General features: G+C 39.0%; 2 protein-coding genes across 4 annotated transcripts; both read left to right on the top strand.

Annotated features, from left to right (window-relative positions):
• Window positions 1-11,034: 11,034 nt before the first annotated feature.
• LOC133545057 (cysteine/serine-rich nuclear protein 1-like) lies at window positions 11,035-38,247 on the top strand. Of its 3 annotated transcripts, none has more exons than XM_061890362.1 (5): window positions 11,035-11,187; window positions 22,949-23,124; window positions 25,401-25,648; window positions 31,855-32,097; window positions 35,692-38,247. In XM_061890362.1, the coding sequence occupies exons 2-5, from the start codon at window positions 22,959-22,961 to the stop codon at window positions 36,562-36,564; spliced, it is 1,530 nt and encodes a 509-aa protein (XP_061746346.1). In that variant the 5' UTR covers window positions 11,035-11,187; window positions 22,949-22,958; the 3' UTR covers window positions 36,565-38,247. The 3 variants fall into 3 exon arrangements, with proteins under 3 accessions (XP_061746346.1, XP_061746347.1, XP_061746349.1); XM_061890363.1 differs by lacking the exon at window positions 11,035-11,187 and adding an exon at window positions 20,133-20,286; XM_061890365.1 differs by lacking the exon at window positions 11,035-11,187 and adding an exon at window positions 20,308-20,998.
• A 3,231-nt stretch (window positions 38,248-41,478) lies between these two features.
• On the top strand, window positions 41,479-61,897 carry gorasp1a (golgi reassembly stacking protein 1a). Its single transcript, XM_061891267.1, has 9 exons — window positions 41,479-41,788; window positions 44,163-44,243; window positions 46,107-46,310; window positions 46,383-46,469; window positions 49,164-49,294; window positions 53,059-53,215; window positions 53,312-53,420; window positions 57,451-57,594; window positions 59,514-61,897. The coding sequence occupies exons 1-9, from the start codon at window positions 41,726-41,728 to the stop codon at window positions 59,888-59,890; spliced, it is 1,353 nt and encodes a 450-aa protein (XP_061747251.1). The 5' UTR covers window positions 41,479-41,725; the 3' UTR covers window positions 59,891-61,897.
• The last annotated feature ends 9,393 nt before the right edge of the window (window positions 61,898-71,290 follow it).

The following is a 71,290-nucleotide window of genomic DNA, read 5'->3' as shown; positions in this document are numbered from 1 at the left end:
TAAAATTTTTATGTATAATCGTCAATAAAAATTGCTTTAAACAGGAACTGTTTCTACCAACCCCAAAACCAGTGAAGTTGGCACGTTAATGACAAATAAAAACAAAATACAACAAATTTGCTAATCCTTTTTAGCCTATATTCGGTTGAATTTGAACTTTTGCGCCTAGAACAATCTGGATGGTTCTTTTCCTCTCTGGTCCGGAGGACACGACGTCCGCAGTTTCCAGAAACAACTGGAAATGTGGTCTCGTCAGACCACAGATAACTTTTCCACTTCTGGGTGTTGTTGATACATGGCTTTGACTTTACATAGTAAGATACAATGTTTCAAAGGATTACGAATTTAAAAATAAATTCCAGAAATATAGCACTCCGCGTAGTGGAGATATACAAAACCCAAAACCGGTGAAGTTGGCACGTTGTATAAATGGGAAATAAAAACAATACAATGATTTGCTAATCGTTTTCAACCTATATTCGGTTAAATTTGAACTTTTGCGCCTAGAAAAATCCTGATGGTTCTTTTTCTCTTTGCCTCGGAGGACATGACGTCCGCAATTTCCAGAAAACAACTGGAAATGTGGTCTCGTCGGACCACAGAACACTTTTCCACTTCTGGGTGTTGTTGATAAATGGCTTTGACTTTGCATAGGACAATACAATGGTTAAAAGGTTTAAGAATTCAAGAATAAATCCCAGAAATATAGCACTCCGTGTAGCGGAGATATACAAAACCCAAAACCGGTGAAGTTGGCACGTTGTGTAAATGGTAAATAAAAACAAAATACAACGATTTGCTAATCCTTTTCCACCTATATTCGGTTAAATTTGAACTTTTCCGCCCAGAACAATCCGGATGTTTTTTTTCAGAACAATCCGGATGTTTTTTTTCCTCTTTGGCCCGGGGGACACGACGTCCGGAGTTTCCAGAAACAACTGGAAATGTGGTCTCGTCAGACCACAGAACACTTTTCCACTTCTGGGTGTTGTTGATAAATGGCTTTGACTTTGCATTGTAAGATACAATGGTTCAAAGGATTAAGGATTTAAGAATAATTTCCAGAAATATAGCACTCCGTGTAGCGGAGATATACAAAACCCAAAACCGGTGAAGTTGGTAGGTGTTGTAAATGATAAATAAAGACAAAATACAATAATTTGCTAATCCTTTTCAACCTATATTCATTTGAATAGACTGCAAAGACAAGATACTTAATGTTGGAACTGGAAAACTTTGTTATTTTGCAAATATTAGCTCATTTGAAATTGGATGCCTGCGACATGTTTCAAAAAAGCTGGCACAAGTCGCAAAAAAGACTGAGAAAGTTGAGGATTGTTCATCAAACACTTATTTGGAACATCCCACAGGTGAACAGGCTAATTGGGAAAACAGGTGGGTGCCGTGATTGGGTGTAAAAGAAGCGTCCGTTAAATGTTCAGTCATTCACAAACAAGGACGGGGCGAGGGGCACCACTTTGTGAACAAATACATGAGTAAATTGCCCGAACATTTATGGACCTTGGATCCCTCAGGCGGTACTGCATCAGTGTGTAAAAGATATCACCACATGGGCTCAGGAACACTTCAGAACACCACTCTCAGTAACTACAGTTTGTCGCTACATCCGTAAAGGCAAGTTAACACTCTACTGTGCAGACCCAACGATATTTATCAACAACACCCAGTTATTATTATTTTTAATTATTATTATTTATTTATTTATTTATTTTTTGGACATGAAAAAGGGAGCTTTTTGGGTTGGGGCACTAATTGTAAGTGTATCTTGTGTTTTTTATGTTGATTTAATCAAATTTAAATAAAAAATACAAAATTAATAAAAAATTCTTCTGGGGCCCAGTACCAATCGAGCCGGGTGGTTGGGGACCACTGGTTTGAGTGTAAAATCTTCCACTCCTTTGTCTCATTTTGTCCACCAAAAGTTTTACACTGTGCGTGAACGCACTAAGGGTGCGATATGTTGAAGTTGTTGACTTGTGTGGACTGCAAATTAGGCATATTTTGTCAAGCTAATCAATGCTAACATGCTATTTAGGCCAGCTGCATGTACATATTGCATCATTGTCTCATTTGAGATCATTTAATATCCTTTACTTGTATCCTCTTTCTGTGATGAGGTGGCGACTTGTCCAGGGTGTACTTCGCCTTCCGCCCGACTGTAGCTGAGATCGGCACCAGCGCCCCCCAGCCACCTCAAAGGGAATAAGCGGTAGAAAATGGATGTATCCTCTTTGTAAATAATTTATATTTGCATGTCTCATGACACATTATCTATCTGTGTTGGCCCTGCGATGAGGTGGCGACTCTTCCAGGGTGTACGCCGCCTTCCGCCCAATTGTAGCCTGAGATAGGTACCAGCGCCCCCCGCGACCCCAAAAGGAATAAGCGATAGGAAATGGATGGATGGATGACACATTATCTGTACGTAATATAGGCTGGATTTCTGATAGTTGTGAGTGCGCCATGTTGTCCCAGACCACAGCATTCAATTAAATGTAAGTTGAAAAGGATTTGCAAATAATTGTATTCTGTTTTTTTATTTAGAATTTACACAACTTGACTGGTTTTGTAGTGTTGACGACAATACTTTGTGGCGAAGGCTGCGCTAATAATTGTGCTCCTATTTAAAGTGAAGGTTAATCATTAAACAACAGGCAGTCACACCAGCAGTCATATGACTCTGTTAATGTGTACAGCTCGCTCCAAAAATTACACTTAAATGTGAAAGTGTGTAGTCGTGGTATAAAAGAGAAGTTGCTAAGTAGTAAGTAGAAATATATTTGCAGAGTGAATATTTGCATTTTAAGCAGTATTAGTCAAATCGGGGACGTTGCCAGACAGCCAAAGTGCAGAGGAGCCAAAGACAAACAAGGCAGGGATTTTGCAAACAAGACGATACACGATATTGATGATGATCAACCACTTACCTGAGGAGCAGACCCGGTCACATGTGCATCGGTGTCCTAGAGGCGGACGTGTGCCGGGGGGAGCATCTTTTTCACAAGACACTTTTCTCCTGTCCAAAGTCCTCCAAAAAAAAACCTTGTGATTGTAATTGTCCGGATATCACCTGATAGGTCTTCATAGTCCCATAAAAAAAAAAAAAAGGCTACAAAGAATGTGCTCTAATGCAGGGGTTTTTAACCTTTTTTCCACCACGGGGCCCAACTTTTCCACGTAATCATCACACAAACATTATGTTGTGCTCAAATCAATAAACTCCTTGAAAAATGACAGTTTCTTTCCTCCAGAAGGTCTTATCTCTGTCCATGTGATGTCAGGTGAAACCAAAAATGGAGCTGTTTGGCCACAATACCCAGCAATATGTTTGGAGGAGTAAAGGTGAGGAACACCATGCCTACTGTCAAGCATGGTGGTGGCAGTATTATCCTCTGGGACTGTTTTGCTGCCAATGGAAATGGTGCTTTACTGAGATTAAAAATTAAAATTGGTAAAGGAATGGCTAGAATGAAAGTTTTAGAATGTCCTGACCTAAATGTGTGGACAATGCTGAAGAAACAAGTCTGTGTCAGAAAACCAACACATTTAGCTGAACTGCATCAATTTTTGTCAAGAGGAGTGGTCAAAAATTCCAGCAGAAGCTTGTGGATGGCTAACAAAAGTGTCTTATTGCAGTGAAACTTGCCAAGGGATACGTAAACAAATATAAACATTGCTGTCCGTATACTTTTGACACATTTTCAGTAGAGGCATAATAAAATTGCTTTAAAACAGGAACTATTTCTACCAACCCCAAAACCAGTGAAGTTGGCACGTTAATGACAAAAACAAAATACAACAAATTTGCTAATCCTTTTCAACCAATATTCGGTTGAATTTGAACTTTTGCGCCTAGAAAAATCTGGATGGTTATTTTCCTCTTTGGCCCGGAGAACACGATGTCAGCAGTTTCCAAAGACAACTGGAAATGCGGACTCATCAGAACACTTTTCCACTTTGCATCTGGGTGTTGTTGATAAATGGCTTTGACTTTGCATAGTAAGATACAATGGTGAATGCGCCTAGAACAATCCGTATGGTTCTTTTTCTCTTTGGCCCGGAGGACACGACGTCCGCAGTTTCCGGAAACAACTGGAAATGTGGTCTCGTCAGACCGAAGAACACTTTTCCACTTCTGGGTGTTGTTGATAAATGGCTTTGACTTTGCATAGTAAGATACAATGTTTCGAAGGATTAAGAATTTAAGAATAAATTCCAGAATTATAGCACATCGTGTAGCGGAAATATACAAAACTAAATATCTTAAAATATGTCAAAAATCATTTAAGTTCCTCCATGCTTATTGCGGACGCCATGTTTGTAGTTTTTAGGACAGCCGTCATATTCATACTTATCAAAAAAATCCTTTTAGTTTAAAATGTTTATATATAATCATCAATAAAAATTGCTTTAAACAGGAACTATTTTGTACCAACCCCAAAACCAGTGAAGTTGGCACGTTAATGACAAATAAAAACAAAATACAACAAATTTGCTAATCCTTTTCAACCAATATTCGGTTGAATTTGAACTTTTGCGCCTAGAACAATCTGGATGGTTCTTTTCCTCTTTGGCCCGGAGAACACGATGTCAGCAGTTTCCAAAGACAACTGGAAATGCGGACTCATCAGACCACTTTTCCACTTTGCATCTGGGTGTTGTTGATAAATGGCTTTGACTTTGCATAGTAAGATACAATGGTGAATGCGCCTAGAACAATCCAGATGGTTCTTTTCCTCTCTGGTCCGGAGGACACGACGTCCGCAGTTTCCAGAAACAACTGGAAATGTGGTCTCGTCAGACCACAGAACACTTTTCCACTTCTGGGTGTTGTTGATAAATGGCTTTGATTTTGCATAGGAAGATACAATGTTTTGAAGGATTAAGAATTTAAGAATAAATTCCAGAATTATAGCACACCGTGTATCGGAGATATACAAAACCTAAAACCGGTGAAGTTGGCATGTTGTGTAAATGGTAAATAAAAACAAAATACAATGATTTGCTAGTCCTTTTCAACTTATATTGGGTTGAATTTTAACTTTTGCGCCCGGAACAATCCGGATGGTTCTTTTTCTCTACGATAACTACGATTTAAAATACATTATTATCTTAGGCTAGTTTTGCCTTTTCAAGATTTTAATCAACACTATATATATATTTGATGTTATTATAACAAAGTTTATACAGTACAAATATTAATATTTATTTTATAGTGTTTTTTCCCAGCCTGACCGCTTCTTTTGTGCGATTCCGAAAAGGAACATCACCCCACCCGGGATTATGTCGACCTCTAGTGGAGAAAAGGCTGAAGTGACGACAGGAACCTGTCAGTCCTGTTGAAATAACAACACATTGTGTAAATGTTAGCGTCTTTTAGCCAGCAGAGGGCGCCAGAGGACGGTGTCTCCTTTCACTTCTTATAAAAGCCCATCCATCCATCCATCCAGCCATCCATCCATTTCCTACCGCTTATTCCCAAAAGCCATTTCGTCAATATTTAAACTGGTAGAATTTTTTTATGTGTTCTTTTTTTAAAAGCTCCAACATGAATCGTTTTAGTATCTTGAAAACCATTTATACTAATTATAATATTTGAACAATTATTGTTATTATCATTAGTGTTTACATTGATAATTATATCACTTATTATTATTATCAAGTTATTTTAATATCATTATTGGTTCAAGCTGTTTTCAAAAGCACAACTTCAAATAATATCATTATTTAACTGACTATTATTATCATTAATATTATTATTAATTACACAATTAAAATAAATAATAAAAAAAATTCAAGAGCACAATTTTAATTAATAATATTAAAATAAATAAAAATAATTATCATTAAAAATGATCATGAAATATAATAAATATTGTAATTATTATTCTGAATAATAACAATATAACAATAGTATATTATTATTAATTTAACAATTAATATTAATAATTGTTGAATATTAAAATTAATTACAATTGTTTTCAAGAGCAAAATTTGAAATAATAATATTTAAAAAATAATTATCATTCAAAATGATCATGAATTATAATAAATATCGTAATTATTATTATGAATAATAACAATATAACAATAGTAGTAGCAATGATAATAATAATAATAAAATTTATAATAGTAATAATAATAATAATATAGATAATTATTCATGTGGTAATATTAGTACAAACTGTTTTAAAGAGACATTTTACATTTAACTAATAATTTTTTATTGTTATTAATAATAAAAATAATAATAATAAAAAAAATAAAGAGACGGAAACAATATTATGGCAGATGTTTTACAAAATAAAAAAAATGACTAGTTTACTTAATTGTAAATAATATTATATTAAATAAGATATTTACTTTTCTTATTTTTTTATATGAAAAATGTATTATTATTATTATCAGTCATGGTGAAGTGGGTTCTAAGTTGATTTACAACAGTGTGATGAGTATATAAAAGTGTGTAATTTGCACACATTTATTAAAATACTAATAATAAATGCAAGCACACACGTTTATTTTTGTATTTAATTAAATAAATTCAGTGTATATTCGTTAGTATAAAAGATGGGATTTTGATCATTATAATAATTTTTATGACTTTTTGCAGTTTAATGCTATTTATATAAGCCAAAGCCATTTATCAACAACACCCAGAAACGCCGGCCGGCTTCGCTGGGCCCAAGCTCATCTAAGATGGACTGATGCAAAGTGGAAAAGTGTTCTGTGGTCTGATGAGTCCACATTTCAAATTGTTTTTGGAAACTGTCGTCCGGACCAAAGAGGAAAAGAACTATCCGGATTGTTCTAGGCGCAGAGTTGAAAAGCTAGCATGTGTGATGGTATGGGGGTGTATTAGTGCCCAAGGCATGGGTAATTTACACATCTCTGAAGGCACCATTAATGCTGAAATGTACATACAGGTTTTGGAGCGACATATGTTTCCTTCCAAACACGGACGCCCCTGCTTATTTCAGCAAGACAATGCCAAACCACGAGTTACAACAGCGTGGTTTCATAGTAAAAGAGTGGGTACTAGAGTATACAAGTAATTTGGTGTTTTCTTTGGTCTGCCGCAGGTCTTTGAAGTGCCAACCTTCCTGAGCCGAAGACAAATCCTTCCCGGCTGAGCTGCCCGGTCGGACCCTAATCCCGTAACCTTGGCAAAATGTAGCGAGTAAAAAAAGGGAGACGCTCGCACCCACGTGGCTCCGCATGTGAACATGTGCATCCATTCTTAATATTTATTGTTATTTTTTTTATAACAAACAAGGATACAATAGTTCAAATTCCATGGGTGGATCTACACCTGACATCCACTGTAATGATACCAAGTACAAGAGCGTATCCACTATGATTACATCAATATTTTTTAGCATCACATCTTTTTTTCTTTAAAAAAAAAAAATCATATTATGTTTATAAACTCAGCAAATGCGTCCCTGGACACACGAGGACTCGAAATATGACTACTTGATATCGGATCGATACCTAAATGTGTGGTATCGGCCAAAACTAATGTAAAGTATCCAAACAACAGAAGAGTAAGGGATTATGACATTTTGACAGAAGTGTCAAATGGAAAATAAGCAGATGTTAACAGTAAACGAACAAGTCGATTAATAATCAATTTTTACAGTTTGTCCCTCATCATGTTGACAAAATAACAGGTGGATAAATGACACAATATGTTACTGCATACGTCAGCAGACTAACTAGGAGCCTTTGTTTGTTTACTTACTACTAAGTTTGTTTACTTACTAGTGTGTTCGCTGTTTTACTTAAGGACTAAATTGCAATATTACTGCAATTGATTTGGTGATTTATGGCTTAGATTCGGCTGCTCGGCCATGGAAACCTCATTCCATGGAGCTCTCTGCGTACTGCACGTGGGCTCATTGGAAGGTCACATGACATTTGGAGCTCTGTAGCAACGGACTGCAGAATCCGCTGACCCCTCTCTGTCAGTTTTGTTGGCCTACCACTTGGTGGCTGAGTTGCTGTCGTCCCCAAACTCTTCTATTTTCCTATAATAAAGTTGACTTTGGATTATTTAGGAGCGAGGAAATTTCCCGACTGGATTTGTTTGTTTACTTACTAATAAAAGACATGTTTTCTAGTGTGTTCGCTGTTTTACTTAAGGACTAAATTGCAATATTATTGCAATTGATTTGGTGATTTATGGCTTAGATTCGGCCGCTCGGTCATGGAAACCCATTCCATGGAGCTCTCTGCGTACTGCACGTGGGCTCATTGGAAGGTCACATGACGTTTGGAGCTCTGTAGCAACGGACTGCAGAATCCGCTGACCCCTCTCTGTCAGTTTTCTTGGCCTACCACTTGGTGGCTGAGTTGTTGTCGTCCCCAAACTCTTCTATTTTCCTATAATAAAGTTGACTTAGGATTATTTAGGAGCGAGGAAATTTCACCACTGGATTTGTCGCACAAGTGGCATCCTGTGACAGATTGACGCTGGAAATCACTGAGAGCGGCCCGTTCTTTCACAAAAGTTTGTAGACACAGCCTCTATGCCTAAGTGCTTGATTTGATACACCGGGCCAAATGATTAGGACACCTGATTCTCTTCATTTGGATGCGTGGCAATAAATCTTTTAGCAATAAAGTCTATTTTGCTTGAAAAACTGTTGCTGGAGTGCCAAATAGGTGTCATGTTTTGCAGAAAACAAAGAAAATGTCTCTCAGCCCGGAGAGTCCTCCCCTCCCCACCAAAGTGGGTCAAGCGCTCATAACGCGAGCCCTTCCCTCGGCCAGCGCACTTGACCCAGCAGGTATTAGAGCCGCCTCGGAGAGAGAATCGCCAAATCAACACGGAGTCAAAGCTCAGGCCGGAGGGTGTTTGGTCTTTTTTCCGCCTTTCCATCTGTTAATCTACCACGCTGGCTGAGCAATGAGCTTCATTTTCCTCTCAGTCAGGGACAGCCTGTAAGAGCAGGACACTGGAATAGAATGTGTTGGATGTAAATATAAACAGAATACAATGATTTGCAAATCCTTTTCAAGCCATATTCAGTTGAATATGCTACAAAGACAACATATTTGATGTATGAACTAATAAAACAATTTTTTTTGTGCAAATAATCAATAACTTTAGATTATTGATTGGGTATAAAAACAGCTTCCATCAAAAACCGACATCAGTGTGTAAAGGATATCACCACATGGGCTCAGGAACACTTCATAAAACCACTGTCAGTAACTACAGTTGGTCGCTACATCTGTAAGCGCAAGTTAAAACTCTACTATGCAAAGCAAAAGCCATTTATCAACAACACCCAGGAACGCCGCCGGCTTCGCTGGGCCGGAACTCATCTAAGATGGACTGATGCAAAGTGGAAAAGTCTTCTCTGGTCTGACGAGTCCACATTTCAAATTATATTTGGAAACTGTGGACGTGGTGTCCTGACCTGGATTGTTATAGGTGCAAAGTTCAAAAGCCAGCATCTGTGATGGTATGGGGGTGTATCAGTGCCCAACTTACACATCTGTGAAGGCACCATTAATGCTGAAAGGTACATACAGGTTTTGGAACAACATATGTTGTCATCCAAGCAACGTTATCATGGACGCCCCTGCTTATTTCAGCAAGACAAGTGTTACAATAGCGTAGCTTCGTAAAAAAAAGAGTGCGGGTACTTTCCTGGCCCGCCTGCATAGCTCGGTTGGTTGAGTGGCCGTGCCAGCAACTTGAGGGTTGCAGGTTCGATTCCCGCTTCCGCCATCCTAGTCATTGCCGTTGTGTCCTTGGGCAAGACACTTTACCCACCTGCTCCCAGTAACTTAGATATTGGGTTTCACTATGTAAAGCGCTTTGAGTCACTAGAGAAAAGCGCTATATAAATATAATTCACTTCACTTCACTGCAGTCCAGTCCTGTCTTCCATGGAAAATGTGAGGCGCATTATGAAGCGTAAAATAGGACAGCGGAGACCCGGGACTGTTGAAGGACTGAAGCTTTACATAAAACAAGAATGGGAAAGAATTCCACTTTCAAAGCTTCAACAATTAGTTTCCTCAGTTCCCAAACGTTTATTGAGTGTTGTTAAAAGAAAAGGTGATGTAACACAGTGGTGAGCATGCCCTTTCCCAACTACTTTGGCACGTGATGCAGCCATGAAATTCAAAGGTAATTATTATTTGCAAAAAAAAAAAAAAAGTTTTTGAGTTTGAACATGAAATATGTTGTCTTTGTAGCATATTCAACTGAATATGGCTTGAAAAGGATTTGCAAATCATTGTATTCTGTTTATATTTACATCTAACACAATTTCCCAACTCATATGGAAGCAGGGTTTGTAGATATATATATGTATATTTATATATGTGTGTGTATATAGTCATAAATATAGTACTAAATATTACCCCCTTGTTGTCTGTGCCGTCACCCCCTCCTGCACACAACACATTCTTGCAAAAAATAACAATGTTTTCCACTTCGAACGTTAAGTATCTTGTCTTTGCATCTTATTCATTTAAATATAGGTTGAAAAGGATTTGCAAACCACTGTATTCTGTTTTTATTTACCATTTACACAACGTGCCAAGTTGGTTATGTGCATCTAATTGATATCATGTTGTATTAGCAACATATAACATAGCAACTGTCCCTAATCTGAACACTTGTCCCGTTTGAGTGCGTCTATTTAATCAGGTCACTTATTACAGTTGAAGTGATAAAAAAAAGTCCATGCGGAGCTTGAGGGTTTAAAGTTTATTTGCCTGCCTGTTACGTCACCATGTTGGCTGCACACGACAGACAGGAATCGAAGAGCAGCGGCGCGGATAGCCAGCAAGATGTATCCCCACCCGCGACGCCGGGTTTCGCTTCTCGCTTCGCGTGTTCGTGGCTCGCACGGTTTTTTTATTTTCAATTCTTCCACCAAATACACTAAATTGGCTTTTCAAGACAATAATAAAACTCTTAAAGTGTATTTTTATTCAAGTAACTTCAACGAAAGTGTAGCTTAAGTCGCTATCGGGTTATGAACCGGAAATGGACAAGGGGGGTTGCTATCTTGCTGCGCGGTGTGTACTCTTTGAGGACCCCGAGGCGTTGACTACAGTGTAACATTAGCTCGCCACACACAAACACCGACTACCGACTCCAAACTTCATCTTCGTCATTATGCCGCTACCGGAGCCCTGGTGAGTAATTGAACACAAACCGTGCCCTCCCGCGGCTTTAAATGCCCTTTCGTCGCCTCACTTTCTGACCTTTACACCGTTATCTTTTCTTTCTTTCTTTTTGTTTTTTTAATGATGACGTCACTATGTAGTCCGGGTCGCCCGTAAGGACCAGATGAGTCGCCCGCGGGCCTGTTCTAAAAATAGCTCAAATAGCAGCACTTACCAGTGAGCTGCCTCTATTTTTTTACAATTTTTTTATTTACGAGCAAGCTGGTCTCGCTTTTCTCGACTATTTTAATTTTAAGAGAGACAAAACTCAAATAGAATTTGAAAATCCCAGAAAATATTTTAAAGACTTAGTCTTCACTTGTTTAAATAAATTCATTTATTTTATTTACTTTGCTTCTTATAACTTTCAGAAAGACAATTTTAGAGAAAAAATACAACCTTAAAAATGATTTGAGGATTTTTAAACACATTTTTTTACCTTTTTAAATTCCTTCCTCTTCTTTCCTGACAATTTAAATCAATGTTCAAGTACATTTATTTGTTTTATTGTAAAAAAATAATAAATACATTTTTAATTTAATTCTTCGTTTTAGCTTCTGTTTTTTTGACGAAGAATTTTTGTGAAATAATGATTAAAATTCCCCAAAAATATTCTGGCAAATCCAAAAAAACTGTAGAATCCTATTTAAATCTTATTTCAAAGTCTTTTGAATTTCTTTTAAAAATTTTGTTCTGGAAAATCTAGAAAAAATAATGATTTGTCTTTGTTAGAAATATAGCTTGGTCCAATTTGTTATATATTCTAACAAAGTGCAGATTGGATTTTAACCTATTTAAAACATGTCATCAAAATTCTAAAATTAATCATAATCAGGAAAAATGACTAATGATGTTCCATAGATAATTTTTTTAATTTTTTTCAAAAAGATTCGAATTAGCTAGTTTTTCTCTTCATTTTTTTTGGTTGAATTTGGAATTTTAAAGAGTCAAAATTAAAGATAAACTATGTTTCAAAATTTATTTGCATTTTTTTTCGTGTTTTCTCCTCTTTTAAACCGTTCAATTAAGTGTTTTTTCATCATTTATTCTCTACAAAAAAACTTCCGTAAAAGGAAAAAAAATGTATGACGGAATGACAGACAGAAATACCCTTTTTTTTTAAATATATATAGATTTATTTACTAAAGATAAATTGAGCAAATTGGCTATTTCTGGCAATTTATTTAAGTGTGTATCAAACTGGTAGCCCTTCGAAGGCATTAATCAGTACCCAAGAAGTAGCTCTTGGTTTCAAAAAGGTTGGTGACCCCTGATGTAGTCTATGACAGTTTGGGCTTTTTTTTTTTATTTATTTTTTATTTTTTAGCCCAGGCAAATTTTTTTCATTGAAACAAATCCAGTGGAAAATGTTCAAAAAGAAACCTAATAAGCTATATTGACTTTATAAAGTCATACTCATCAAAGGCCTACTGAAATGAGATGTTCTTATTTAAAAAGGGATAGCAGCTCCATTTTATGTGTCATACTTGATCATTTCGCCATATTGCCATATTTTTGCTGAAAGGATTTAGTAGAGAACATCCACGATAAAATTCGCAACTTTTGGTCGCTAATAAAAAAGCCTTGCCTGTCCCGGAAGTAGCAGACAATGTGCGCGTGACATCACGGGTTGTGGAGCTCCTCACATCTGAACATTGTTTACAATCATGGCCACCAGCAGCGAGAGCGATTCGGACCGAGAAAGCGACAATTCCCCCATCAATTTGAGCGAGGATGAAAGATTCGTGGATGAGGAAAATGAGAGTGAAGGACTAGAAGAGAGGAAAAAAAAGACAAGGGCAGTGGGAGCGATTCAGATGTTATTAGACATATTTACTAGGATAATTCTGGAAAATCCCTTATCTGCTTATTGTGTTACTAGTGTTTTAGTGAGATTATATAGTCATACCTGAAAGTGGTGACCGCCAGTGGCTCTGAGGGAAGCAACGGAGGAGCCAAGAAAGTCACAGCTGCAGGAGGAACGACACGAGCTATGCTCGTGTCTACGGTAAGAGCCGACTTATTACCACCATTTTCTCACCGAAACCTGCCGGCTGACATGTTGGCCTGAGATCACCCAAGATGGACTCATGCAAAGTTGAAAAGTGTTCTGTGGTCTTACGAGTCCGAATTTGAAATTGTTTTTGGCAATATTCGACATCGTGTCATCCGGACCAAAGGGGAAGTGAACCATCCAGACTATTATCGATGCATCAGTGATGGTATGGGGGTGCATTAGTTCCCAAGGCATGGGTAACTTACACATCTGTGAAGGCACCATTAATGCTGAAAGGTACATACAGGTTTTGGAACAACATATGCTGCCATCAAAGCGCCTTATTTTTCATGGACGCCCCTGCTTATTTCAGCACGTGTTACAACAGCATGGCTTCGTGAAACAAAAGAGTGCGGGTACTTTCCTGGCCCGCCTGCAGTCCAGACCCATCTCCCACCGAAAATGTGTGGCGCATTATGAAGCGTAAAATAGGACAGCGGAGACCCCGGACTGTTGAAGGACTGAAGCTCTACATAAAACAAGAATGGGAAAGAATTCCACTTTCAAAGCTTCAACAATTAGTTTCCTCAGTTCCCAAACGTTTATTGAGTGTTGTTGAAAGAAAAGGTGATGTAACACAGTGGTGAACATGCCCTTTCCCAACTACTTTGGCACGTGTTGCAGCCATAAAACTCTTAGTTAATGATTATTTGCAAACAAAAATAAAGTTTATGAGTTTGAACATGAAATATGTTGTCTTTGTAGCATATTCAACTGAATATGGCTTGAAAAGGATTTGCAAATCATTGTATTCTGTTTATATTTACATCTAACACCATTTCCCAACTCATATGGAAAGGGGGTTTGTACAAAGGAGCAGCATAACGAGGGTTATTATGCACCACGGCAGGAAATGACTCCATTACCGTGTTAAATGCGCGCATGCTGCTACTCTTAATAATAAACAATTGCCATTTGGCGAGTGAGCCGCTCCTCCCGCAGCTCCACGTGAGCTCGGACCTTTTAAATAAATGATGTGCTCCCACAGGGAACATCCATCTGAAGTGCATTACATCACAGGAGATGTGAAAGGGTTAGAAGCAGGCTGCAGTTTTGTGGACTTTGTGTTACCCAGCTAAGACCGCTTAGACATCACAAAACCGTAATGAACAAAAACGGCCCTGGTTTATCGCTGTTAACCCGTTCCGGACATTTAGTAGGTACGAATGGTTTTAGTTATATTGTAAAACTTACAAACGTTGCTTGGAATGATGAATAAAGAATCGGTACGAGTAGAAACGCTATGGACAACTATAAAGACAGAACGGCACTTGTACTTCCGGTTAAAAGCTTTAAACAGAAGGGCACTTTCGGCTCCTGCGGTGTGCAAACTCGTCATGGACCCACTAGCTGCGAATGCCCTACACAGAAACTCGCAAATGTGTTAGCATATTAGCTAATGCTAACAAAGCTAGCTTCATTACACTATGATAGCACGCATAAATAGTCATGAAAACACTCCAACAGACATCAAACATTGGACAAATTAGGTCAGAATTGTTTTAGTTATATTGTAAAAATGACAAACGTCTCTTGAAGTGATGAATAAAGAATCGATATGAGTAGAAACGCTATGGACAACTATAAAGACAGAACGGCACTTGTACTTCCGGTTAAAAGCTTTAAAAAGAAGGGCACTTTCGGCTCCTGCAGTGTGCAAATTCATCATGGACCCACAAGCTGCGAATGCCGTACACAGACACTCGCAAATGTGTTAGCATATAAGCTAATGCTAACAAAGCTAGCTTAATTACACTATGATAGCACGTACAAATATGCATGAAAACACTCCAACAGACATCAAACATTGGACGAATTAGGTCAGATTCGTTTTAGTTATATTGTAAAAATTACAAACACTGCTTGAAGTGATGAATAAAGAATCGATATGAGTAGAAACGCTATGGATAACTATAAAGACAGAACGGCACTTGTACTTCCGGTTAAAAGCTTTCAACAGAAGGGCACTTTCGGCTCCTGCAGTGTGCAAACTTGTGATGGACCCACGAGCTGCGAATGCCCTACACAGAAACTCACAAATGTGTTAGCATATAAGCTAATGCTAACGAAGCTAGCTTCATTACACTATGATAGCACGTACAAATATGCATGAAAACACTCCAACAGACATCAAACATTGGACGAATAAGGTCAGAATAGTTGTAGTTATATTGTAAAAATTACAAACACAGATTGGAGGGATGAAGAAAGAATCGATATGAGTAGAAACGCTATGGACAACTATAAAGACAGAACGGCACTTGTACTTCCGGTTAAAAGCTTTAAACAAAAGGGCACTTTCGGCACCTGCAGTGAGCAAACTCGTCCAAAAGACGACAGACACCATGGCATATACTAAAACACACCTTTTCAGTGTCTTTGCTTTTTTATGTTTTATTTTTATTTTATTTAAATAATCAATTAATATTTAATAATTAATAAAAAATAGCTGCTGCTCCATTTTATAAGGTTTAAGGAACAGTGTAATTTGGCCTGTCGCCACCATCACGTCTCCATCTCATCGCTGCCTGTGGGGGCAATAGACTACAGACTGCGGTGAAGTAGGCCGGCTTCGTCGCATGAAGAAGCCTACAATTTTCAAACGATATGTTTTCCGGAAAGTAAAAACAAAATACACAAAACAGTCCTGGTTAGCTGAGATACGAAGTATGTCATTATTTTGACTTAGTAGATATCGACTTACTAAAACAAAATAATGACTAAGTCAAGTTATTGACTTTGATTTAAATAAGCGTTTGCAATAAGCGGACAGGACAAAAAAAAAAAAAGTTTTTTTTTTAAGACTTTAAGCCAGGGGTGTCCAAACTTTTTCCACCGAGGGCCGCACACTGAGAAATCAAAGCAAGCGGGGTCTATTTTTATGTTTTTTATTTTAAAAACAAATTCATGTGTAAAAAATATACATTTAAGCCTCCACTCAGGCTTAATCCCGTGGGCCAGGAAGGGTTTTGGTTTTGTGTCATTATTTAGTATTATTATTTTTATTATTATTCAAATTTTAAATCCCTACATCAACATTAGGTCTATCTGTCAATATAACATTTTTAAATATTTAAGTTGTCAGCTCTTTTTGTCAAAGAAAACCCTGTTTTTTTATGGGGGAAAAACACAAAATATGCAATATTTCACCCAATAAAATTTTTAAGTGAAATATGTCAGAATATATAATAATTGGAGCCCTAAAAAGGTCAATAACTCATATTTGATTTTAATTCATTATTATTTTTGAAATTAAAAAATGACACTTAAAAACAAATCATACTAAAATTATTGGGGATCCAAAATTGTTAAAAAAATAAATTCAAATTATTTTTTTACTGTTTACTTTTAACATAATATCGAGCTCAACTTCAGCTCTATCCGTCAATTATAAGTTTTATTGTTGTTTATGGTTTTTGTTAGTTCATTCTAGGCCAGTGGTTCTTAACCTGGGTTCGGAAAAACGGCCTCAGGGGTTCTATACTTGCCAACCTTGATACCTCCAAACTTGGGAGATTGGGAGGTAGGGGGTGTATATTGTAGATCCCGGAAGAGTTAGTGCTGCATGGGATTCTGGGTATTTGTTCTGTTGCGTTACGGTGAGGATGTTCTCCCGAAATGTGTTTGTTATTCTTGTTTGGTGTGGGTTCACAGTGTGGCGCGTATTTGTAACTGTGCGTACGGCCACCCTCAGTCTGACCTGTATAGCTGTTGATCAAGTATGCCTTGCATTCACTTATGTGTGTGTAAAAGCCACGCCGACACGCCGTTTGTACGGAGGAAAAGCGGACGTGACGACAGGTTGGAGAGGACGCTAAAAGCACCAAATATCGTTGTCCGGGTGGAAATCGGGAGAAATTCGGGGGAATGGTTGCCCCGGGAGATTTTCGGGAGGAGTGCTGAAATTCGGGATTCTCCTGGAAAAATCAGGAGGGTTGGCAAGTACGTAACTAAAAACTTCTTCATTTCGGGGTATCGCGGATACGGCAACAGCAGAAGTCACACCGATTTGCAGGTGTGTAATTTGTTGTCCGTTCATGAACGGTTCATTAAAAAAACATAACTTTGTCTTGAATTTAGAAAGAAAAAAAAACGTTTTCTTTTTCACAAAAGAAGGGTTTGGTGAATGCTTGATGAAACTTGTGGGGTTCGGAACATCCAACAAGGTTAAGAACCACTGTTTTAAGCCCTTCTAGGGGGCGGTATAGCTCGGATGGTAGAGTGGTCGTGCCAGCAACTTGAGGGTTGCAGGTTCGATCCCCGCTTCCGCCATCCTAGTCACTGCCGTTGTGTCCTTGGGCAAGACACTTTACCCACCTGCTCCCAGTGCCACCCACACTGGTTTAAAGGTAACTCAGATATTGGGTTTCACTATGTAAAGTGCTTTGAGTCACTAGAGAAAAAGCGCTATATAAATATAATTCACTTCACTTCTTTTAAAAAAAAAAAAAGCTCAGTTTTTTATACGGCAAACACAAAATATGCAACATTTTGACCAAAAAATATCTTAAAGTGGAATATTAGATGTGACGTAATTGGAGCCTTGAACAGCTCAATAATTCCTAATGACATTGATTTTGATTCATTATTATTTTCTAAAGAAAGAAACATTAAAAGTTGCATTTTTTGTTTTGTTTTTTTCAAACATTCTTTAAAGGGGAACGTTATCACAATTTCAAAAGGGTTAAAACCAATTAATATCCCTAAATAAAGCTTTAAAGTGCCTTATTTTCGCTATCTTCGAAATCACTATCCATTTCCCTGTGACGTCACACAGTGCTGCCAATGTAAACAAACAATGGGAATACCACAGCAAGATATAGCGACATTAGCTCGGATTCAGACTCGGATTTCAGCAGTTTAAGCGATTCAACAGATTACGTATGTATTGAAACAGATGGTTGGAGTATGAAAGTATTGAAGAAGAAACTGAAGCTATTGAGCGAATAGCTATTGACGCTATTTATAGCCATAGCATGGCCGAATAGCTGCGTTAGCATCGCCGGTAAAATGTGCGGACCAAACGATCAGGACTTTCGCATCTTGTGACACTGGAGCAACTTAAATCCGTCGATTGGTAAGTGTTTGTTTCGCATTAAATGTGGGTGGAAGGAAATGTAATATAGTTGCAAGTGCATCTGCAGGTTATCCATACATCTCTGTGCCATGTCTGCTTTAGCACCGCCGGTAATTAGCATGTTAGCATCGATTAGCATCGCATGTTAGCATCGATTAGCTGGCAGTCAACATCAACAAAACTCACCCTTTTGATTTCGATGACTATCGTTGAAAATGCATCTGCAGGTTATCCATACATCTCTGTGCCTTGTCTACTTTAGCACCGCCGGTAAATAGCATGTTAGCATCGATTAGCATAGCATGTTAGCATCGATTAGCTGGCAGTCACGCCGCGACCAAATATGTCTGATTAGCACATAAGTCAACAACATCAACAAAACTCGCCTTTGTGATTTCATTGACTTAATGGTTGCAAATGCATCTGCAGGTTATCCATACATCTCTGTGCCATGTCTGTCTTAGCATCGCCGGTCAAATGTGAAGACACTTTGGTACATTCAATGGGGGTCTGGCGGCAGATTTCTTGCCACTTTGGCATCTTGGGGCCAGTGGTGCAACTTGAATCCCTCCCTGTTAGTGTTGTTACACCCTCCGACAACACACCGACGAGGCATGATGTCTCCAAGGTTCCAAAAAATAGTCGAAAAAACATCGCCGGTCAAATGTGAAGACACTTTGGTACATTCAATGGGGGTCTGGCGGCAGATTTCTTGCCGGTGGTGCAACTTGAATCCCTCCCTGTTAGTGTTGTTACACCCTCCGACAACACACCCACCAGGCATGATGTCTCCAAGGTTCCAAAAAATAGTCGAAAAAACATCACCGGTCAAATGTGAAGACACTTTGGTACATTCAATGGGGGTCTGGCGGCAGATTTCTTGCCAGTGGTGCAACTTGAATCCCTCCCTGTTAGTGTTGTTACACCCTCCGACAACACACCCACCAGGCATGATGTCTCCAAGGTTCCAAAAAATAGTCGAAAAAACATCGCCGGTCAAATGTGAAGACACTTTGGTACATTCAATGGGGGTCTGGCGGCAGATTTCTTGCCAGTGGTGCAACTTGAATCCCTCCCTGTTAGTGTTGTTACACCCTCCGACAACACACCCACCAGGCATGATGTCTCCAAGGTTCCAAAAAATAGTCGAAAAAACATCACCGGTCAAATGTGAAGACACTTTGGTACATTCAATGGGGGTCTGGCGGCAGATTTCTTGCCAGTGGTGCAACTTGAATCCCTCCCTGTTAGTGTTGTTACACCCTCCGACAACACACCGACGAGGCATGATGTCTCCAAGGTTCCAAAAAATAGTCAAAAATAACAGAGCTGAGACCCGGTGTTTGTAATGTTTTGAAAATGAAAATGGCGGGTGTGTTACCTCGGTGACGTCACGTTCTGACGTCATCGCTAAAAGACGATTAAACAGAAAGGCGTTTAATTCGCCAAAATTCACCCATTTAGAGTTTGGAAATCGGTTAAAAAAATAGATGGTGTTTTTTCTGCCCCATCAAGGTATATATTGATGCTTACATAGGTCTGCTGATAATGTTCCCCTTTAACAAGCAGAAATGATGCTTTGCCTTCCTCACACACGCCTTTCATGCCTTCCAAAAAGCAGCGTTTGTGCAATAAACCATGACAGATATCTCAAGATTAAGAGCAGGCGGCTTTCCAGCACGCTCAAGTCGCCTTGAAAAGCCCTGATATGGTTTTAACCCTCAACGTTTGGATTTATCTTCCCGCCCCCCCTCCCCAAAAAAATTGCAGCTTCTTGAAGCCTCCTTTTAGTCCCGCCAATACTCTCTTTCCTCACAGCGGTCGCCAAAAACATGAGGAATGGCTGGAATGTTAATGACCCTGCTGCCAGAAGAAAACGCTGAGAACGAGCTGTTAATTTCTTCTCTTCCCCCCTTCTCAAGTCGAGCACTTGACTGTGAGTAACAGTTCAGTTCATATGTTAAAAACAAAACAAAAAGTGTTATCATTATGCAATTAGCTTAAACAAACCAGTTGCCTGAAAACCGGCAGATGCAGCTACGTGATCGTCCAAGCACTCGGCGAAGGTTATGTACAGTCGCGGTCAAAAGTTGACGTAAAGAACATAATGTCATGGCGGTCTTTAGGAAGGCTGTTCTAAAACCTGAAAGGGGAACATTATCAGCAGACCTATGTAAGCGTCAATATATACCTTGATGCTGCAGAAAAAAGACCATCTATTTTTTTTAACCGATTTCCGAACTCTAAATGGGTGAATTTGGGCGAATTAAACGCCTTTCTGTTTATTGCGCTGGAGGCGATGACGTCAGAATGTGACGTCACCGAGGTAACACACCCGCCATTTTCATTTTCAACACATTACAAACACCGGGTCTCAGCTCTGTTATTTTCCGTTTTTTTGACTGTTTTTTGGAACCTTGGAGACATCATGCCTGGTGGGTGTGTTGTCGGAGGGTGTAACAACACTAACAGGGAGGGATTCAAGTTGCACCACTGGCCCCAAGATGCCAAAGTGTCTGCCGCCAGACCCCCATTGAATGTACCAGAGTGTCTCCACATTTGACCGGCGATGCTGAAGCAGACATGGCACAGAGATGTATGGATAACCTGCAGATGCATTTGCAACGATAGTCAACGAAATCAAAAAGGTGAGTTTTGTTGATTTTGACTGCCAGCTAATCGATGCTAACATGCGACGCTAATCGATGCTAACATGCTAATTACCGGCGGTGCTAAAGCAGACATGGCACAGAGATGTATGGATAACCTGCAGATCAGGGGTGCCCACACTTTTTCTGCAGGCGAGCTACTTTTCAATTGACCAACTCGAGGGGATCTACCTCATTTATATATATCATTTATATTTATTTATTTATGAAAGAGACCTTTTTGTAAACAAGTTAAATGTGTTTAATGATAATACAAGCATGTGTAACACATATAGATGTCTTTCTTTCACAAAGACAAGAATATAAGTTGGTGTATTACCTGATTCTGATGACTTGCATTGATTGGAATCAGACAGTAATGATGATAACGCCCACATTTTCAAATGGAGGAGAAAAAAAGTGGTCCTTTCTGTACAATACCACATGAAAGTGGTTGCTTTTTGGCATCTAATTCATCCAGCTTCCATACACTTTACAAGAAAAACATTGGCGGCAAATTCCGTAGCTTGCTTGATTGACATTCACGGCACCCGAGGGTCTTGTGAGATGACGCTGGCTGCTGCCACTTCATTATTAGGAAAAAATGACAGAGAGGAAGGCGAGAAACACTTTTTATTTCAACAGACTTTCGCGCCGTCCCTTCCGTCAAAACTCTAAAGGCCGACTGCACATTTCCTATCTTCACAATAAAAGCCCTGCTTCATGCTGCCTGCGCTAACAAAATAAGAGTCTCGGAAAGCTGGCGTGCACAAGTGATGTGCACGCCAGTTTTTCATTTCGGTGCATCCCATATATATATATATATATATATATATATATATATATATATATATATATATATATATATATATATATATATATATATATATATATATATATATATATATACTTATGTATATATATATGTATGTATATATAATGTGTGTATATTTGTATGCTTATTTGTATGTATATATATATATATATGTATGTATTTATTTATATATATATACCTATGTATATATGTATGTATATATAATGTGTGTATATATGTATGCATGTATGTATGTATATATATATATATATATATATTTATATATGTATGTATGTATGTATGTATTTATTTATATATATATACTTATGTATATATATGTATGTATATATAATGTGTGTATATATGTATGCATATATGTATGTATATATATATATATATATTTATATATGTATGTATGTATGTATTTATTTATTTATTTATATATATATACTTATGTATATATATGTATGTATATATAATGTGTGTATATATGTATGCATATATCTATGTATGTATGTATTTATTTATTTATATATATATACTTATGTATATATATGTATGTATATATAATGTGTGTATATATGTATGCAGATATGTATGTATGTATATATATATATATATATATATATATATGTATGTATGTATTTATTTATATATATATATACTTATGTATATATATATGTGTGCATATATAATGTGTGTATATATGTATGCATATATGTATGTATGTATATATATGTATGTATGTGTATATATATATGTATGTATATATGTGTGTATATATGTATGTATGTGTATATATATATGTATGTATATATGTGTGTATATATGTATGTATGTATATATATATGTATGTATATATAATGTGTGTATGTATGTATGCATATATGTATGTATGTATGTGTATATAATGTGTGTGTATATATATGTGTATATATATGTATGTATTGTGTATATATATATAATTCTTTTTTTTTGCCGTTTTTATTCACACAATGGGGAAAACTATGCGTTTACTGCCTCTGCTTATTCTTGATATATGTGCGCTGCGCTGCATGCAGAAATGCATGTTCATGTGTTCACATTGTCACGTGTATTTACCCGGTTTTCATTCGCACATTGTTTTTATTGCGCAGACCGACGACAATGGCAGGTGTCCTCAAAAGGAAGTTTGCAGAAGTAGAAGACGGCGCCGACGACGACGACCTCACCCACCCTTCCCCGCCGACCTCTTCGCCCGCGTCCTCCGAGTGGGAGTCGGACTCGGAGGATTTTACGCCCCACAGCCCCCCCGCACCCGGCGCTCTACCCGGTGAGTCCCCCCCCCCCCCCCAGCCGACAGCCGGGGGCCACCTTATCTGGCCACTTCCTATGAATGTTTTATGGGAGTGTCTCCTATCGCGCTGCAGCAGCCCTATTATGACTTACTGATATGAAAATGCTAACCTCAGGCCTGTTGTGATAGCGGCGGGGGGGCGGGAACGCTCTGTCCGGTTGTGCAGAAGATCATTTGCATGCTTCCGAATCTATTTGAATGTGGAAGAATCTATTTTTATCGCCTTGCGCAGGTGCAAAATGGCTTGACTGGACGTGCAAACATTATTCATTTAGCGCGGCGTGTTACTGTTTCAGGCATGTTGTTTTTCAAGCTGTCGCCATGCAAACAGAGGCCGCGTTTTTTTGTTTTTTTAACGCACACACACACACACACACACACACACAGGCCCGAGATAAGCTTAGTCAGCTGGCTTCACTTGTTTGCCGTCTGCCGGGACAAGAATTCTTCCTCGCTGATGTGCGAAGGTCAGACAACCTTTTTTTTTTTTTTAAGCCAACCTGTTAAACTAAAGAGTAACCTGGCACATCACCTCAGTGCAGTGTTATTATTAACCCCCCACCCCCCTGCTGTTTTATTTGCTAGCAACAGAAGATTTTGCAGGAATGTCTTCTCCTTTTTCTACTATAAAATCAAATCCTGGTCCAAGTTCTGTTTAAATTAATGCGCTTTATATTTTGCAACCGCAGTTATTTATGACTTTGTCTAGTCCAGTGGTTCTCAACCTTTTGTCAGTGTGGACATTTTTTTAATTCAAGTACCTCTGTGGACGACTCTCACCATCGTGCGGGTTCCAGGGACCACCAAGGAAGGACATGACTCTGAGCAGTGTTGACTTTCTTTATTTTCTAATAAGAAAAATCTTTTTCGGGTTTCTTTTCAGTCGCCCGCGTCTTCTGCCTCTCGCTCTCCCTCTCGCTCTCTTCCGTCGTCGTTTCTCCACTTCTCTCCCCGACGTTCACGGCTGCCGCCCTTTTAAACAGTGCGAGAGGATTCATTAATCCTATACAGCTGCGCGATCCACGCACCTGATCGCTGGCCATCCCCGCCTCCTTGCCGCCATCTTGGGCCTGCCTCTCTGTCGGACTGTCGGCACCGCCTCTCCACAGTCCTCCATCGCCAGACGAAATCCGGGCTTCCGACCGGCTGAGCCTACTCCCACCTCCTTTTCTTAAAGGGGCGGGAAATGACTGTCACGGCCACCTGTGCCCCCGGTCTTCTCTTCATTTTTCGCTTGTTCTTTTTTTTCTTCATTTTCTTCCATATCGTCTTTGTCTTCTTCCATTTCGTCTTTGTCTTTCCATTTCGTCCTTGTCTTTTTCTTCGTCTTTGTCTTTTTCTTCTTTATCATTTTCTTGAACTTCTTCAACTTCTCCTGTATCATTTTCTTGAACTTCTTCAACTTCTTCTTCTTCAACTTTTTCTTCTTCTGTGTCATTTTCTTGAACTTTTTCAACTTCTTCTTCTTCTTCTTCTTCTTCTTCTTCTTCTTCTTCTTCTGTATAATTTTTTTGAACTTCTTCAACTTCTTCTTCTTCATCTTCTTCTTCTTCAACTTGTTCATTATCAACTTCTTCTTTGGGGAGCCCCTCGCCGTCCCCCCCCCCACCCCCACCCACCTTGTCCGCCAACCCCTGCAGGAGCCAGCATTGTTGTCAGCTGCTTGCTGCGAGGCCGGCCAGTGCGCCTACGAGAGCCCACAGGGGATCATCCTCCCCCGCCTCTGGTGGTCCAGCCAGGTTGGGCGCCAAATGTGGACGACTCTCACCGTCGTGCGGGTTCCAGGGACCACCAAGGAAGGACATGACTTTGAGCAGTGTTGACTTTCTTTATTTTCTAATAAGAAAAGTATTTTTCGGGTTTCTTTTCGGTCGCCCCCGTCGTCTGCCTCTCCCTCTCGCTCTCCCTCGCGCCTTATTAAATTACAAATGCTGTAATGGATTAAGCAGAGACCCCAAAAGGGACATGCGGCAGAAAATGGATGGATGGATGGATGGAGTTGAGCATATGTCAGCATGTGGCCCCACTTTTAACTCCTTTTTTTTTTTTTCAAACGCTCATTGGAAACGCTTACCTACATCAAGTCATTAATTTGACTTTGTAAGTCATTATTTTAGTATCTCAGGTAACTAGGACGGTTTTGTTTTTACTTTACGGACAAAATATCGAGATATCAGTGCTGTTAAATTATTGTTTTTGTTTTTTTTATCGGACTAATCCCATTTTTAAATTATTTTTGATTCTCTTCACAGTTGGCTCCATCGTGAAAAAGCCCCGGCGGGTAAACGGGCAGCGTCATGTGCGCTTCGACCAGGTGACGGTGTTCAGTTTCCCCCGCTGCCAAGGCTTCATCAGCGTGCCCCGCCGCGGCGGCGCCACGCTGGGTATGAGGCGGCAGCATAGCGCCCTCCGCAGGTACACGGTGGCGGAGCACGAAGCGGCGCGGCGGCGCAGGCAAGCGCGCCTGCTCCGCCTGAGACCGGAAGAATGGGAAGACGACGTTAGTGCACTCATTTATTTTTATTTTTTTTACATTTTAAGCCTCTTCTTAGCTCCATATAATCGCGATCAAAAGTTTACATACACTTGTAAAGAACATAATGTCATGAGTTTTCAATCAACTCTTATTTTTTTTGTGATAGAGCAGTGGTTCTTAACCTGGGTTCGATCGAACCCTAGGGGTTCAGTGAGTCGGCCTCAGGGGTTCGGTGGAGCTAGTCAAGACTCATCCATACTTGCCAACCTAGAGACCGGGAGATGGGGAGAGGGGGTGTGGTTGAGGTAGGCGGATTGGTAGTAGCGGGGGTGTATATTGTAGATCCCGGAAGAGTTAGTGCTGCAAGGGGTTCTGGGTATTTCTTATGTTATGTTACAGTGCGGATGTTCTGCCGAAATGTGTCATTCTTCTTTGGTGTGGGTTCACAGTGTGGCGCATATTTGTAGCGGTGTTAAAGTTGTTTATACCGGAGGCTTGCAGGTTCGCTTCCCACCTATTGACATCCAAATCGCTACCGTTGTGTCATTGGGCAGGACACTTGGCCCTTTGCCCCCGGTGCCGCTCACACTGGTGAATGAATGACAGGTGGTGGTCGGAGGGGCCTTAGGCGCAAACTGGCAGCCACGCTTCCGTCAGTCTACCCCAGGGCAGCTGTGGCTACAGATGTAGCTTACCACCACCATCGTGTGAATGAATGATGGGTTCCCACTTCTCTGTGAGCGCCTTGAGTATGTAACAATAGAAAAGCGCCATATAAAATCCAATCCATTATTATTATTATTATTATACGGCCACCCTCAGTGTGACCTGTATGGCTGTTGACCAAGTATGCCTTGCATTCACTTATGTGTGTGTAAAAGCCACAGAAATGACGTGAATGCGCCGGCACGTCGTTTGTATGGAGGAAAAGCGGACGTGACGACAGGTTGGAGAGGATGCTAAATATCAATATCGTTACAGAAATCGGGAGAATGGTTGCCCCGGGAGATTTGCGTTAGGGGCACTGAAATTCGGGATTCTCCCGGAAAAATCGGGAGGTTTAGCAACTTTAAAAATTTCTCCATATCGGCGTATCATGGATTCGGCAACAGCAGAAGTCACACCGATTTGCAGGTGTGTAATTTGTTGTGGCAACTTGTCCAGGGTGTACGCCGCCTTCCGCCCGATTGTGGCTGAGATAGGCACCAGCGACCCCATAGGGAATAAGCGGTAGAAAATGGACGGGTGGATGGATAATTTCTTGTGAGTTCATGCACTGTTGGTTTTGTTCTTTGAACAAGGTGATGTTCATGCAACATGAAAAAAAAACATATAACTTTGTCTTGAATTTTAAACGTATTTTTATTTTTTTTTCCACAAAAGAAGGGTTCGGTGAATGCGCTTATGAAACTAGTGGGGTTCGGAACCTCCAACAAGGTTAAGAACCACTGTGATGTAGTGATTGGAGCACATATTGGTCACAGAAAGCATTCATGAAGTTTGGTTCTTTTATGAATTTATTATGGTTTTACTGAAAATGTGTCAAAAGTTTACAAACAGCACTAATAATATTTGCTTACATGGCAAGTTTCACCGCAATAAGGCGCTTTTGGTAGCCATCCACAAGCTTCTGCTTGAATTTTTTTGACCACTCCTTTTGACAAAATTTGGTCCAGTTCAGCTAAATGTGTTGGTTTTCTGACATCACATGGACAAAGATAAGAATAATACTTTCTGGAGGAAAGTTCCGTGGTCAGATGAAACAAAAATGGAGCCGTTTGGCCACAATACCCAGTAATACGTTTGGAGGAGAAAATGTGAGGCCTTTAAACTCAGGAACATCATGCCTACCGTTAAAGCATGGTGGTGGTAGTATTAAGTTAAAGTACCAATGATTGTCACTGTTGCGTTGGACCCGGTTTTCTGCCAGGCACCTCCCAGGTTGGTTCGATGACATACAAGCTGGTTATGAATCAATCCGAGACAGTGTTGCTCATTTTGATATTTTATTACCAAAGCTTTGGGAGACCAATCTAGATACAACCTTTCAATCGCATTGCCCAAATTGATCTACACAATAGACTGCAAAAACTGAAATCTAAGTAAGATTAAATATTTCAAATAAAGGTGATATTTGCTTATCTTCTGTCTGATAAGATCATTCTTCTCACTAAGCAGATTTTATGTTGTTTTAAGGGTTATGGTCCTAAATGATCTCAGCTTGTTGCTGACATTTGATGACCTATGTTGAGTAAAACATGCTTGAAACTAGAATATCAAGTGTTGCAAAGCTGTGTCATCCACACTCACAAGTATAAAACTACTTTTTTAAAGTAATTATTTCTTATTTCAAGCATAAAAAAAAATGAGGACTTTGACACAATTGTCTCGTATTGAAACAGATGACAGCCAAATGGACTTTGCTGTTTTATTTTCAATGAAACAATAGAAAATAAATACTTCTATAGTAGTACAGTTGTTATTAGCGAGAATATACTTATTTTGGGGTTTATTGAGTTTAACTAATTTTACTTGTTCTGAAAAGTCTTGACAAGCCAAATTTTCCTGTTCTATTGACAGATAATTTTGCTTCGTTCAAATAAGATAAACCTCATTTTTGTATTTTTTTTCACTTGTTTTTGAACACTGACTTTTTGCAGTGTAGGTGTGGCAAAATTATTCTCTGCATCACCCTTGATCACTCCTTGGGAGGTGAGGGGAGCAGTGAGCAGCAGTAGTGGCCGCGCCCGGGAATCATTTTTGGTGATTTAACGCCCAATTCCAACCCTGGATGTTAAGTGCCAAGCAGGGAGGTACTGAGTCCCATTTTTTTTATCGTCTTTGTTATGACTCGGCCGGGGGGGTTTGAACTCGCGACCGATATGCTCTGGGCCTGTTTTGCTGCCAAGGAACTGGTGCTTTACAGAGAGTAAACGGGACAATGAAAAAAGGGATGATTACCTCCAAATTCTTCAGGACAAGCTAAAATCATCAGCCCGGAGATTGGGTCTTGGGCCTAGTTGGGTGTTCCAACAGGACAATGACCCCCAAAAGTGGTAAAGAAATCAGGCTAGAATGAATGTTTTCGAATGGCCTTCCCAAAGTCCTGACTTAAAGGTGTGGAGAATGCTGAAGAAACAAGTCAATGTCAGAAAACCAACAAATTTAGCTGAACTGCACCAATTTTGTCAAGAGGAGTGGTCAAAAATTCAACCAAAAGCGCCTTATTGCGGTGAAACTTGCCAAGGGATATCCATCCATTTCTACCGCTTGTCCCTTTTGGGGTTTCGGGTGGGTGCTGGAGCCGATCTCAGCCTATTTTGCCAAGGGACATTGTGTCAGACTTAAGCCGTCGTCGTGCGGGTTCCACAGACCACCCAGGAAGGGCATTGCTTTTCGCAGGTTTGACTCTCGTTTATTTTGCTATAAAGGATGTCTTTTGCGCCGGCGCCGCTCCCGCTGCTCGCTCCTCGTCTCTCGCTCTCCGGTCCGCGCTTTAGTCGGCCGCTTCTCCGTCTCTTGTATCTTGCTTCCTGTTGCTTCTGCTCTCCAGCCACTGCTGCGGACTCTCCACTTCCTTCAGCCTCACCCTCCTCCGCTGTTGCCCTTTCATACAGCCAGAGGAGATTTATTGATTGTCTCGTCTCGTCTCGATTACTGTAACGTATTATTTTGGGGTCTCCCCATGTCTAGCATTAAAAGATTACAGTTGGTACAAAATGCGGCTGCTAGACTTTTGACAAGAACAAGAAAGTTTGATCACATTACGCCTATACTGTATATACCTTTATATACATATATACATACATATATACTGTATATACCTTTATATACATATATACATACATATATACTGTATATACCTTTATATACATATATACATACATATATACTGTATATACCTTTATATACATACATATATACTGTATATACCTTTATATACATATATACATACATATATACTGTATATACCTTTATATACATATATACATACATATATACTGTATATACCTCTATATACGTATATACATACATATATACTGTATATAGCTTTATATACATATATACATACATATATACTGTATATACCTTTATATACATATATACATACATATATACCTATACTGTATATACCTTTATATACATATATACATACATATATACTGTATATACCTTTATATACATATATACATACATATATACTGTATATACCTTTATATACATATATACATACATATATACTGTATATACATTTATATACATATATACATACATATATACTGTATATACCTTTATATACGTATATACATACATATATACTGTATATACCTTTATATACATATATACATACATATATACTGTATATACCTTTATATACATATATACATACATATATACTGTATATACCTTTATATACATATATACATACATATATACCTATACTGTATATACCTTTATAAACATATATACATACATATATACCTATACTGTGTATACCTTTATATATATACATACATATATACTGTATATACCTTTATATACATATATACATACATATATACCTATACTGTATATACCTTTATATACATATATACATACATATATACTGTATATACCTTTATATACATATACACATACATATATACCTATACTGTATATACCTTTATATACATATATACATACATATATACCTATACTGTATATACCTTTATATACATATATACATACATATATACTGTATATACCTTTATATACATATACACATACATATATACCTATACTGTATATACCTTTATATACATATATACATACATATATACCTATACTGTATATACCTTTATATACATATATACATACATATATACTGTATATACCTTTATATACATATATACATACATATATACCTATACTGTATATACCTTTATATACATATATACATACATATATACCTATACTGGCTCACCTGCACTGGCTTCCTGTGCACTTAAGATGTGACTTTAAGGTTTTACTACTTACGTATAAAATACTACACGGTCTAGCTCCATCCTATCTTGCCGATTGTATTGTACCATATGTCCCGGCAAGAAATCTGCCTTCAAAGGACTCCGGCTTATTAGTGATTCCTAGAGCCCAAAAAAAGTCTGCGGGCTATAGAGCGTTTTCCGTTCGGGCTCCAGTACTCTGGAATGCCCTCCCGGTAACAGTTCGAGATGCCACCTCAGTAGAAGCATTTAAGTCTCACCTTAAAACTCATCTGTATACTCTAGCCTTTAAATAGACCTCCTTTTTAGACCAGTTGATCTGCCGCTTCTTTTCTTTCTCCTATGTCCCCCCCTCCCTTGTGGAGGGGGTCCGGTCCGATGACCATGGATGAAGTACTGGCTGTCCAGAGTCGAGACCCAGGATGGACCGCTCGTCGGGACCCAGGATGGACCGCTCGCCTGTATTGGTTGGGGACATCTCTACGCTGCTGATCCGCCTCCGCTTGAGATGGTTTCCGCCTCCGCTTGAGATGGTTTCCTGTGGACGGGACTCTCGCTGCTGTCTTGGATCCGCTTGAACTGAACTCTCGCGGCTGTGTTGGAGCCACTATGGATTGAACTTTCACAGTATTATGTTAGACCCGCTCCACATCCATTGCTTTCGGTCCCCTAGAGGGGGGGAGGGGTTGCCCACATTTGAGGTCCTCTCCAAGGTTCTCATAGTCAGCATTGTCACTGGCGTCCCACTGGATGTGAATTCTCCCTGCCCACTGGGTGTGAGTTTTCCTTGCCCTTTTGTGGGTTCTTCCGAGGATGTCGTAGTCGTAGTGGTTTGTACAGTCCTTTGAGATACTTGTGATTAAGGGCTATATAAATAAACTTTGATTGATTGATGATTGATTGGCTGAAGGTGCGCGATCCACGCACCAGAACTCGATTGTGGCGTTGCTCCCGGCACGCCCCGCCGCTCCGCTCGGCCGCATTCTCCGCCTCCTTGCCGCCATCTTGGGCCGGGCTCTAGCGTGCCCTGCAAATATTAACATTGCTGTATGTATACTTTTGATAGGGTCACGTTTTCAGTAAATTCATAAAAGAAGCAAACTTCATGAATGTTTTTTGTGACCAACAAGTATGTGCTCCAATCACTCTATCACAAAAAAATAAAGAGTTGTAGAAATTACTGGAAACTCAAGACAGCCATGACATTATGTTCTTTACGCCTTTTGAGCCATTATGTTCCCGTTACAGCCGGTTGCAAACGAGGACGCCCACCTCGGTGACGGCGAGCTGGAAGGCGGAGGTTCCTTACAGCCGTACTCGTCCAAGCAGCGGCAGGCTCTCCTGCTGGCCGCCGGCGTGAAGCGCATCGACCGGGAGGAGAAGAAGCAGCTGCACGCGCTGCGTTTGTCCCGAGAGGCTTGCGGGTGCGACTGCCAGGGCTTTTGTGAGCCCGAGACCTGCGCCTGCAGCCTGGCGGGCATCAAGTGCCAGGTAAGATCTGTGGGAGCACAACAGGAAGTCAATAAGTTGACACCGATTCCCAACTCCTGCAGTCGTCCCCTCGCCACATCACGCTTCAAATATGGTGGCTTCACCAATATATATATATATATATATATGTGTGTGTGGGGAAAAAATCACAAGACTACTTTATCTCTACAGAACTGTTTCATGAGGGGTTCCCTCAATCATCAGATCATCAATCATCAAAAAATTCCTGATAATTGAGGGAACCCCTCATGAAACAGTTCTGTAGAGATAAAGTAGTCTTGTAATTTTTTCCCACACATACATATATTGCGCTCTACCACGGTATCCAGCACTATTCTCTGGATAATCTAATTAAGACATATATATATATATATATATATATATATATATATATATATATATATATATATATATATATGTCGGGAAGTCCTGTGGGGAGTGCTCAGAGAGTATGGGGTACTGGACTGTCCACTCCCTGTACGATCAGTGTCAGAACTTGGTCCGCATTGCCGCCAGTAAGTCGGACACATTTCCAGTGAGGGTTGGACTCCGCCAAGGCTGTCCTTTGTCACCCATTCTGTTCATAACTTTTATGGACAGAATTTCTAGGCGCAGTCAAGGCGTTGAGGGGATCTGGTTTGTTGGCTGCAGGATTAGGTCTCTGCTTTTTGCAGATGATGTGGTCCTGATGGCTTCATCTGACCGGGATCTTCAGCTCTCACTGGATCGGTTCGCAGCCGAGTGTGAAGCGACCGGAATGGGAATCAGCACCTCCAAGTCCGAGTCCATGGTTCTCGCCCGGAAAAGGGTGGAGTGCCATCTCCGGGTTGGGGAGGAGACCCTGCCCCAAGTGGAGGAGTTCAAATACCTAGGAGTCTTGTTCACGAGTGAGGGAAGAGTGGATGGTGAGATCGACAGGCGGATCGGTGCGGCGTCTTCAGTAATGCGGACGTTGTACCGATCTGTTGTGGTGAAGAAGGAGCTGAGCCGGAAGGCAAAGCTCTCAATTTACCGGTTGATCTACGTTCCCATCTTCACCTATGGTCATGAGCTTTGGGTTATGACCGAAAGGATAAGATCACGGGTACAAGCGGCCCAAATGAGTTTGGGTCTCTCCCTTAGAGATAGGGTGAGAAGCTCTGCCATCCGGGAGGAACTCAAAGTAAAGCCGCTGCTCCTCCACATGGAGAGGAGCCAGATGAGGTGGTTCGGGCATCTGGTCAGGATGCCACCCGAACGCCTCCCTAGGGAGGTGTTTAGGGCACGTCCAACCGGTAGGAGGCCACGGGGAAGACCCAGGACACGTTGGGAAGACTATGTCTCCTGGCTGGCCTGGGAACGCCTCAGGATCCCCCGGGAAGAGCTAGACGAAGTGGCTGGGGAGAGGGAAGTCTGGGTTTCCCTGCTTAGGCTGTTGCCCCCGCGACCCGACCTCGGATAAGCGGAAGAAGATGGATGGATGGATGGATGGATGGAAATGTATATATATTTTTTTTTAAAGCATACAATTTTTGGTCCCAAATGAAGCATTTTCAAGCATAAAAATGGCTAAATGAAGTAAAATGATCAATATCACACTAGAGGGGACCAAACCCAAAAGAAAGCACTCTTCAGTATCGTGGCCACTGATTGGCTCAGCCTCAGGTAGCCTTACTATATTGGATTAAAGGGTGACTAAGGTGTGCTTAAATATATGTGATTCATAATGAATTAATCCTGATTATGATATAATAATAATAATATATTTTTTCTATATCTTTGTCGATCTGTGAAAATGTAGGCCTTTTAAATCGTGATTAGTTAACTTTTTTGTGGTTGCGGTGTTGATTTTTACACACTGTAAAAAAAAAAAGGAAAACGCAATGGAAAACTAATTAGGAATACATAATGCGCACTCATGAGTATTCACGGTATATACAGCAGTTATTATACAGTATTTAAAAAAGGAAAGACAAAACTTTATAAAAGCAACAGTGTGTATATATATATATATATATATATATATATATATACAGTACATACGTACATATATATGAATATATACATGTATATGAATATATATATATATTTATATATATGTATATAAATGCATATATATTTTTGTGTATATATGTATGTATATGTACATATATGTGTGTATATATATATATATATATATGTGTGTATAAAATGTGTATATATGTCTGTTTATATATGTCTATATATATATATGTATATATCTGTGTGTATATATATATATATGTATATGTGTTTGTGTGTCTATATATATATACAATATGTGTATATATGTATATATATGTGTATATATATATATGTATATATATATATACAATACATACATATATATGAATATGTACATGTATATGAATATATATATTTATATATATGTATATATATTTTTGTGTATATATGTATGTATATGTACATATATGTATATATATATATATATATATATATATATATATATATATATATATATATATGTGTGTATAAGATGTGTATGTATGTCTGTTTATATATGTATATATATATATGTGTATATCTGTGTATGTGTGTGTGTGGGCGTGTATATATATATATATATGTATGTGTGTGTGTATATATATATATACAATATGTTTATATGTGTGTATATATATACATGTGTATATATATGTATATGTGTTTGTATATATGTATGTGTATATGTATGTATATATATATATATATATATATTTTATATATATATATATATATATATATATACCATAATATGTGTATATATATATGTGTGTGTGTGTATATATATACATATGTATATGTGTATATATAACCATCCACCCATCCATTTTCTACGGCTTATTCCCTTTGGGGTAGCGGGGGGGCGCTGGTGCCTATCTCCGCTACAATTGGGCGGAAGGCGGGTACACCCTGGACAAGTCGCCACCTCTTCGCAGGGCCAACACAGATAGACGGACAACAATCACACTCACATTCACACACTAGGGCTAATTTAGTGTTGCCTATCAACCTATCCCCAGGTGCATGTCTTTATATATATATATATATATATATATATATATATATATATATATATATATATATATATATATATATATATATATAATTTATTTCGGCATATAAACTGTACCCACTAAATTTTAGAGAAAAACATTTTTTTTTTTCATATATTATCCATATCGGCCTATAAGCCGCAGATATATACCAGTATGTTGTAAAATGAGGTATTTACAAAATAAAATGTTAAATATTTCTGTACATACACGCCATCTTTTGGACGAGTTGACTCACTGCAGGCGCTGACTAATCAGTGACTTCCACTCTAACCAAACATGACTTTGTGCATTGCTGCTAGTTCAACGTTATCACGGTATTTCTTTGATGATTTTTTTTCACTACTTTTGTTTTACCTCTCTTTTCGAAATGGAGCTGTTTAATTGCGATTATGAACGGGTTGCGACTTTTTTTTTGGGATCTCAATTTGTGTGATCGCGTTAGAATATTCCAAATGGCATGTTTACACAAAACACTTTTAATCCGATTTAATGTGTCCAAGCTCTTAAACTTTCTCCACGTGTCCTCCTTCACCCGCAGGTGGACCGCTTCACCTTCCCTTGCGGCTGCGCCAAGGACAGCTGCGGGAACGCAGCGGGCCGCGTGGAGTTCGACTCCAAACGCGTGCAGACACATTACATCCACACCGTCACGCGGCTGCAGTTAGAGCGGCGGCTGCAGGACGGAGCGGCGAGCAGCGACGAGGAGCGATCAGGTCGTCCGGAAGACCTCAAAGAGGCCCGCCCGGCCACGGCTGCGCCCTGCAACTACTTGGGCTTCACCTTGGAGGAAGATAATCTTACTCTTCCCACCCGCCCGTCCTTTATTCTGTTGCCGGAGCGCTCAGCGGGGGAAGACACCAGCTGCAGCAGCGACATGAGCGAGTCCTCCTGCTCGTCCTCCGACTGCGACGCTGCCGGCCATGAAGGGGGGCCCTGCGCCCTAAGCATCTGTGACTCGGACAATAACAACTACTCTGTGTGTGACCAACTGAGACTCCTGGCAGCCCCGCGGACCCCCAATAGAACCACGTCTAGAAGTCCTGACGGCGTGGGAGCGCATCCAGCAAACAATAAAAACTATCTGGACGAAAACGCCAACCCGGCCAGGGGAATTTTTGACGATGAAGATTCCCTGGAAGGGTTGCCGAACACCCCCTCCCCGACTCTGGACTATCGCTCCTCCGGGTATATGGACCCCAGTCTGTCCTCGGACTCGGACCTGGAGTTCTTTGACAGCGACTATCCTGCGGGGCCCCTGCACAGCTCATTCAAAGAGCACAGCTTCCGGCATCTTCAGCTGATCAGTTCTGTTTATTTGCCCGCCTGTGAATCGAGCGCCTACCTCCTGGAGTCTCTGATGGGCCTGACCGAGCCCAGCCCACAGCAGCCTTACGATAATCAGCTCGCATAGAAAAATATACGATTTTTGTTTTGTATATGACAAAAACACAGTTTTAGAAAATATTAAACAGATATATATATATATATATATGTACTGTATACATACTGTATATAATGTATGTATACATGTTTATGTATATACGTATGTATTTATGTTACATATATATATTATATTTGTATTTATAGGAATTATATATTACATGTGTATATGTATGCATATATGTTTACATATACTGTATGTATATATTTTTATGCATAAATACATATACACGTGTGTGTGTATCTATACATATACATGTATATGTGTACATGTATATATACAAATACATTTAGATACATATATACATATATATGTATCTAAATGTATTTGTATATATACATGTACACATATACATGTATATGTATAGATATATGTATAGATGTATATATATATATATATATGTTCCATCCATCCATTTTCTGCCACTTATTCCCTTTGGGGTCATATATGTATGTGTATACATGTATGTATACACGTGCGTGTGTATGTATGTGTATATATATATACTGTATGTGTATATATATATAGCGCCCCCCGCGACCCCGAAAGGGAATAAGCGGTAGAAAATGGATATACATACATATATATATATACATATATATGTGTGTGTATATGTACTGTATGTGTATGTATATATATATGTGTATATTTATATATATATACACATATATATATATATATACATATGAATGTGTGTGTATATATATATATATATATGTAGGTGTGGGAAAAATCACAAGACTACTTCATCTCTACAGAACTGTTTCACGAGGGGTTCCCTCAATCATGAGACTTTATATATATATATATATATCTATATATATATATATAGATATATATATATACATACATACATACATACATACCCCGCCTTCCGCCCGATTGTAGCTGAGATAGGCACCAGCGCCCCCCGCGACCCCAAAGGGAATAAGCGGTAGAAAATGGATGGATGGATATATATATATTTATTTATTTATATATATAAGAATTTCACATGGCCCCATTCATTTGTAGGTGGATCTCGTGTGAGAGAAAGGGGGGTGGGGGTGGGGTTAATAATTTTGTGGTACAATCTGCTGAAAATGATGGAAAGCGCCACTTTACGTAGCAACTGACGCTGCGGTCAAAGTTTGAATTGCCACAAAACACATCTTAAGATATTCAACACTCTACTGCCATCTGGCGGCTTAAGCGGATAGTGCAAATCCCAATCTATCAGGTTTCATGTGTCGGGTAAAACACGACAAGCGGGGCCCGTATGAATCCCCTTCCTTCTGCATATGTATATATATATTTTTTTTCTTTGACATTCTAAATATTTTATTCCAGAGAACTCACACTTCTGTATCTTTTTTTTGTAATGTATGCCATATTTGTATGTAATTAACTTTTGTGCTTTGCTGTTATTTAATTTCCACAAATACTATTGGACTCCCAATTAAGGCTACTTGGTTCAGTAGCAGCTGTCTCACAAAATATCAACTAAAATATTGCCTACAGAAGAAAAAAAATCCACTATTAAGTATAAATATTTAAAAAATATATATTTTAGATTGTAGGTTATTAATTTAAAATTGGTAGCAAATCTTTGGATGCCTTCGAATATATTTATGTACTGTAATAATGAATTAAACGTTTTTATTTAGTCAGTGACTGGTCTCTAAGTGTGTTCAGTACATTTTAAAATTGTATTTTCATTATTGCTTTATTGTTTTTATAGGTGTGGACCTAAAAATGCTACATTCACTTCAAAATACATGCCATCTTCATATCAACAATTATTTATGATGTTTTTGATGAACTTGTCGTGTCGTTATCATGTTTTTTTTGTTTTTGTTTTTTGGACGTTTGCCGATGCCTTTCGCCAGGTCGTCATTATGAATTAGAAGCTTTTATTGATTAATCTTTCCAGGTAAAATAAATAGACATACATAAATAGATAAACACAAACGAATAATTAAATAAACTCGAAAATTGCTGCTATCTGTGCCCTGGACCTCTGGCTGGTTAAACGGTTGAAAAATTAGCTAAAAAAAAGTTAGCATGCGCATGCTAGCAAGCCAGCATGAGCATCATAATAGTAAGCTTCTGTCACATACCGAGTTATATGACTCTGGACTAAACGGTTGCAAAACTAGCTTTAAAAAAGTTTGTATGCTAATGTTAGCATGCTAGCAAGCTAACATTAGCATCAAAATAGTAGGCTTCCGTAACATACTAAGTTATATGACTCTAAGGTGTATGGCTATAGAATTAGAGAAACAATTAGCTAAAAAAGTTAGCACTTTAATGTTAGCTTGCTAACATGAGCATGCTAGCAGTTAACAAGTATTACATAAAAGTTTTAGGACTCTGGATTAAACGATTGCAAAATTAGCTAAAAAAGTTAGCATGCTCATGTTAGCATGCTAGCAAGCTAACATGAGCATCATAATAATAAGATTGTGTCATATTCCAAGTTATATGACTCTGGACTAAAAGAGTTAGCATGCTAATGTTAGCAACATGAACATCAGAATAGTAAGCCGGTGTCACATACCAAGTTATAAAACTCTGGACTCAACGATTGCAAAACTAGCTAAAAAAGTTAGCATGCCAATGTTAGCATGCTAGCAAGCTAACATGCGCATCATAATAGTAAGCTTGTGCATCATACCAAGTTATATGACTCTAAAGTGTATGGCTATGGAATTAGAGAAATAAAAATACAATTAGCTAAAAAAGTTAGCACTTTAATGTTAGCATGCTAACATGAGCATGTTAGCAGTTAACAAGCGTCACATACTAAGTTATATGACTCTGGACTAAACGGTTGCAAGACTAGCCTGAAAAGAAGTTAGCATGCTAAGAAGAGCATGCTAGCAGTTAGCAAGTGTCACAAACCAAGTTATATGACTAGACCAAACGGTTGCACGACTGACTGAAAAAAAGTTAGCATGCTAATGTTAGCATGCTAGCAAATTTTCTACCTGTCAACTGTCAGTTTAGGCTGCTCGCCGGCTCCTCATCACCACTTCAAGATGGCGGCCCAATTTCTCGCTTCACAGCAGCCAATGCTGCATCTACCAAGTTATATGACTTTAGGTCAGGGGTTGGCAACCCGCTGCTGTTTCAAAAATGTATGAAAAATGGAAAAAGATAAGGGGAAAAAATACAAAAAAAATATTTTTTGCTTGAATATGGTGTCTATAGGAGGACAACATGACACAAACCTCCATTATTGTTACAAAACACACTATTTGTATTAAACATGCTTCACTGATTCGAGTATTTGACGAGGTGCCGTTTTGTCCTACTAATTTTAGCGGTCCTTGAACTCACCCTAGTTTGTTTACATCAGGGGTCGACAACCCGCGGCTGTGGAGCCGCATGCGACTCATTAGCGCCGCCCTAGTGGCTGTCTGGAGCTTTTTCAAAAATGTATGAAAAATGGAAAAAGATAAGAGGGAAAAAAAACACACAAAAAATATTTTTTGCTTCAATATGGTTTCTGTAGGAGGACAAACATGACACAAACCTTCCTAATTGTTATAAAACACACTATTTTGTATTAAACATGCTTCACTGGTTCGAGTATTTGACGAGGTGCCGTTTTGTCCTACTAATTTTAGCGGTCCTTGAAGTCACCCTAGTTTGTTTACATCAGGGGTCGACAACCCGCGGCTGTGGAGCTGCATGCGGCTCATTAGCGCCGCCCTAGTGGCTGTCTGGAGCTTTTTCAAAAATGTAGGAAAAATGGAAAAAGATAAGGGGGAAAAAACACCCCAAAAATATTTTTTGCTTGAATATGGTTTCTGTGGGAGGAAAAACATGACACAAACCTTCCTAATTGTTATAAAGCACACTGTTTATATTAAACATGCTTCACTGATTCAAGTATTTGGCGAGCGCCGTTTTGTCCTACTAATTTTAGCGGTCCTTGAACTCACCCTTGTTTGTTTACATCAGGGGTCGACAACCCGCGGCTGTGGAGCCGCATGCGACTCATTAGCGCCGCCCTAGTGGCTGTCTGGAGCTTTTTCAAAAATGTATGAAAAGTGGAAAAAGATAAGAGGGGAAAAAAACACCCCAAAAATATTTTTTTGCTTGAATATGGTTTCTGTAGGAGGACAACATGACACAAACCTCCATCATTGTTATAAAACACACTATTTTGTATCAAACATGCTTCACTGATTCGAGTATTTGACAAGCGCCGTTTTGTCCTACTAATTTTAGCGGTCCTTGAACTCACCCTGGTTTGTTTACATTAGGGGTCGACAACCCGCGGCTGTGGAGCCGCATGCGACTCATTAGCGCCGCCCTAGTGGCTGTCTGGAGCTTTTTCAAAAATGTATGAAAAATGGAAAAAGATAAGAGGGAAAAAAAACACACAAAAAATATTTTTTGCTTTAATATGTGACCTGTGGGAGGACAAACATGACACAAACCTCTATCATTGTTATAAAACACACTATTTGTATTAAACATGCTTCACTGATTCGAGTATTTGACGAGGTGCCGTTTTGTCCTACTAATTTTAGCGGTCCTTGAACTCACCCTAGTTTGTTTACATCAGGGGTCGACAACCCGCGGCTGTGGAGCTGCATGCGGCTCATTAGCGCCGCCCTAGTGGCTGTCTGGAGCTTTTTCAAAAATTTATGAAAAATGGAAAAAGATAAGAGGGGAAAAAAACACCCCAAAAATATTTTTTTGCTTGAATATGTGACCTGTGGGAGGACAAACATGACACAAACCTTCATAATTGTTATAAAGCACACTGTTTATATTAAACATGCTTCACTGATTCGAGTATTTGGCGAGCGCCGTTTTGTCCTACTAATTTTAGCGGTCCTTGAACTCACCCTTTGTTTGTTTACATATATATCTTTCTCCGACTTTCTAAGACGTGTTTTATGCCACTTCTTTTTCCGTCTCACTTCGTCCACCAAACTTTTAACGTTGTGAATGATGTAATTTTCCACCAAAAAATATTATTTATTTTTCTTCTGTTTGCGAATACAGGTCGATTGACAGCAGCGGCGCTCGATTCTTACTGCCTGCGGACAAGATGGCGGACGACTGTCAGAAGTGACACTTTCGACGCTCGCCGTTTTCTCTTCATATTTCTGGGAAGAAGCACCAGGCCGAGATGGGTTTAACGCAGAGTTCGGGAGCGTCCGAAGGCGGCACGTACGGCTACCACGTCCACGGTGTAAGATTGGAGTTTTTACTGTTAACTAAGCGGCTCGTATTTCGACGGCTTATCTATGCTAACATGCTAAGCTAAGTAGTTTGTCCTGACTCACCGGTCCAACATGTCCAAGTGGCGCTTAAAAGTGCTCCTAATTTAGTTTAAATAACATATCCGAAGCTGTTAAGAGTCATATTATTTTGTAACTTCGTGGTGAACACTGTTTGGTGTTGAATGTCTGTTGGCGGGTGTAATCTTTATTCTAATTTAGCTTAATCCAATCCACTTTATTAATATAAGTGAAGTGAAGTGAATTTTATTTATATAGCGCTTTTCTCTAGTGACTCAAAGCACTTTTACATAGGGAAACCCAATATCTAAGTTACATTTAAAGCAGTGTGGGTGGCACTGGGAGCAGGTGGGTAAAGTGTCTTGCCCAAGGACACAACGGCAGTGACTAGGATGGCGGGAGCGGGAATCGAACCTGCAACCCTAAAGTTGCTGGCACGGCCACTCTATCAACCGAGCTATGTCGGTTGGTAGAGCACATTTAAACAACAAAAATGCTTCCAAACTGCTGCACAACAGTATTACAAAAAATATTAAAATATTATCTTTAGTTCCACTAATGACTGAATAAAAACAACAACAAAAAAGGAATAAAGGTGAATATGAGATTAGATGTTTCCTAACTTTTAGGTGAAAACAAGACATCATTCTAAAAAAAAAAAAAAAGGAAACACAATTTAATTTGAAGCTTAGACACAAACTTTTGTATGTGTGCTTTAAAAGACAATCTCTCATCAGTGGGGCAAAAAAGCATTTAGTCAGCCAGCGATTGTGCAAGTTCTCCCACTTCAAATGATGACAGAGGTCTGTCATTTTCATCATAGGTACACTTCAACTGTGAGAGACAGAATGTGAAAAAAAAATTGTAGGAATTTTAAAGAATGTATTTGTAAATGATGGTGGAAAATAAATATTTGGTCTCTTCAAACAAGGAAGATCTCTGGCTCTCACATACCTGTAACTTCTTCTCTAAGAAGCCCCTCTGTCCTCCACTCGTTACCTGTACTAATGGAACCTGTTTGAACTCGTTATCTGTATAAAAGACACCTGTCCACAGCCTCAAACAGTCGGACTCCAAACTTAACTATGACCAAGACCAAAGAGCTGTCGAAGGACACCAGGAAAAGAATTGTAGACCTGCACCAGACTGGGAAGAGTGAATCTACAATAGGCAAGCAGCTTGGTGTGGAAAAAATCAACCGCGGGAGCAATTATCAGAAAATGGAAGACATACAAGATCACTGATAATCTCACTCGATCTGGAGCTCCATGCAAGATCTCATCCCGTGGGATCAAAATGACCATGAGAACGGTGAGCAAAAGTCCAAGAACCACACGGGGAGGACCTGGTGAATGACCTGCAGAGAGCCAAAGTAACAAAAGTTGCCATCAGTAACACACTACGCCGACAGGGAATCAAATCCTGCAGTGCCAGACGTGTCCCCTGCTTAAGCCAGTGCATGTCCAGGCCCGTCTGAAGTTTGCCAGAGATACAGCAGAGGATTGGGAAAATGTCATGGGGTTAGATGAAACCAAAATAGAACGTTCTGGTATAAACTCAACTCGTCGTGTTTGGAGGAAGAAGACTACTGAGTTGCATCCCAAGAACACCAAACCTACTGTAAAGCATGGGGGTGGAAACATCATGCTTTGGGGCTGTTTTTCTGCTAAGGGGACAGGACGATTGATCCGTGTTAAGGAAAGAATGAATGGGGCCATGTATCCTGAGATTTGGAGCCAAAACCTCCTTCCATCAGTGAGAGCTTTGAATGGTTGACCAAATACTTGTTTTCCACCATAATTCACAAATAAATTCTTTAAAATTCCTACAATGTGAATTCCTGGATTTTTTTTCCACATTCTGTCTCTCCCAGTTGAAGTGTACTATGATGAAAATGACAGACCTCTGTCATCATTTGAAGTGGGAGAACTTGCACAATCGCTGGCTGACTAAATACTTTTTTGCCCCACTGTATATGTTGTGGCCAACTCAAGCTCGACCCCACGAGTAATCCATATTTTAAGGATGTTCAATGGCAGCCATTTGCCATTTGAGAATAACATTGCCTTAGATTTGTCTGCATTTAGCTCTAGCCAAAGGTGGGTCAGCTGGCACCGAACAACATCAAAAGCCGACTGGAAGAGTTCAAGGGTTTGCACTGCAGAGGGAGATGAACAATATATGACCACATATGTATACTACAGCTGTATTATTGCACATGTTTTAACTGGTGGGTCAGATCCTGTTTTGTATTTAATTTTAAATGCACAAGTGTATTTAATGAAGTGTCCACTGATGTGTTTTTTTTTTTTAATGTAACGACAGGTGCAACTGAATTCACCTGCAGAAAAGTGTGGACTGCTGCCCTTCTTTGACTTCATTCTGTCGCTGGATCACAAACGACTTGTAAGTTTGTTGACGGCATCGTGGCCAAAAATATTGGCACCCTTGCATTTCTGTCGGACAATACACCACTCCTCCCAGAAAACTGTTGAAATCATAAATGCTTTGGTATTCACATATTTATTTATCTTGTTTGTATTGGAACAGCACAAAAGAACCACCCCCCAGAAAAATAATAATCAACTTAGAATTTCTTGGCTGCAACTTATGCCAAAGTAGTTGGGAAAGGGCATGTTCACCACTGTGTTACATCACCTTTTCTTTTAACAACACTCAATAAACGTTTGGGAACTGAGGAAACTCATTGTTGAAGCTTTGAAAGTGCAATTCTTTCCCATTCTTGTTTTATGTAAAGCTTCAGTCCTTCAACAGTCCGGGGTCTCCGCTGTCGTATTTTACACTTCATAATACGCCACACATTTTCCATGGGAGACAGGTCTGGACTGCAGGCGGGCCAGGAAAGTACCTGCACTCTTTTTTTGTTTTTTACGAAGCGGTTGTAACACGTGCTGAATGTGGTTTGGCATTGTCTTGCTGAAATAAGCAGGGGCGTCCATGAAAAAGACGGCGCTTAGATGGCAGCATATGTTGTTCCAAAACCTGTATGTACCTTTCAGCATTAATGGTGCCTTCACAGATGTGTAAGTTATCCACTAATGCACCCCCATACCATCACAGATGCTGGCTTTAGAACTTTGCTTCGATAACAGTCTGGATGGTTTGCTTCCCCTTTGGTCCGGATGACACAATGTCGAATATTTCCAAAAACAATTTAAAATGTGGACTTGTCAGACCACAGAACACTTTTCCACTTTGCATCAGTCCATCTTAGATGATCTCGGGCCCAGAGAAGCCGGCAGCGTTTCTGGATGTTGTTGATAAATGGCTTTCGTTTTGCATAGTAGAGCTTTAACTTGCACTTGCAGATGTAGCGACAAACTGTATTTAGTGACAGTGGTTTTCTGAAGTGTTCCTGAGCCCATGTGGTGATATCCTTTAGAGATTGATGTCTGTTTTTGATACAGTGCTGTCTGAGGGATGGAAGGTCGCGGTCATTCAATGTTGGTTTCCGGCCATGCCGCTTACGTGGAGTGATTTCTCCAGATTCTCTGAACCTTTTGATGATATTATGGAGCGTAGATGTTGAAATCCCTAAATTTCTTTCAATGTCACTTTGAGAAAGGTTGTTCTTAAACTGTTTGACTATTTGCTCACACAGTTGTGGACAAAGGGGTGTACCTCGCCCCATCCTTTCTTGTGAAAGACTGAGCATTTTTTGGGAAGCTGCTTTTATAGCCAATCATGGCACCCACCTGTTCCCAATTAGCCTGCACACCTGTGGGACGTTCCCAATAAGTGTTTGATGAGCATTCCTCAACTTTATCAGTATTTATCGCCACCTTTCCCAACTTCTTTGTCACGTGTTGCTGGCATCAAATTCTAAAGCTAATGATTATTTGCAAAAAATCCGTTTGTTGTCTTTGTAGCTTATTCAACTGAATATGGGTTGAAAATGATTTTTGTTCCGTTTATATTTACATCAAACACAATTTCCCAACTCCCATGGAAACGGGGTGTGTATATTGCCAGCACCTTTGACTTGCTACAGGTGAATTGAATTACAAACTAAAGGAGCATCACATGCTTATAATACCACTATTTCTTACAATTTTGAAGGAGTTCTGATTTTTTTCCCGCGTTGTTCCAATGCAAACAAAATAAATAAACATGTGAATACCAAAACATTTGTCATTTCAGCAGTTTTCTGGGAGAATTTGTGCATTGTCCGACAGATATGCAGGGGTGCCAATATTTCTGCCCACGACTGTATAACATGGCATTGAAATAATCGATGTTATGTACCAGAATGAGGAAAACGATCAGCTCAAGGAGCTCCTGAAAGCCAATATGGAGAAAGCGGTGTGCATGGAGGTGTACAGCACCAAGACGATGAAGGTTCGGGAACTGGAGGTGGTGCCCAGCAATATGTGGGGAGGACAAGGCCTGCTGGGGGCCAGCGTCCGCTTCTGCAGCTACCAAGGAGCCAATGAGAACGTCTGGCATGTGCTGGTGAGGACGCCAGAATGTTTTGCAACTCCAGCTTCTATATATTGGAGTTAAGATCGTATTTCCCCTTTTTAGGACGTGGAAGCCAGTTCACCCGCCGCCCTTGCAGGGCTCCGTCCTCACACTGACTACATTGTTGGCACGGATCAGGTATTGCAAGATGTAAGTATTTTCCGACGACAATAAATCAGTCCCTCCAGGGATCCTGGATGTCGAGATTGCGCCAAATCACACAAATTCCCGTCGCGATCAAAAGCTTGCATACACTTGTGAAGGCCTCACCTATTCTCACTATAGACGGCTAGAAGACGGAACGGCACTTGTGCTTCCGGTCGAAAGCTCGGTCTAAATAGAAGGGCGGTAATAATAATAATAATAATAATGGATTAGATTTATATCGCGCTTTTCTATTGTTAGATACTCAAAGCGCTCACAGGGAAGTGGGAACCCAACATTCATTCACACCTTGTGGTGGTAAGCTACATCTGTAGCCACAGCTGCCCTGGGGTAGACTGACGGAAGCGTGGCTGCCAGTTTGCGCCTACGGCCCCTCCGACCACCACCAATCATTTATTCACCAGTGTGAGCGGCACCGGGGGAAAACGGTGAAGTGTCCTGCCCAAGGACACAACGGCAGCGACTTTGATGTTAATAGGTGGGAAGCGAACCTGCAACCCTCAGGTTTCTGGCACGGGCGCTCTACCATCTACGCCATGCCGTCCGAGTGAGTGAACTCGTCCAAAAGATGGCGCCACAGCACAAGCAACAACACACCTAGGTGTCTTTGCTTTTTTTAAACTATTTGCATTGTGGCCGTCAACGGAGAAACATCGATAAATTAGCTGCACCGATTTATAAGCCGCAGGGCTCAAAGCGTAGGAAAAAAGTAGTTTGAAATTTACGGTAAACCTTTTTTCCTGGTTTACATGTACTTATATGTTTATCTAACCATAATTCAGATACAATACAATACTTATGACCATAATTAACCATAATTAACCATAATTTAGATACAATACAATACTTATAACCATAATTAACCATAATTTAGATACAATACAATACTTTTAACCATAATTAACCATAATTTAGATACAATACAATTCTTATAACCATAATTAACCATAATTAACCATAATTTAGACACAATACAATACTTATAACCATAATTAACCATAATTTAGATACAATACAATACTTATAACCATAATCAACCATAATTTAGATACAATACAATACTTTTAACCATAATTAACCATAATTTAGATACAATACAATTCTTATAACCATAATTAACCATAATTAACCATAATTTAGATACAATACAATACTTATAACCATAATTAACCATAATTTAGATACAATACAATACTTATAACCATAATTAACCATAATTTTGATACAATACAATACTTATAACCATAATTAACCATAATTAACCATAATTTTAGATACAATACAATACTTATAACCATAATTAACCATAATTAACCATAATTAACCATAATTTAGATACAATACAATACTTATAACCATAATTAACCATAATTTAGATACAATACAATACTTATAACCATAATTAACCATAATTTTGATACAATACAATACTTATAACCATAATTAACCATAATTTAGATACAATACAATACTTATAACCATAATCAACCATAATTTAGATACAATACAATACTTATAACCATAATTAACCCTAATTAACCATAATTTAGATACAATACAATACTTATAACCATAATTAACCATAATTTAGATACAATACAATACTTATATGTTTATCTAACCATAATTTATCCAATGTAAGACAATTGGGAACATTCTTATTTGCAAAGAGGCAATATTTATATTACATGAGATGTTGGAGTGTGATGATAATCGCTCATCAGCTCATTTCCCAATAAAAATCCGCGCCATAGATTCCTCTCAACAGTTCACAAATGCCCTTAACATGCAATGTGTTGGAACATTTACGTTGCAGGCCAAAGTGGTCAAAATTAGATTTTTTTTTTCAAATTAGATTTTTTTCCAGCTGACTGCAAGTAATGTTTGATTTTTATTAGACTCCAGTCACCTCGATAAAGTGAAATCAGAGGAAGTTGACCGGGAGGAAGTTGCTACTACTACAAAATACAAGTTTCCACACCCTAAAAGGGGGCGGCATGGCTCGGTTGGTAGAGTGGCCGTGCCAGCAACTCGAGGGCTGCAGGTTCGATTCCCGCTTCCGCCATCCTAGTCACTGCCGTTGTGTCCTTGGGCAAGACACTTTACCCACCTGCTCCCAGTGCCACCCACACTGGTTTAAATGTAACTTAGATATTGGGTTTCACTATGTAAAGCGCTTTGAGTCACTCGAGAAAAGCGCTATATAAATATAATTCACTTCACTTCACTTCACAACTTACAGTACAGCCGAAAAGTATCCACAGCGCTTTTGTTATGCTACAACCTTATCCCCCACATGAAAAATATTAATTTTTTTCCTCAAAATTCTGCACACAATACCCTCAAGACTTTTGGAATGCAATGCCACCGGCTTGACACACCTACTACGCGTGGTATGAAACAAGTAAAACATCAATATACACATTTTTTCACATTTTTAAGGTTAAAATGACAAGGAACACTTAATTAAAAATTAATAACAATTTGAATTAGTTTCATTGAAAAAACAAGCCTCAATAGATTGCAACTTTCTTAAAAAGCCGCCGCAAATTCAGGCGTTTTGGGCCAAGACAATCTCCCCAAAAAACTGGCGAAATCCCAGAGGGACTGACTAATCATAACCCAAGTGTGCACGGCAGGACTACGGAGATGTGTCGACTCAAACTTGCCCATTTCCAGTCAGAAGACTTCTTCTCGCTGATTGAAGCTCATGAAGGGAAGCAACTGAAGCTGTTGGTGTACAACACACAACTGGACGGCTGCAGGGAGGTGATGGTCACCCCAAATGGAGCTTGGGGAGGCGAGGGCAGGTATGAAGTTCTCGCAAATATACTCCCAACATCTTGTGGAAAGTCTAACCTGAATCTACCTAATTACTACTTATGTAATCTGTCAATCTATGTATCCATATATGTGTTCATATGGGCCCTAAATTATTTATCCTTTCATGTTTTAGCTGGAATTTATCATTGCATTTCAAGGTAATTACTTCGTGATGAACAAAAGAGGAAAAATATGTCTTGCTAAAATTTGACCAGGATTCTTTAGAACAGGGGTGTCAGATTTGGTTTTTTTAATTGAGAGCCGCATTGCAATTATGACTGGCCTCAGAAAATATGTTATACTTGCAATGTAAGCACATAAACGTATAATAGCTTTATTTACACAGGCAATTGCGTTTGATTATATTTCTTAATAACTGATGGATAACTTGCTTTTAAAATCTTTAGTCAAAGTGACAAGCAGATACCGTATTTCCTTGAATTGCCGCAGGGCATATAGTAAGCGCCTGCCTTGATTTACTGCCGGGTCAAACTCGTTTCGCGAAATAATTAGCACATGCTTAGTATTACCGCCTGGTCAAACTCATGACGTCATCATCATTTTCAAAATGGAGGAGGCTGATTTCAATACCGGTAAGTTGAAATGGCATAAAGGGAAGAAGATTAAGAGCTATTCAGTGGGATTTAAGGTCCAAGCTTACATCACACTCAAATGTTTACTGCATGCCTTTGGTAAGTGCCGGAGGGAGAAGAGGTTTTCAAATAATTAGCGCATGCTCACTTTTACCGCATGCCTTTGGTAAGCGCAGGAGTGAGAAGAGGTTTTCAAATAATTAGCGCATGCTCACTTTTACCGCATGCCTTTGGTAAGCGCAGGAGTGAGAAGAGGTTTTAAATGAATTAGCGCCTCCAATTCAAGGAAATACGGTATTTATTTATTTTTTGATAACCAAGACAATCCGTGGAATATAATCTTGCGTGATCAGAGTTTAAAAGAGATGAAATTACTTGCAGTGTGTCAAAATGAAAGAAATAGATGTAGTCAGAAAGTGCTATGTTGACCAAGAGGAGGGCGGGAAACACTTTTTATTGCAACACTCTCGCGCCGTACCTGCTGTCAAAACCCTAGACCAGGGGTAGGGAACCTATGGCTCGCGAGCCAGATGTGGCTCTTTTGATGACTGCCTCTGACTCTCGGACATTGCTTAACACAATAAGTAATGAATAATTTCACTTGTAGTCAAAGTGTTGAAAATATTGTTCAAAAAATAAAACATGCTCATGCATTTGAATCCTTCCATCCTTTTTCTACCGCACTTGTTCAAGAAGTTGCATTAAGGGTAAGAAGTGATTTATTTATTATTGGTTAATTAAGCCTTGCCCTCCTGGGGGTTCTTCAGACCAACTTGGGAGCCTGTTTCAGGGTTACAATATTTATTATATTTCAATAAGTCTATCAGTTGCTTTCTAGCAATTGTATTTTTCTCTTTCGTTTTCACTCGCGCTCTGGCTCCAGCCCCAACCCCGTCTCTCCTCCTGGCTGTTGCTTTTAAACAGAGCGACAGGTGATTAGATAACAAGGCTTAGGTGGGCCATCCACGCACCTGTCGCTGATTTCGAGGCCGGTCCTGGCTACACCCTACTTCGCTGCAGGCCGCAGGCCACGCCCCCTCCACAGTTATCTTCAGATTACCATTGTTACTACAAATAATAAGAGACCTATTATACTCTAGAAATGTTGGTCTTTCTTAAAAATGCACGCGTTTAGTTGTGTTTAGTGTTGAAAAAAAATATCATATGGCTCTTACGGAAATACATTTTTAAAATATTTGGTTTCTTGGCTCTCTCAGCCAAAAAGGTTCCCGACCCCTGCCCTAGAGACTACGTTAACAAAATAAGAGTCTCAGAAAGCTAGCGTGCACAAGTTAGCAAGCTACGGAGTTGGCTGTCAATGTATTTCTTGCAAAATGTATAAAAACGAGTACGGAAGCTGGACATATAAGACGCCAAAAACTCACCACTTTCATGTGGTATTGGACAGAGAGGACTTTGTTTCTCCTCCATTCGAAAATGTGGACGTTATCATCACTACTGTCTGATTCCAATCAATGCAAGTCATCAGAATCAGGTAATACACCAACTTATATTCTTGTCTTCATGAAACAAAAGAAATCTATATCTGTTATACATGCTTGTGTTATCATTAAACACCTTTAACGTGTTAACAAAAACGTCTCTATCATAAATAATTAAATATAAATTATATATATATATGAATGAGGTAGATTCCTTCGACTCGGTCAATTGAAAAGTAGTTTGCCTGCAGAAAAAGTGTGGACACGCCTGCCCTAGATCATGTGTCCGGCCACCCTTGGCGGGCCACCTTAAATCATTTGTCCGGCCACCTTTGGCGGACCACCTAAATCATGTGGTGGGCAAGTGTATTTAATAAAGTGTATTTAATCCTCCACGTGATTGAATGTGGAGGATCATGTACAATCATGCTCCGGGCCACCTTGAATTATGTTCCGGTCCACCTTATATCGTGTGGCGGGTCACCAACGCGGTGCCCGTAAGGACCAGATGAGTCGCCCGCTGGCCTGTTCTAAAATTAGCTGAAATAGCAGCACTTACCAGTGAGCTGCCTCTATTTTTTAAATGTTATTTATTTACTAGCAAGCTGGTCTCACTTCGCTCGATATTTTTAAAACTCCAATCGAATTTGAAAATCCAAGAAAATATTTTAAAGACTTAGTCTTCACTTGTTTAAATAAATTCATTTATTTTTTTACTTTTCTTCTTACAACTTTCAGAAAGACAATTTTAGAGAAAAAATACAACCTTAAAACTGATTGTAGGATTTTTAAACACATATAACTTTTTACCTTTTAAATTCCTTCCTCTTCTTTCCTGACAATTTAAATCAATCTTGAAGTATTTTTTATTTTTGTTTTTATTGTAAAGAATAATAAACACATTTTAATTTAATTCATTTTAGCTTCTGTTTTTTTGACAAAGAATATTTGTGAAAGATTTCTTCAAACTTATTATGATTAAAATAAAATAAAAATATTCTGGCAAATCTAGGAAATGTGTAGAATCAAATTTAAATCTTATTTCAAAGTCTTTTGAATTTCTTTTAAAAATTTTGTTCTGGAAAATCTAGAAGAAATAATGATTTGTCTTTGTTAGAAATATAGCTTGGTCCAATTTTTTATATATTCTAACAAAGTGCAGATTGGATTTTAACCTTTCCATGAATTATTATATTTTTCTTTTTTCAAAAAGATTTGAATTAGGTAGTTGTTCTCTTCTTTCTTTCGGTTGAATTTTGAATTATAAAGAGTCGAAATTGAAGATAAACTATGTTTCAAAATTTTATCTTCATTTTTTTCCTGTTTTCTCCTCTTTTAAACCGTTCAATTAAGTGTTTTTTCCATAATTTATTCTCGACAAAAAACCTTCCGTAAAAGGAAAAAAAATGTACGACAGAATGACAGACAGAAATACCCATTTTTATTTATTAAAGGTAAATTGAGCAAATTGGCTATTTCTGGCAATTTATATAAGTGTGTATCAAACTGGTAGCCCTTGGCATTAATCAGTACCCAAGAAGTAGCTCTTGGTGTCAAAAAGGTTGGTGACCCCTGCCTTGGTAAGTCTTCACAGTTGCCGTTTATCAAGCTTTATTTCATGATGCTTACTTTTGCTATATCCGTTTGGTAGGGTAATGTGAACTAAGGAACACACTCTAACTAGTCTCATTGGCTCTGACCATTGTTTACATCTAGTCTAGGTTGTGGCATTGGGTATGGCTACCTGCACAGAATCCCTGCACCTCCTGATCTATCCATACAAACGCCCACCGGCCCTCCTCCTCCTCCTCCTCCACCTCCTCCCCCCGAGGAAGGAGCGCCTGCAGAGCTGCCTAACCATGGCTTCACAGAGGTACTCCACCAACACCATAACAGCAGAGAAACCATCTTCCTGTCTTTCAATACCATCAATCCTCGATTGTACGTTAAATACTCACCTGATTTTTAGGCACCATTGATGGCACCTTCAAACCAAAGTGAGGAGGTGTTGGACTTGGAGCAGGTGACCCTCCAGGATGCTCCTCTACCTCCACCCATCCAACGCGTCACAGACCCTGGTGAGGTGACTCAGACTCTTGTCCACATCCGATTCTGTAAAGCAGAGTGCGACGCCGAGGGCCATTTTCCCAATTTACCCCAAGTCGTTTTGGTTTATGCTCTCAATGTCCTCCTCCTGTGCGGAGAATTATTCCGAGTTTGGGAATAAAAACAAATATTTGAGAAAGTAGAAATATCAAGTTAATCACTTTAGCATCGATCATATACTGATACTCAGAGGTGGGTAGAGGAGCCAGAAATTGTACTCAAGTAAGAGTACTGTTACTTTAGAGATTTATTACTCAAGTAAAAGTAAGGAGTAGTCACCCAAATATTTACTTGAGTAAAAGTAAAAAGTATGTTGTGAAAAAACTACTCAAGTACTGAGTAACTGATGAGTAACCTGATTACGGCAACAAATAATGCACAAAAACATAAAAATGGCAATGAGCAAGTTCATAGCCAGGAATATCTCTTAAGCAACTAAAACAATATTATATATTAAATAATAATACATTAAAATAAAAGAAATTAAGGCAAATTGAGCCACAATAACTTAACAGCACCATAGCCTCAGTAGGCATTCATCGACTGATTGATTGATTGACTGAAACTTGTATTATTAGATAGCACAGTACAGTACATATTCTCTACAATTGACCACTAAATGGTAACACCCCAATAAGTTTTTCAACGTTTATCAATTACTTAATAAATGACCAAGTCGAGGTGATCTACCTCATATATACATACACACACATATCATATATATACATATATATATATATATATATATATATATATATATATATATATATATATATATATATATACAGTATATAATTTATAGTTTTTTATTTTGCCGTTTTTGTTGACATTTTAAAGGTGTCTTAATACATGCACGTTTAACATATAGATTCCTATCTTTCTATGAAGACAAGAATATAAGTTGGTGTATTACCTGATTCTGATGACTTGCATTGATTGGAATCGGACAGTATAGTGCTGATAATGTCCACATTTTCAAATGGAGGAGAAAAAAAGTTCCTCTTTTCTGTCTAATACCACATGAAAGTCGTTGGTTTTTGGCATCTTATTTGTCCAGCTTCCATATTGGTTTTTATACACTTTACAAGAAATACATTGGTGGCAAACTCCGTAGTTTGCTAACTTGTTTGCGCTGGCTTTCGGAGACTCTTATTTTGTTAGTGCAGGCGCGATGGAGCGGCGCTTTTATTGTGAAGACAGGAACTGTGCGATCAGTCTTTAGGCTTTTGACGGGAAGTACGGTTGAAATAAAAAGTGTCTTTTTTCCTTTACACTTTTGATTGATTGATTGATTGAAACTTTTATTAGTAGATAGCACAGTACAGTACATATTCCGCACCGTTGACCACTAAATGGTAACACCCCAATAAGTTTTTCAACTTTTTTAGGTCTGATTCGACGTGTGACGGTCACGTGACCGCCTGGTTTTGTTTGATTGGTCCAACGTCACCAGTGACTGCATGTGATTGGTGAAACACAGGCATGTGTAGTTCCTACTTTGAATGCGTGTCTGACAAAATCAAAACAAACAAAGCGTGCATTAACAGATCGATAAAAAAAAAAAGTAGCGAGTAACGAGCTGATTGTAGATAGATGGAGCGGAGTAAAAGTAGCGTTTCTTCTCTATAAATATACTCAAGTAAAAGTAAAAGTATGTTGCATAAAAACTACTCTTAGAAGTACAATTGATCCCAAAAGTTACTCAAGTAGATGTAACGGAGTAAATGTAGCGCGTTACTACCCACCTCTGCTGATACTATCCTTAATATCGGCAACACCAACTTATGAATGGATCCACCCTCCTCTTACGTGTAGTGACTCTGACAATGACAATGTTGTTAAACCAGTGTTTTTCAACCACTGTGCCGCGGCACACTAGTGTGCCGTGAGATACCGTGGGAGATTGTCTGATGAAAACATTTTTTTGCAAACCAGTAATTATAATCTGCAAAATTATGTGTTGTTGTTGTGTCGATGCTGTCTAGAGCTAGGCAGAGTAATCGTGTAATACTCTTCCATATCAGTAGGTGGCAGCCGGTAGGTAATTGCTTTGTAGATGTCGGAAACAGCGGGAGACAGGGTGAAGGTAAAAATGTTTCCAATGCTTAAACCAAAAATAAACAAAAGGTGATCGCCCCTTAGGGAAGGCTATGCAGAACGAAAATAAAACTGAACTGGCTACAAAGTTATCAAAAACAGAATGCTGGACGACAGCAAAGACTTACTTTGGAGCAAAGACAGCGTCCACGATGTACAAACATGACATGACAATCAACAATGTCCCCACAAAGAAGGGGAAAAACAACTGAAATATTCTTGATTGCTAAAACAAAGTAGATGCGGGAAATATCGCTCAAAGGAAGACACAAAATTGCTACAGAAAAATACCAAAAAAAAAAAGAAAAAGCCACCAAAATAAGAGAGCGGCACAAGAACTAAGACACTACACAGGAAAACTGCAATAAACTCCAAATAAGTCAGGGTGTGATGTGACAGGTGGTGACAGTACACCTACTTTGAGACAAGAGCTATATTGATGCCCATCCATCCATTTTCTACATCTTATTCCCTTTGGGGTCGCGGGGGGCGCTGGTGCCTATCTCAGCTACAATCGGGCGGAAGGCGGTGTACACCCTGGACAAGTCGCCACCTCATTGCAGGGCGCTATATTGATGCATGCTTGGTTATTTTTTTAAAGTCATATCCAACAATTGCGACAACGACTTTTTACTGTCAACTTTATTTTTTTTAATGATTTCTTCTAGTGGTGTGACTGGATTTTTTCAACACAAAAAATGTGCCCTGGCTCAAAACAGGTTGAAAAACACTGTATTAAAAGATCCTCTCTCTAACTCTTATTCATCTACTTTTTCATTTCCCGTTAATAACTGTTTACTTTCTGCTGTGACAACTTTCCATTTACACGATTTAATTAAGTATAGGATAGGATAGGTCTTTATTGTCTTTGCACAAGTACAATAAAACTTTGTTTTCAGCACAAACCTGATCAAGATTAGACAAACAAACAGTGTACAGGGTTACAGTACATAAGGCGCCCCGTAAAAGATGGGAAAAAGGTCAACGCTGGGGAAGGATGAGTAAAAAAATACAATCTACACTGGGCTCCTAAGGGGGCCCAGTCTGGAGTGGGAAAAAAAAAAACCTCCATAGCAAAGCACATATACATATTATAATGTACATTTCGAGATATCTAGCAACAGAGGGAAGGGAGTTCGGGGTCATTATGGTAGGCCGCAGCTCTCAGGCGCTGACCATTCATCACCCCTGTGGGATTTGCGTCGAGGGCGTTGGGTTGGGGGCGTGGTGTATTGTGGATGTGTAAGCCCGTAGTGTGTCTCTGTTCCGCGGCCTTGATGTATTGTGCAGTCGCTAGTCCAAAGTCAACAACAACAGAGACAAGAAGGGAGTTTGTTGTGTCTTCGCCGCACTGTCCTTTGGGAGAGTCTCGAAGCCAGGGAAACAATCCAAGTTAGAATGTTTTGTATGAGGGTGAAAATACAATTTGCTTTTCACAGTCTATGATTGGTCCTCAAAACCTGCGGGGTAGACAGTCCGATGTGATCCACAGTTCTTCCCACACTTAATTAAGCACGTATTTCTTAGTTTTGTCTCGCGGCTAGTATTTGCATGCCTGCCCCTGGCACGTTCTCGGTGTGTAACATATTTCGCCTCCTCCAGTGATAACCCTACTTGATATTGATGTTTGAAATACTAAGAATCGTATTATTGTACCTCCACTCTGTATGGAGACGCAAAATGAGCTGCTTGCCACTTGTCTGCCAGGGAACTAAAAAAATAGCATTTGTAGTCGTCATTAAAAGGTATTTATTGGCATTAAAGATCACTTTTCACTAGTCGGCCAATACCGAAGAAATCAATTTGACATATTACACTAATTTGCTGTGTCACCTTTAACACAAAGCTCAGATGTTGTTTTGTTCCTTAAGTCTTAACCGCACGTGTCTGCCATTGTCTTTCCAGCCTTGTTTGAGTCTGACGTCGCCATGATGAGCCCCGATCCCGCTGATCTGTTGGACAGGTTGGACGTGTCCGTGTCGTCCATCGACATGAACGACACCTCCCTGGCCATAAAGGACGAAAGAGACAACGAGATCTCTGGCGTCGGTAAGTCGGCTTGCAGAACACTTAGATGTCATACAGTAGGGAAGGGGTTTGTATAACCATATTACTGTATGTATCTCGCGTGAGGAAGAGGAGGCAGGTTAATTTTTCAATGCAGTCTGCTGAAAAGGATGGAAAGCGCCACTGCGCATAGCGACTGACGCTGTGGTCAAAGTTAGAATGTCCACAAAACTCATTTAAAGATGTTTGACACTACTGGAGGATGAAGTGGATACCCACACTCCCCCAGTTCGTCACGTTTCATGTGTCAAGTAAAACCCGACAAATGGGGCCATATGAATCCCTTCCTTCTGTATCTCACTGGTTGGATTTTATGGCTATGGTGTCAGTTTATTCCGAACATGCACACGATTACAATATGATACATTTTTACAGTTTCTCATTGCATGTCCGAAATGAGTAGAAGGAAGCAAAGCTTAATTAAAACCTCCCCCATTTTCTTATCGTAGCTCTTTCTAACACATTTTTTTCTACTTACAACAATGAATAAATAAATAGGTAAGTACATAGTTAAATTGGTAAGTAAATAAGTATTAAATACGTAAATAAATAGTTCTTATATATAAATAGTTCTTATATATAAATAGTTAGCTAATTATATATATATTTATATATATATATATATATGTGTGTGTGTATGTATGTATGTGTGTGTATATATATATGTGTATGTATGTACATACGTGTGTATATATATATATATATACATATATACATATTAGATTAGATTAGATAGTACTTTATTTATTCCTTCAGGACAGTTCCTTTAGGAAAATTAAAATTTTCAGCACAATCCCATTCAAGATCAGACAAACATTACAGGGAGAAAGAACAGGATATACATATATTATAATAATTATATATCCATTATACCAATACCATCCATAATTGTGTGTGTATAATATATACATATATATATATATATATATATATATATATATATATGTATATATATACATACACACATATCTCTATAAATAAATTCATATATCTCTATACTTATATACATAAACTAATATATATATATGTATACATATATATATACATACATATTTATATATATATGTATGTATATATATATACATATATGTATATATGTATACATATATACATACATATATATATATATATATGTTTATGTATATATGTATAGAGATGTATGAATGTATTTATAGAGATATGTGTGTATGTGTGTATGTATGTATATATATGTATGTGTGTTTGTGTGTGTGTATATATATGTATATATATATATATTATACACACACATATATGGATGGTATTGGTATAATGGATATATAATTATTATAATATATAATTGGATATTAAAAGTATGTGAAAGTTTGACTTCTGTAACAAACTCCTTTTTAAGTTTTGTAATCAATCAGAAATATGAAGCAGCTAAAATGTGGCAAATAAGATAAGTTACATTCTGTCAAATGGACAAGTGTGAAGAGAGTGTTTTGCATTTTTCCCATCATGCACTGTAATTGTTTTAAATGGTTGTAATTTAGAATTTTTTTTTATGGTATTTGGATGTTTTTCGTAATATCCACAATGTTAAGGGATCAGGTTGTCACGTGTGACCATGTATGTTGACATTTATGTTCGTCACATTTCTTTTTTGTGCGCCATGACTAGGGAAGGTTGTTTGGACTGTGTTGTATAAGTAAATGCTGTGCTACTATTTCAAAGTACTCTCATTGATTCTGATTTCCTCACTTTGATCACTAGATGGCAGCAAATATGTAACATTCATAGACCGCTTGGTTTTTTAGATTGATTTGAAAGCAGCTGTGTTTTGCTATGATTGGCCAAATTAATGAGGCCTCCAGTTGAAAGATGCCTGGGGGATACATGGTTGCTAGTTACAAGGCTGTGTTTGATTTCCTGTTCTGCAGGGGAGCTTGATGGAAGTGATCTTCATCCTGACTCAGCAGACCCTTTGGTGTCCACGGCGCTCACTTCTTCGATGACTCAGCAGTCCGATGCGGGCGTCTCTTATCCGGATTCTGCGCACCTGCAAGACTCCCTCTGCGAGTCGGGTTCCAGCCCCAGTCCACTCTATCCTCTTATAGACCTACTCGAGTCGTCCAATGAACAACCTCCTTGTTCCCATGCCGCTGACGACCTTTTGCCCTCGCTCCCAGGTGAGTCACTGGTCGCCCAGCCGCCTTCTCAGGACACGATGGAAGACGCGCCCAAAGATGAGAGTCCTGCTCATCAGTGTGAGCACGAGGACCACGAGCACGGACTGCAGGAGCCGACATTTCAGTAAGGCCACATCAGGAGGAACTGGCTTCAAGTAGAGGTTTTCTGTTTTTTTTAATGTGAGCCAATCAAGTTACTGCTGTATCGTCGCCTAATGCAAGGCGATACGGGTCTGAACATGCCGATTGTACAGGCGGATACTATCACAACTATTACAGTAGGGAAGGGAGTCATACGGCCCACATGTCTGGTTGAGAGGAAGCGGGGGTTAATCATTAGGCAATGCAGTCTGCTGAAAATGATGGAAAGCACCACTGCACATAGCGACAAAACACATTTGAAGATATTCAACAGTCCAAACCTTTTCTATTAAGGGGCGAAACACAGAAAAATTATATTTTTAATTTTTAATTGTTATATTGTTGCGTTCGGACCAGATGTTCCTCCGATGGAATTTAAGTTGCTGGTCAATCCCAAGTTCTTTTGATGACACATAAGCTGATTTTAAATGATAACCCAGAACATAATAGGTATTTTGCAATTTATGCCAAAGCTTTGGAGAGACCACCCTAAAAAAACAACACAATCAATTCGCATCGCCTAGTTGATCTGAAAACCCTACGGACGCGCTGTCTTCTTCACTATCTCCCCCCTCCCCCACCTACCGGAACAAATCCACATATCTGTTGTTCTGCTAACCCTGGGGCAGGGAGTGATAAGAAGGGAGTATGGCTACTCCTCACATCCCTACAGCTTCAAGGTTAACACATGCAGTTTACTAGCGTACAACCAAAAAGAGAACAAATGGAAAAACACTAGCCGTTTTCAAATATGACAATGAATATAAATAAATAACTCTTAAATATGGATATATGTAGATATCTATATCCGTCAAAACCCACACAATATATATTGTAACCCTTGGGGCTTCTCTTTTGGGGAATGTTAAAGGTCCAAAAGGGTCTCACTCATGAAAATGTTAAAAAAAATGTTGTTTAACTTTCAACACTTAAATATCTATGAATCAACTCCGGTTCTATCCGTCGACAATAAGTTTTAAATATTTTGAAAATCTCCCCCCAAAATGTTCAAAGTTGAATATTTGATGAGAAATCATTGGAGTGTCAAATAGAACAATAATTCACAACATTGATTTTGATTCATTATTATTTTTCCATCAGACTAAAGGTCTTAGGGATCCAAAATGTCCCTAAAGTGCTAAAAATAAGTCGTAAATCATTATTTTTTACGTTCAATGCTTAAATCTCAAGATCAACTTTTGATTAGTCTGTTTATTTTAAGAAACTATTTTCGAGCAATAACAAAAAGACTATACAAACTTTGCAGTTTTGTTCTATTGCTGTCAATATCACACCTGTTCAAATCTTTTAAATTCCACTTTTAATGTTTTTTTGGGGGGAATAGTCATTTTAAGATGTGTCGCAAATTGTTGAAAACCTAACTCCGGGCCGCACCTTGGACTCCCCCGTTCTGCCATCTAGCGGCCAAGGTGGATAGTGCACCCAAATGTCTTTTTGTCACGTTTCATGTGTCAGATAAAATGCGACCAACTGGGCCATGTGACTCCCCTCCCTAGTGCAGTACAACACTATAAACATGCACGCAGGTGTGATGCCACCAAGTCTGGGCTTGTGATTGGACAGCAGGTGTGTGCACACAGACTGAGGTGGATGGAGGAGGGTTTTGAAAGTGTCGGTGATGCAACTCTTTTTAGTTTCAAACACCTTTCTGTAGAAATAACCTCATTTATTTTCACTTAAATTCACAAATTTTTACAGCTTTTAACCCTTCCTGCGCAACATGAAATGTGATCTATGCAACATTTGTCCCATACTTGACTTAAATACGTTTTTGAAATGGCAATTAGGTGATGTAGTTACGGGGCTTGTTATTCTGAGGGGGCGTGTATTTATTGTTCTAAATAGCTGCTTTAAGTAAAAGGAAGTATTTTTGCAAATATTGTATATGTTTGTTGTTTCTTTTTAGGAACGAATGGGCTCACTGTCAAATGGGGTGAAGATTTGATAGTAAAAAAAAAAATGGAACACTAAAAGGCCTTTTGTTTTTTTCAGACTTCAAAACACTTTCAACTCAGAGCACATCTGGCAGAGGGAAATTACGGCGGAAAACTGTGCACAAAGTTTGCGAGTAAATAAAAAAACAAACACACATTAAATATCAAGTATCAATTCGCAGGTATAAAAACAATTTTCTTCAAGTTAAAAATGTTGTCAGTAATATTCCACCCCACACCCACTTGCACTTAGAGCACCTGTGATTCGCACTTGACATCGGTAAGTACTGAGTTAAGGCGGTCAGTGCTACTGTTTCTCCCCGTCTGACCACAACGGCGGAACATTAATAACTAACACTGCATGGTTTACAACTAGGGGGTAATAATATAAATGTGTTAACTTACAGGTTGAGCTGGATTCCTTGCAAGTCTGTCTGCCATTTTAACTAGCGAAAGAGCAATGAGTCCTCGATTACATTTGTTTATGGAACATAATCTCATCACAAGACCCAGGATAGACTGGGGTTAAGACTGCTGTTTCGGAATGAAAGGTACTGGGTTCGAACCCCACTCTGCTTGATGGTATTTTGTCCTACCTCATCATACTTAAGAGAGACAGGGGTCGTAGATAACATTTGTATATGGAAAGAAATCTACTCTTTACAGGACCAAGAATAACCCAGAGGTTAAGACTGCTGACTTGGAATGAGAGGTACTGGGTACGAACCCCACTCTAATTGACAGGATTTTGTTCCATCTCATCATACTTTACTGAGCCAGGAGTCCTCGATTACATTTGTGTATGGAACACAATCATCAATTTACAAGACCCAGGATAGAGCAGGGGTTAAGACTGCTGACTTGGAATGAGAGGTACTGGGTTCAAACCCCACTCTGGTTGCTGGTGTTTTGATCATACTTTACGGAGCCAGGACTCCTCGATTACATTTAAGTATGACAAAAAATGCATTCTCCACAAGATCCAGGATAGCCCAGTGGTTGAGACTGTTGACTGTGGTCGAAGGGTGCTGGGTTCGAATCCTGGTTGGGTCGACATGTAATTTAAAAAGCTGTCTTGATGATGGTGTTTTGATCAAACTTTACTGAGCCAGGAGTCCTCGATTACATTTGTGTATGGAACACAATCACCAATTTACAAGACTCAAGATAGACCAGGGGTTAAGACTCCTAACTTGGAATGAAAAGTACTGGGTTCAAACCCCACTCTGGTTGATGGTATTTTGATCATACTTTACGGAGCCAGGAGTCCTCGATTACATTTAAGTATGACAAAAAATACTCTCTCCACAAGATCCAGGATAGCCCAGTGGTTAAGACTGTTGACTGTGGTCGAAGGGAGCTGGGTTCGAATCCTGTTTGGGTAGACATGTAATTTACAAAACTGTCTGGAGGCTTCAAGGTGACATATATTGTGACTTTGTTAAATGCTAAAAAAAAAAATATTTGAACTTTTTTTTTTTTTATCCAATTACAATTAACCTATTTTCTTTTATTTGTACCCAGGAGAGCTCATTGGTCAACGCTCTTTTTTTTTTAGCTTTTTACTCCTATTCCCACCCACCTCAGGAGTTACACTCACTCGCACACACACACACACACACACACACACACACAGGTAACCCCTGAGGTGTCATCATTGACTATTTGACAAATTATTTTTAATTATTATTATTTTTAGTGTTTAGTTAATTTTCCAGCTATATGTTAGTCAAACGACTAGCACATAACATTAGTCTATGTCAATGTATGTCGTCTTGACGCCATACTGCCAAATTACTGATTCCATGAATGGGATTTGAACCCACTACTCCTGTATGAGGAGCCCACAGTGTTGACCATTGAGCTATCCTGGGTCCCGTTAAGATCTGGTTTTCGGTCATATACAAATGTAATCAGTGAACTATGATGGAGGAAAAACGAAAAGATCTTCCAAGTTGTGGATTTGAACCCAGTACTACTGCGTGAGAGGCAGCAGTCTTAACCATTGGGCTATCTTGGATCCCGTTAAGGACTTGTTTTCGCTCATAGACATATGTAATTAGTGAACTGTGATCAGGGTAAAACAAAAATCAAGATCTTCCAAGTTGTGGATTTGAACCCAGTACTACTGCATGAGAGGCAGCAGTCTTAACCATTGGGCTATCTTGGATCCCGTTAAGGACTTGTTTTTGCTCATAGACAAATGTAATTAGTGAACTGTGATCAGGGTAAAACAAAAATCAAGATCTTCCAAGTTGTGGATTTGAACCCAGTACTACTGCTTGAGAGGCAGCAGTCTTAACCATTGGGCTATCTTGGATCCTGTCCAGATCTTGTTTTTGCTCATAGACAAATGTAATCATTGAACTCAAAAATCTCAAAACAAAAATCAAGAGCTCCCAAGTTGTGGATTTGAACCCAGTAGTTCTGCATGAGAGGCACCAGTCTTAACCATTGAGCTATCCTGAGTTCTTAAAAATGCCGTTTTTGCTCATATACAAATCTAATCAGTGAACTGTGATCAAGGTGAACAAAAAACAAGATCTTTCTAGTTTTTCATTTGAACCCAGTAGTACTGTGTGAGAAGGAGCAGTCTTAACCATTGGGTTATTTTGGATACCGTTAAGATCTTGTCTTCGCTCATAGACAAATGTAATTAGTGAATTATGATCAGGGCAAAACAAAAATCAAGATCTTCCAAGTTGTGGATCTGAACCAAGTACTACTGCGTGACAGGTAGCAGTCTTAACCATTGGGTTATCCTGGGTCCTGTTGTAGTCTTGTTTTTGCTCATATACAAATGTAATCATTGAACTGAAAAATCTAAGAACAAAAATCCAGATCTTCCAAGCTGTAGATTTGAACCCAGTACTACTACATGAGAGGCAGCAGTCTTAACCATTGAGCTATCCTAAGTCCTTAAAAATGTTGTTTTTGCTCATATACAAATCTAATCAGTGAACTGTGATCAAGGTGAAAAAAAACCAAGATCTTTCTAGCTATTGATTTGAACCCAGTAGTACTGCATGAGAAGCAGCGGTCTTAACCATTGAGCTATCCTGGGTTTTGTTACAACATGATTTTACTAATTATTCAAAGGGAATGTTTAACTAGGATAGGTGAAACAAAAAGGTAGATTCCAAGTTATGGATTTGAAACCAGTTTTACTCACTGAGAAGCAGGAGTCTTAACCATTAAGCCATTCAAACTTGTTGCAGGTGTGGTCTTGTCATTAAATACGAGAGTAAAGAAAAAAAGCATGTAGTGGCAATTTGTTGAGTTGTTGGTGTGTACCATGTCTCTCAGGTGTTACATACCTGTACTTATCATTCCTGCCAGCTTGTTTTGATTGATTGCTTGATTTAAACTTTTATTAGTAGATTGCACAGTAGAGTACATATTCCGTACAATTGACCACTAAATGGTCACTCCCGAATAAGTTTTTCAACTTGTTTACGTCGGGGTCCACGTTAATCAATTCCTGCAGCAAGTCATCAATTGGATCCCCAAGATGTTTGATGTTTATTGCTCTCATGTTGTAGTAGTTCCCATCTGCAGCTCGCCTGCTGCGCTCTATCGCCACCATGTGGTCATACCTGCAACAACTTCATAGTTCTTAGAAACTATCGCCACCATGTAGTCATATCTGCGACAAGTTCATAGTTCTTTGAAACTATCACCACCATGTGGTCATATCTGCGACAAGTTCATAGTTCTTTGAAACTATCGCCACCATGTGGTCATACCTGCAACAAGTTCATAGTTCTTAGAAACTATCGCCACCATGTGGTCATACCTGCGACAACTTCATAGTTCTTTGAAACTATCGCCACCATGTGGTCATATCTGCGACAAGTTCATAGTTCTTTGAAACTATCGCCACCATGTGGTCATACCTGCAACAAGTTCATTGTTCTTTGAAACTATCGCCACCATGTGGTCAAAAGTGCAACAAGTTCATAGTTAGACCAAAAGTAATTGGACAATTGGCTCCTCCGCTGTTCCATGGCCAGGTGTGTGTTATTCCCTTGTTATTTTTCATTTATTTCATTTACAAAGAGCAGATAAAAAGCCTAGATGTGGAGGGGAGGTCATCTCTCAATATGAAGTCCAAAGAGCTGTCACTATCAGTGAAGCAAGCCATCATTAGGCTAAAAAATCAAAACAAAGCCATCACAAAGATAGCCAAAACATGAGGTGTGGCCAAATCAACTGTTTGGTACATTCTTAAAAAGAGAGAATGGACTGATTGCTGAGCTCTGCAACACCAAAAGACCTGGAAGACCAAAACAAGTCAGTGGATGACGGACAAATCCTTTCCCTTTGTCAGGAAAAAGCCCTTCATAGCATTGAAGACAGAGTATACCTCTGTCTTCAATGCTTTGAAGGGAATTTTCTTGATCTGATGGCCCAGTGGTTAAGACTGCTGACTGGTAATTAAAGGTACTAGGTTCAAACCCAGCTCGAATTGACAGCATTTTGTTCGCCTCATCATACTTTAGAAAGCCAGGGGTCGTAAACAACATTTGTGTATGGAAAGAAATAGATTCTTCACAAGACCTGGTATAGTCTAGTTGTTAAGACTGCTGACTGGTAATTAAAGGTACTGGGTTCAAACCCCTCTCTGGTTGATGGTATTTTGATCATACTTTACAGAGCCAGGAGTCCTCGATTATATTTAAGTATGACAAAAAATACGTACTCCACAAGATCTAGGATGTCCTAGTGGTTAAGACTGTTGCCTAGGAATGAAATGTACTGGGTTCAAACCCAACTCTGGTTGATATTTTTGGGTTCTACCTCATCATACTTTACTGATCCAGTAGTCCTAGTTCACATTTGTGTATGGAACACAATCAATAGTTCACAAAACCCAGAATAGACCAGGGGTTAAGACGGGTGACTAGGAATGGAACGTACTGGGATCGATACCCACTCTGATTAATGGTATTTTGTTCTTCCTTATCATACTTTACTGTGCCAGGAGTCCTAAATTACATTTGTGTATGGAACACAATCACCAATTTACAATACCCTGGATAGAGCAGGGGTTAAGACTGCTGACTTGAAATGAAAGGTACTGGGTTCAAACCCCACTCTGGTAGATGGTATTTTGATGATACTTTACTGAGCCAGGAGTCCTCGATTATATTTAAGTATGACAAAAAAATCTTTCTCTACAAGATCCAGGATGTCCCAGTGGTTAAGACTGTTGCCTAGGGATAAAATGTTCTGGGTTCAAACCCAACTCTGTTTGATGTTTTTGGGTTCTACCTCATCATACTTTACTGAGCCAGTAGACCTAGATCACATTTGTGTATGGAACACAATCAGTAGTTCATAAATCCCAGGATAGACCATGGGTTAAGACTGCTGACTAGGAATGAAAAGTACTGGGATCGACTCCCACTATGGTTAATGGTATTTTGTTCCTCCTCATCATACTTTACTGAGCCAGGAGTCCTCGATTACATTTGTGTATGGAACACAATCATCAATTTACAAGACCCAGGATAGAGCAGGGGTTAAGACTGCTGACTTGGAATGAAAGGTACTGGGTTCAAACCCCACTCTGGTTGCTGGTGTTTTGATCATACTTTACGGAGCCAGGACTCCTCGATTACATTTAAGTATGACAAAAAATGCATTCTCCACAAGATCCAGGATAGCCCAGTGGTTGAGACTGTTGACTGTGGTCGAAGGGTGCTGGGTTCGAATCCTGGTTGGGTCGACATGTAATTTAAAAAGCTGTCTTGATGATGGTGTTTTGATCAAACTTTACTGAGCCAGGAGTCCTCGATTACATTTGTGTATGGAACACAATCACCAATTTACAAGACTCAAGATAGACCAGGGGTTAAGACTCCTAACTTGGAATGAAAAGTACTGGGTTCAAACCCCACTCTGGTTGATGGTATTTTGATCATACTTTACGGAGCCAGGAGTCCTCGATTACATTTAAGTATGACAAAAAATACTTTCCCCACAAGATCCAGGATAGCCCAGTGGTTAAGACTGTTGACTGTGGTCGAAGGGAGCTGGGTTCGAATCCTGGTTGGGTAGACATGTAATTTACAAAACTGTCTGGAGGCTTCAAGGTGACATATATTGTGACTTTGTTAAATGCTAAAAAAAAAAATATTTGAACTTTTTTTTTTTTTATCCAATTACAATTAACCTATTTTCTTTTATTTGTACCCAGGAGAGCTCATTGGTCAACGCTCTTTTTTTTTTAGCTTTTTACTCCTATTCCCACCCACCTCAGGAGTTACACTCACTCGCACACACTCATTCATTCTCACACACACACACACACACACACACACACACAGGTAACCCCTGAGGTGTCATCATTGACTATTTGACAAATTATTTTTAATTATTATTATTTTTAGTGTTTAGTTAATTTTCCAGCTATATGTTAGTCAAACGACTAGCACATAACATTAGTCTATGTCAATGTATGTCGTCTTGACGCCATACAGCCAAATTACTGATTCCATGAATGGGATTTGAACCCACTACTCCTGTATGAGGAGCCCACAGTGTTGACCATTGAGCTATCCTGGGTCCCGTTAAGATCTGGTTTTCGGTCATATACAAATGTAATCAGTGAACTATGATGGAGGAAAAACGAAAAGATCTTCCAAGTTGTGGATTTGAACCCAGTACTACTGCGTGAGAGGCAGCAGTCTTAACCATTGGGCTATCTTGGATCCCGTTAAGGACTTGTTTTCGCTCATAGACATATGTAATTAGTGAACTGTGATCAGGGTAAAACAAAAATCAAGATCTTCCAAGTTGTGGATTTGAACCCAGTAATACTGCATGAGAGGCAGCAGTCTTAACCATTGGGCTATCTTGGATCCCGTTAAGGACTTGTTGTCGCTCATAGACATATGTAATTAGTGAACTGTGATCAGGGTAAAACAAAAATCAAGATCTTCCAAGTTGTGGATTTGAACCCAGTACTACTGCTTGAGAGGCAGCAGTCTTAACCATTGGGCTATCTTGGATCCTGTCCAGATCTTGTTTTTGCTCATAGACAAATGTAATCATTGAACTCAAAAATCTCAAAACAAAAATCAAGAGCTCCCAAGTTGTGGATTTGAACCCAGTAGTTCTGCATGAGAGGCACCAGTCTTAACCATTGAGCTATCCTGAGTTCTTAAAAATGCCGTTTTTGCTCATATACAAATCTAATCAGTGAACTGTGATCAAGGTGAACAAAAAACAAGATCTTTCTAGTTTTTCATTTGAACCCAGTAGTACTGTGTGAGAAGGAGCAGTCTTAACCATTGGGCTATTTTGGATACCGTTAAGATCTTGTCTTCGCTCATAGACAAATGTAATTAGTGAATTATGATCAGGGCAAAACAAAAATCAAGATCTTCCAAGTTGTGGATCTGAACCAAGTACTACTGCGTGACAGGTAGCAGTCTTAACCATTGGGTTATCCTGGGTCCTGTTGTGGTCTTGTTTTTGCTCATAGACAAATGTAATCATTGAACTGAAAAATCTCAAAACAAAAATTAAGATCTTCCAAGCTATAGATTTGAACCCAGTACTACTACATGAGAGGCAGCAGTCTTAACCATTGGGATATCTTGGAGAACGTTAAGATCTTGTCTTCGCTCATAGACAAATGCAATTAGTGAATTATGATCACGGCAAAACAAAAATTAAGATCTTCCAAATTGTGGATTAGAACCCAGTACTACTGCATGACAGGTAGCAGTCTTAACCATTGGGTTATCCTGGGTCCTGTTGTGGTCTTGTTTTTGCTCATAGACAAATGCAATCATTGAACTGAAAAATCTAAGAACAAAAATCCAGATCTTCCAAGCTGTAGATTTGAACCCAGTACTACTACATGAGAGGCAGCAGTCTTAACCATTGAGCTATCCTAAGTCCTTAAAAATGTTGTTTTTGCTCATATACAAATCTAATCAGTGAACTGTGATCAAGGTGGAAAAAAACCAAGATCTTTCTAGCTATTGATTTGAACCCAGTAGTACTGCATGAGAAGCAGCGGTCTTAACCATTGAGCTATCCTGGGTTTTGTTACAACATGATTTTACTAATTATACAAAGGGAATGTTTAACTAGGATAGGTGAAACAAAAAGGTAGATTCCAAGTTATGGATTTGAAACCAGTTTTACTCACTGAGAAGCAGGAGTCTTAACCATTAAGCCATTCAAACTTGTTGCAGGTGTAGTCTTGCTCATTCACTAATGTAATAGTAATTATGATTGAAGTGGAACAAAATGTTGAACTTCAGTTACATATCAAACCAATTGGGATACCGATATTTTAGTACTGGTACCAAAATGTATTTCGTATACTTTTTGACGCTTTTCTACATAAAGGGACCCCAAAACATGGTATTATTTAAACAGAACACAGTATGATACATTAAATATGTTTCTTATTGCGATCGCAGAAGAATGTTGTCATTAAATACGAGAGTAAAGAAAAAAAGCATGTAGTGGCAATTTGTTGAGTTGTTGGTGTGTACCATGTCTCTCAGGTGTTACATACCTGTACTTATCATTCCTGCCAGCTTGTTTTGATTGATTGCTTGATTTAAACTTTTATTAGTAGATTGCACAGTAGATTACATATTCCGTACAATTGACCACTAAATGGTCACTCCCGAATAAGTTTTTCAATTTGTTTACGTCGGGGTCCACGTTAATCAATTCCTGCAGCAAGTCATCAATTGGATCCCCAAGATGTTTGATGTTTATTGCTCTCATGTTGTAGTAGTTCCCATCTGCAGCTCGCCTGCTGCGCTCTATCGCCACCATGTGGTCATACCTGCAACAAGTTCATAGTTCTTAGAAACTATCGCCACCATGTGGTCATACCTGCAACAAGTTCATAGTTCTTAGAAACTATCGCCACCATGTAGTCATATCTGCGACAAGTTCATAGTTCTTTGAAACTATCGCCACCATGTGGTCATACCTGCAACAAGTTCATAGTTCTTAGAAACTATCGCCACCATGTGGTCATACCTGCAACAAGTTCATAGTTCTTAGAAACTATCGCCACCATGTAGTCATATCTGCGACAAGTTCATAGTTCTTTGAAACTATCGCCACCATGTGGTCATACCTGCAACAACTTCATAGTTCTTTGAACCTATCGCCACCATGTGGTCATACCTGCAACAAGTTAATTGTTCTTAGAAACTATCGCAACCATGTGGTCGTATTTGCAACAAGTTCATTGTTCTTTGAAACTATCGCCACCATGTGGTCATACCTGCAACAACTTCATAGTTCTTTGAACCTATCGCCACCATGTGGTCATACCTGCAACAAGTTAATTGTTCTTAGAAACTATCGCAACCATGTGGTCGTATTTGCAACAAGTTCATTGTTCTTTGAAACTATCGCCACCATGTGGTCATACCTGCAACAAGT

This window comes from Nerophis ophidion, linkage group LG28 (genome assembly GCF_033978795.1).
Source record: "Nerophis ophidion isolate RoL-2023_Sa linkage group LG28, RoL_Noph_v1.0, whole genome shotgun sequence".
Lineage (NCBI taxonomy): Eukaryota > Metazoa > Chordata > Actinopteri > Syngnathiformes > Syngnathidae > Nerophis > Nerophis ophidion.
Note: the sequence above shows the minus strand (reverse complement) of the source record. Positions and strands in the feature narration are given on the sequence as shown.

Bases quoted from the DNA above. Each gene is read 5' to 3' on its own strand.
- LOC133545057 (XM_061890362.1), top strand. From the start codon at position 22,959: ATGGCAGGTGTCCTCAAAAGGAAGTTTGCAGAAGTAGAAGACGGCGCC. The intron at 23,125-25,400 runs GTGAGTCCCCCC...TTCTCTTCACAG, and splicing joins CGCACCCGGCGCTCTACCCG to TTGGCTCCATCGTGAAAAAG. The intron at 32,098-35,691 runs GTAAGATCTGTG...CTTCACCCGCAG, and splicing joins TGGCGGGCATCAAGTGCCAG to GTGGACCGCTTCACCTTCCC.
- gorasp1a (XM_061891267.1), top strand. From the start codon at position 41,726: ATGGGTTTAACGCAGAGTTCGGGAGCGTCCGAAGGCGGCACGTACGGC. The intron at 49,295-53,058 runs GTATGAAGTTCT...GTTTACATCTAG, and splicing joins GCTTGGGGAGGCGAGGGCAG to TCTAGGTTGTGGCATTGGGT. The intron at 57,595-59,513 runs GTAAGTCGGCTT...CCTGTTCTGCAG, and splicing joins CAACGAGATCTCTGGCGTCG to GGGAGCTTGATGGAAGTGAT.